This window comes from Mobula hypostoma, chromosome 4 (genome assembly GCF_963921235.1).
Source record: "Mobula hypostoma chromosome 4, sMobHyp1.1, whole genome shotgun sequence".
NCBI classification, from domain to species: domain Eukaryota; kingdom Metazoa; phylum Chordata; class Chondrichthyes; order Myliobatiformes; family Myliobatidae; genus Mobula; species Mobula hypostoma.
The window spans coordinates 110,656,410-110,728,498 of record NC_086100.1 but is presented as its reverse complement, the minus strand read 5'-3'; the positions used below and the strand labels follow the sequence as shown (position 1 = coordinate 110,728,498).

General features: G+C 40.0%; 1 protein-coding gene and 1 long non-coding RNA gene across 5 annotated transcripts; both read left to right on the top strand.

The window, feature by feature from the left end:
* The first annotated feature begins 31,163 nt into the window (after nt 1-31,163).
* On the top strand, nt 31,164-47,856 carry pitx2 (paired-like homeodomain 2). Of its 4 annotated transcripts, none has more exons than XM_063045018.1 (5): nt 31,164-31,322; nt 33,611-33,670; nt 35,897-36,031; nt 44,591-44,796; nt 46,609-47,856. In XM_063045018.1, exons 2-5 carry the CDS (start codon nt 33,634-33,636, stop codon nt 47,170-47,172), a joined length of 942 nt encoding a protein of 313 aa, XP_062901088.1. In that variant the 5' UTR covers nt 31,164-31,322; nt 33,611-33,633; the 3' UTR covers nt 47,173-47,856. The 4 variants fall into 4 exon arrangements, with proteins under 4 accessions (XP_062901088.1, XP_062901086.1, XP_062901087.1 ...); XM_063045016.1 differs by having other exon boundaries at nt 31,164-31,611; XM_063045017.1 differs by lacking the exon at nt 31,164-31,322 and adding an exon at nt 31,832-32,036.
* Nucleotides 47,857-49,366: 1,510 nt separating this feature from the next.
* LOC134344889 (uncharacterized) lies at nt 49,367-51,850 on the top strand. The gene is made up of 3 exons (XR_010017549.1): nt 49,367-49,397; nt 49,843-50,230; nt 51,425-51,850. It is a non-coding gene; the product is annotated as an uncharacterized LOC134344889 (long non-coding RNA).
* The last annotated feature ends 20,239 nt before the right edge of the window (nt 51,851-72,089 follow it).

The window sequence follows — 72,089 nt, the reverse complement described above, 5'->3', positions numbered from 1 at the left end:
AAATCCGATTGTGACTCTGACTATTGGATTTGTCACTGGCACAAGGATCACATCATGCACAGAAGGGCTGAGGAGCCCAACAATTCTCCCCAACCCTAACCCAAGTGCCATCAACTTGCCTAGAAAAACTAAAACAGACAACCCTCCTGCAATCCCACCTGCTCCTCTCCCTGCTTCCTCCCTCATCCCCTTCCATTCGATTCTAGAACCATTCACCCCAAGCAAAAGAAAGCGCGTGGCACCCTTTCGGGTCGGTCCATCCCCAACAAACATGCAACCCTAGGTTGGGAGGTTCTTACTTGTGATTGGGCCCCTAACCATACACGCTCCATTTGGCCACTGCTTGCAAAAGAATCCTAACAGCTGTCAGCATGAGTATCACCCTCCTATCCAAATTTCTAAACTCTGCTGGTCCACATGATGTCCTGGTGGCCCACAGCATACAAACTGAAAACTATGGTTGAGCCCGTTCTAAGGTATGTTGCCATTCTCACTCGTAGCTTTACCTTCAAGGGAAAGCAACATGGGTTTTCCTTATCCTCTCCCTGTCTTGGATTTGCTTCCCTCCTACAGGCAAATGAACCAAAAATAATCAAACTCAGCCTCTGAGAGAAACTTAAAATCTTTGTAATATTACCTTCTGATATTAATTAGCAAGCAAAAGTAAACATTTTTAAAGCACATACCAGATCACCAGTATTGGCCAAAGGGTAAATTGATACACTGTATTTAACTTCTCACTAAAGTTGAACACACAGCTTTTAAACATGATATCTTAATTGCAAGTGAACCATTATGCCATTTAAATAGAATTTCTGATCAACTTAAAATATAAATTGTTGGCTAAATATTGAACAGATTGCCCTCTCGTGTTTAGATTCAAACCCTGAACAGCTCTGAACTTATTTTACTTCAATTACTCTAATTAATGGTGAGTATAGTTCCTCAATCGCTCCTGCGAGGGGAGAGTCCCTCAACTACTGAACACACTCAGAAAGCAAATATTTAATCATGGCCAAACACATCACAGCAAAGTTCAATCTCATCTATACACTCATACATAGTTTTCAATAGAAGATAGCTTGAATTCCAGGATGATTTTACTGCTGTCAAAGGCAGAAGTCCAAACTCAATTGTTTTGCTCTTTCCGATCAACTAATTTGAGACATACACAAAAATGAAAAGTTTCATACAAAAAAATACTTACCTACTAAACCTAAGAGCTACCCACAGCAATTTTTATGCAAGGCACTAAAATGATAGGCAGCCCATTTCATATTATCAATGCTCTGTAGCCCTAATTGCTGAAAGCAAGTTTACAACACAAGAGGAGGCCATTCAGCCCATCACCTCTATGCCGGATGAAATAGCAAATCCAACTCATTTCCATCTCCCAACACTAGGTCCACAGACTTGCAGGTCTGTAACCCTTCAAATGAACACCATCATGCTCTTTAATTATATTATTTTACTTTGTCTCATTTTTAGGAAATGCACAACAAATCCTCTGCAACAAAAATAACAGCAAATTATCCAATTACTCCTCATAGCTACAATTTTCTAGTCCTGGCAACACCATCTTTATATATATTGTGGTGACAAGCAGCATATAACAGCTCTAGCATAAACTCACATGCTCTTATATTTTTTGCCTTAGTTCATAAGGTCATAGAGTAATAGAAAGACACTGTCTATGGAAATTGGCTCTTCAGTCTATCGAGTTTGTCAAATTATTAACACCATTTACATTAACCCTAAATTAATCTTTTATTTTTATTCTCATCTCCGGTCCTACCACTCATATACACACCATGGGCAGTTTTATGGTGGCCAGTTAACCTACCAGCTTTGGTATGTGCGAGGAAACCAGACCACCCAGAGTGAACCTACATAATCACTGGAAGAATGTATAAATTCTACATAAACAGCCCCCAAGCTCAGGATAGACGGCTCTGTTAGCTGCATCAATGTGTTAATCATATTAATAATGCAAATATTAAGAAATATTTATTAAAGAAGGCACTGTATTTGGCTCTCTAACCCTTTTATTCAACCACCCTGACTTTCTTTAAGGACCTATGGCTATACTGTACACTCCTGTGTCCCTCCATATCACTCGATAGTCCCACTTGCTTATTCCTTGTTTTGTTGCATCTTCCCAAATGTGTTAAAATAGCGATACTGAAAATGTGCAACCGCTTCGGGTAGTCAAAAAGAGAAGAAATCTGATTAAAAAGGTCACTAAGAATACCTTTCCTGTGGTAAATTGTGTTCAATTATCACCACAAACAGTGAAGGGGTGAGCAATGGTGAGGCGAGTTCGGGGGATGAGCCAAGATGGCGCATGCAGAGTCATTGTGGTCAGACTTCTGATTCCAGTACGGCTGGCCTGGGTGCTGGAAGGAGAAGTCGGGGCCCGTGCAGAGAAGTTCTGATGCTTGTTCAACTGGCCCGAGTGTGAGGTTGGATCGCTCTGGACTCCGAGCTGATCTGAAGAGCCTGAAGGTGGCTTCAGGCTGGGCAACGGAATCTGGTCCTGGAGCGAGTCCCTGGCTGGCGTGGTGTAGGCCCGGAGCCTTTCGCAGCAGCAGTGCCTGAATCCTAGTGCGAGAAACGATACGCTGTTTAGCCAATTTAAATACCAGCCCAGATTGGAGGTGAGTTTTTTTTCTTTCTCTTTCATTTTTATTTTTATTCTTTTTTTTCCTTTAATCGGGTTCTTTCAGGTTCCTTGCATTGTGGCTACCCGTGAGCAAGGAAATCTCAAGGTTGTATAATTTATACATTCTTCGATAATATGTGAATCTTGAATGTGTTACCTCACACATTTCAGAACTAAATTTTATTTAACATTTTCTTCTCTACTTGTCTGAAAAGCCACTATGGTCCAAAGTTTGCCTCCTCATTGTCAACTAATTTGAAGGTCAATTCATGTCAGAGCAACGGGCAGCATCCAGGGAGTGCCTTGGATAAACATGTTCCCATAAAGAAAAGACTGCAAAGCCTAATGGAGGGTCCACTGAATGATAAGTTGCAGTGGTAGTCCGGGGGGGGGGGGCAGGGAATGGCAAGCCAATAAAGTAATGAAGAGTTCAATAAACAGAGGTAAATTCTGCATCTCAATTCCAACATCCTTCTTATCCTTCTTTGCTGGAATGGAACTAATTTTCATAATTAATATGAAGCTACTTCAACCTACAATGACCATATTCTGTATCCAAGGTCACCGAAACCTCAGCAGCCAAGTAGCTGTGTGCAGATTGAGCTCACTTCTTTTCCATTCATTCATTTATGGGATTGGGTGTCGCCAGCTAAGCCTGCATTTATTGCTCATCCCTAGTTGCCCTTGAGAACGTGGTGATGAGCTGCCTTCTTGAACCTCTGCGGTCCCTGAGGTGCTTTGAGAAGAGATCCAAGGCATCATCATCTTATTCATTGAAGCATAAGCAAAACTGGGTCTTGCACTCGACATCTGCAAGTTAAAGGTCCTATGATAACCTGCTATGAAACAACGACCTCTAACAATAAAGGATTGCAGTGAAACCCTGGAAAACATGGATCAATTCTCACCCTTCAGGAGAAAGGCTGACATCAATGATTAAGCTCACCATCTCCTTCAATGCACCATCATACATACCATTTAGTCAAATAGGAAAAGGGGTCATCGAAGATCAAGACTAATCTTGCCATAAAATTCACGGTTAATGGACAAAAATTATCTCTGCTCACCGATACCTTTTTGAGACCTGGACTACATACAATAGGCAAAATTGTCCAAATTCATTGGAAGGATAAGCTAACCAAAATCAGTGCCTTTTCCTAGGCCAACATTCATGCCACTGAGGCTTAAATTATATTTGGTCAGCCCTTTCCACAAGCCCAACATCAGACCCCCAAAACAGAAGCTCTTTTCCAAATTCCATGCAGAATGAGGGAAGAATTCTAGGATGTGCACCAAGTTTCCAAGAAGAAATACAGCATTCCCACGGATACTTGGGAATTAATGGCTCATGACTGCATAAAGGGGAGGAGAAGATTCGTAAACCTTGAGTCTGCGCTTTAAAAGCAGGATAAGCACACAACTTCACAAGCTACCCATCCAATTACTCGCCTCCTACTTCAGATATCTCTTACTCTGTCTGCAGGGGAGCCTGCAGTTCACAATTCGTCCTCTTCAGTCCCCTTACAATCCCGAAGACTAGAGTGAAGGCAATTCATTAAAATCCAAACACCAAAAGCTAGAATATTAAGTAACTAGCAAAAGTCAGTTCTGACTTGCCCACACGTATTAACAGTTATCCAAGTGAATCAGCAAACCAACTTTGGAATAATCTTGCAAAGATACTGGATAAAATCAATATGAGATGGGTGTCCTTTATGTGTTCTGTATTTCATTTGATCTCCAGCAGCAAATATGTTTTCCAGCAAAAGTCCCTCATCACTACATTATGTTTTACTCCTTTGCCTTTCACAATTAACTGCTGCCCATCACTGGCTCTATCCCAACTCAAACAAACTTTATCCCAATATAATCACTCAACAGAGCCACTAAAGTTATTTCTGCTTACTAATCAGTTTCCCAAATATTTCAAGTTATTTACTCCTGTTGCTCACATATCTTTGTCTCAAGAGAAAGAAGGTACATTGCCTGCCAATCCAAAACCACCAGCTTTATCCCACTGCCAAAGTTTCAGCTATGCACACAGGTCCTTCTCGCCAATTCCACTCTCTGCCCCCAACCACATCCTGGCTACTTTAGTGGTTGAGGCACTCTGCTGGCAAATTTATGCTGAGAAAATGAGTCACATAACATTGCACTTTTTAGTACAATGCAACTGGAAGACGACTAATCCTGGAGTTAGTCATGCTTACGACTGTTTCAACATTAAATCATGCTAATCTTAAAATTCAACAGGGCTTACTGTCACAAGTCACCCTTGTGACCCCAACACTATTTCTGTGTCACTGATGACAATGTTATTTCCCCACTAGTCTTCAAAATACAATTCCTAACATGGAAACCTCAAAAAAAATACTTAGTATCATCCAATCAATCCCACTTTCCCTCGTACACTGAAGCACACAAACCTCATTCATCTCTAGTCTTACCCCTCAACTTTCAAATTCTCTTTACTTTTTCCTAGCTCTGCTCCTTCATAACACTTGCCATTCCTAAAATCTAGCCTTGCTCTCAATCCTTCTGCTGACCTCCCCCATTTTCCTCCCAGTCCATTGCGCAAATTTCTCATCTCTAAAATTCTCCTTTAAAACTCAAACATTTTTAAACCAAGCATCTGACCTCTCCTAATCTCCTTCCCTTGTGTAGTCTCTTTGCCATGTACCTGGGAACCATATTATTTCCAAGTTTCAAAAAAAACTGTATAATCTAATCTATGGACTAAAATTCACCACAGATCAGAGATCTAAATACCAGTCACATAGATTGTACAAGGAACATTCACACTTTAAAGAATTTGTTTGTCTTTCTTTCATATCAATTTAAACCTACAAGAACTGAAAACAATTCAAAAAATTCAGTGTGAACTATATCATGGCAAAAATTGTGGAATAGCTCTCGTGACATCATTCAAGCAACTTTTCTTCATATAATTCCATCTGTTCTCAATAATGACATCATTTCCATGTAATATGAAACGTGGTTTCATCTCCATGAAATCTTGTAGTACAAAACAAAAATAATCTTGTTTATTTTTACTCATTTTTATGTTATTAAATTCCAAATGTAAAATAGAGTAGTAGCACATGAAATGATACCCGACACTTAATATGGAAAAGATTTTGCCTGCAGCTTACTGGAACATGAAATGCAAGACTATTAGCCACATAAGATCAATTGTTTCTTATTCACACACTAATACATATAAACTTATTTTCAAACGACAAGAAACTTAGATCTCGATTTAAATACTTAACATTGGCATGTGATCACTAAGCTATCAAAAAAATGAATCCCTAATCAGATGCTACTGTTAATGTTTTAGTACTTCAGGAAAAACAACTAATTTTCAGTTTATGTTGGGAAAGTACAAATGAATTGCATCCATCTTTTCCCCGTATTTATTCTTCAAAGCAGGAATGGCATGTAAAAATGTAATAACTCTCATGAAAATTAAGTCTCACTGGTTAAATCTTCATCTGAATTCTTGTATAATTGAAATAACTGGAAGACTTCAACCAAGGTTTTCAACAAATAGAGTAAAATAACAAAAACATAACCAAACAGATGTATCATTTCTTAATCGGGTTTGTTACTTCAGGTGCCCTCTAATCATCTGGTTCCCATGATTCCACACAAAAATTACAAGATAAAATTAAAATATACAAGACCAAAATGTAATACCTTGAAAAAGGTTTATAGAAACTCACTGTTCAGTCAATTTCATCATAACAACTTAGAAATTAATTTTATAATTTGTTTGCTTTCTTAAGGATGCAAAATAAATTACTATAGGCAAAATTGTCAAGAACAGATTGGTCAATAAATTTGTGCAAGGATTAGACAAAGGTTGAAGGAAGTCAGCAATGGTGCCCTTTTACAAACTTCAGCTGCTGATTTTCAGTGACAAGTTCTGCCGTCCAGGGGTTGTGATTAAAGTTGAGATGAGTGGCTAGTAACCAGCCACAAACCAAGGAGGCACTTTTCTGTTGTCAGTTTAATAAGTGGAGGGGCGAGGGAACAGGAGAGAAAGGAAAACGTAATCTTGGCTAATATTCTGCCAAAGGATTTGTGTGTGAGGGTGGGATCCTGTGTTCAGCGCACCAAGGTGAAAACTCATTGGACCAAATGGCCTAAAGCTGCTCTTATACCTTAGGTTCTTATGGTGTATTATAGATTCATTTGGGAAGTGAGCATGGAGATCAAAGCCTCCATTTGGAGCCTCAATTAGTCAGCAATAACAAGCAGTGTTTGGGGATGGGAGAAGAGGAAATTAAGGACATGTTTAACATAGCCCACAGTTTACCAGTGGATAAAGATAACCTGCTAGAACCCAGAGTGAGCAGCAATAGCCATATTTGGAGCTATTTAGTCCAAGGTCACCAGCAACATCCCAAAAAGTAACATACTATGGGGAATGACCAAGAGCTCCTCATGATACAGAAACCACATCAACTGCATAAGGGTAACTCATAACAAGTAGTGCCCGGTCTAAGACCTGGGCTGACCTGACAAAGCCCAAGAAATGATTGTTATCCATACTGAACTCGGGAATAAAAAAACTTGTGGTCTTACAATAATTAAACTGTTATGAGCCTGGATGTTTAACTGATTGTATTTGTGCACCATTTCTGATGTTAAAAGTTGAATGAGCAAACAGTCCTTTTGTCTCAATCTATTGCTTCGAACTATATTATTAAGCACATCTTACATGCCAACATTTACAATCTGCTTAAAAATCTACAATGAAACAATACATTCTGTAAAACAGCAGACAACAGAAGCAGTGAACTTGGAAGATGACAGAGAAGGAACGAGTACAGTATGTATTTGATTTGGTAATGCATACATAGGACTATCCAGATTCAGTTTCTTGGGAATTTAGGAAAGTTAGAAATTATAGAGCTGGCATGAAAAATAAAGAATGTTGTGGTATTTTAGGAGAGACTAAGTCACAAAGACAACAATGGTGCTACCTGAAAATATGATGCTGGCTTGTTAATCGCAACTGATCTGTCCAAAGGAAACCTGTTTCTCCAACCAACCAAGGCCCCATAGCTCCCCAGCCATCTGTCTCTCCAATAAACAAGGGAAATGGACTTCCAGCATTTTACATTACCAATGTCCAACAGGGTGCTGCGGTCACAAGAGAAGCATCCAAGTCAATCACTCACCTTCATGCACTAACATGCAGTAACACGGTCCACACCAAGTCCAGCTCCTCCACCAGCGAGCAGCTCACTGATGAGGTAGACCTGCAGTACTTGAAGTTCTTAATGTCCAGCATTGTTATCAGTCATAAAAAAGACACTTAAAAAGGACACGGACACCTCTGGTTTTCCTCCGAGCGGCCACTGCATCTGAACACTGCCATCTTACCGGAAATACAACAACCGCCAGCTCCCACAAGACTTCACTAAACATTACAGACCAGATTTTGAAACCAAAATTTAACAAAATTCTTCCTCCTTCCACTCCAGTCCTGATCAAGGGTCTCGACCCAAAATATTAACTATTTATCCTCTCCGAACATGCTGCCTGACCTGCTGAGTTCCTCCAGCATTTTGTGTTTGTTGCTCGAAGAATGGCAAAGCAACTCCAAGTGTCTCAGGCACTGTCTGTATGTCAAAAATCAAAAGATACTGTCAGAATTTCAAATCACAACTACTAGCTTTGTAAAAGTAGCCTTTCATTGTTTCTCCTTCACCAATGACATGCACTGAATTTTCTGTATGCGCTGTATGTGTACTAGATAGATCTCAGAGTTAAGTTTTGTCAGTATTACCTACTATGCAATGATTTTTAATCATCTTCATTCAACTACTCTGTCACTAAAAATTGAAATATTATAAATGAGTCAATTCTTTGTTCTTCATATATTTTTCGTTATCAGGTGTTTATTTATTGATTGAGTTACAGCACGGAAAAGGCCCTTCTGGTCCTTCGAGCCACACCATTCAGTAATCCCCCGATTTAACCCTAGCCTAAACACACGCCAATTTACAATGAGCAACTGACCAACCAACTGGTCCCTCTTTGGACTGTGGGAGGAAACCGGAGCACCCAAAGGAAACCCACGCCGTCACAGGGAGAGCATACAGTAGGCGGTGGGAATTGAACTTGGGTTGCCTGTCCTGTATGCTACCACGCCTTAAGTTTTGTCAGTATAACCTACTATGCAGTGCCAACAACCTGTCTTTGAATGTGAACAAAACAAAAGAAATGGTTGTTGACTTCAAGAGGACACGGAACGACCACTCGCCGCTGAACATCGACGACTCCTCCATAAAGATCGGTAAGAGCACCAAATTTCTTGGTGTTTACCTGGCCAAGAATCTCACCTGGTCCCTCAGCACTAGCTCCATAGCAAAGAAAGCCCAACAGCGTCTCAACTTTCTGCGAAGGCTGAGAAAAGTCCATCTCCCACCCCCCATCCTCACCACATTCTACAGAGTTTGTATTGAGAGCATCCTGAGCAGCTGCATCACGGCCTGGTTCAGAAATTGCACCATCTTGGATTGCAAGATCCTGCAGCAAATATTGAGGTCATCTGAGAAGATCATCGGGGTCTCTCTTCCCGCCATTACAGACATTTACACCACACGCTGCATCCGTAAAGCAAACAGCATTATGAAGGACCCAACGCACCCCTCATACAAACTCTTCTCCCTCCTGCCATCTGGCAAAAGGCACCGAAGTATTCGGGCTGTCACGAACAGACTATGTAACAGTTTCTTCCCAAGTCATCAGACTCCTCAATACCCAGAGCCTGGACTGACACCAACCTACTGCCCTCTACTGTGCCTATTGTCTTGTTTATTATTTATTGTAATGCCTGCACTGTTTTGTGAACTTTATGCAGTCCTGGGTAGGTCTGTAGTCTAGTGTAGTTTTATGAGTTTTTTATGCAGTTCAGTGTAGTTTTTGTATTGTTCATGTAGCACCATGGTCCTGAAAAATGTTGTCTCGTTTTTACTGTGTACTGTACCAGCAGTTACGGTCGAAATGACAATAAAAAGTGACTTGACTTGACTTAGTGCCTCTCTACTGTGCAATCAGGCAGAGAATCCTACATTTTTGTGTCAACACACACGATGATATATTTCTAACTCTAAACTGTTTGTGCCTTGAAAGAAAGCCTGATAGAGGTGGCAGCATTTATTGCAGAAACTGCTGACAGTTCATGAAACTCATCCACTTTGAATTTACATTTATTTTAAGATCCAACAGTTAAAGGAGTACTACTGAAGCCACAGATGCCCAGTTTCCTACATGACATGCTTTAAAATGTTAAGCTAAGGAGCACAGGTAGGCAAAGTCTAACTAATAACTGTTGCAGATGGTTGCTCTACTACGATGTGTTTCTTGTTGGAGGTTTTACAATGCAATATTTTACAATACAATACAATAAATTACAATATTAATGAAATCTTATTAAGATCTTATTAATTTACTGAATTCTGCTGCAAACCCTTTCTTCATTCTCATTAATATTGTCTATGATTAACAACTATCATTTCTGACTGTTAATAATGAAGATGAAACTAGTTCGCCTTCTGGTTCACCCTGTGTGATGAACCAGGGGGCCAGCCAGAACAGCCAGTTGAGACAGGAGCTGAGGACACTTAAATGGCAGTTCAAGGAGGCAGCAGAGGAGGAGAAGGAAGCACTGCAGGAGCTCCTCACCCTCTGCAGGGCAGAATAGCACTGAGTTCAGGAGAGAGAGGGCCAGAAAGAGGACTGCCTTCAGAGCTGATCCATTTAGCTTCACAAGAAGCTTCTTGGACAAAAGTGGAGTGGACACCTATCTTGCCCAAAAAGGGAGATTGATGTGCATCTCTGGGACACCCACACAGACACAACTGGGGACCAAAACTTGGGAGCATGCATCTACCACTGAATTCAACAACAGGGAGCCCAGCTTCAAACAGGTCACAGAAACAGTCAGAACAGCTAGGGAAGCTCAGCACCTAGACCAAGTGGAGTACCATACAAAGTATAGATGTGGTGTCCCAAACTTCTGTACAGACTGTGGAGTATTTGGAGGAGGGGGGAGAGTGACCCACCAATGGAGATTTGCAGATGGTGTCTGGATTCCCAAGGAGGAGATCTCCAAGAATATCGAGCAGTTTTAGCTCATCACACTGCTCAGCATTGAGGGGAAGATATATTTCAGTGATGTTGCCCGATGCCTAATGGAGTACCTCCTGAAGAATCATGACATTGACACCTCAATGCAGAAGGGCAGGGTAGCACGGGTTCCAGGGTACCTAGAGCATACAGGAGTGATCACTCAATTGATCAGAGAAGCACGGGAAGGTGAGGGAGATCTCCCCGAGCTCCGACTGGACCTCACAAATGCGTGTGGTTCCATATCACATAAGATGTTTGAAGTCACCCTCGAGCACCTCCGTGTCCCAATCACGACCAGAAAACTCGTTCCAGACTACTACAGTAATTTCAGTCTGAGAGCCACCTCTGGGACAGCCACACAGATTGGCATCGTCATGAGATGGGGATCATAACAGGATGTACGGTGTCTGTGATCATCTTCTCCTTGGTGACGAACATATTGGCCAAGTCAGCAGAGATAGAGTGCAGAGGCCCGTTGTCCAGGTCTGGTGTCCATCAGCCCCCTATAAGAGTATTCATGGATGACATGACTTTAACACCAATGTCAGCGCCAGGATCCTTCAGAACTTCACTGGTTGGGAAAGGATAAACTTCAATCCTAAGAAATCCAGATCTTTAGTACTGAAGAGAGGAAAGGTGGTTGACAAGTTCCTGTTTAACCTGGGAAGCACCCAAATTCCAAGCCTGTCAGAGAAACCAGTGAAGAGCCCTTAACAGCTCACACACAGCATCCATCAAAGCAGCCAGGAAAGAGCTGCAGCAATGGTTGACTCCTGAGGACAAGTCAGGGCTGCCTAGTAAATTGAAGGCTTGGATTCACCGGCATGGTGTTCTCCCTGTGGCCTCTGCTAAGTCTATGATGTCCCCCTCTCAACAGTTGGGACCTTTGAGAAAAACATTAACCAGTACCCACGGAGGTGGCTGGGTCCGCCTAGGAGCCTAAGCAGCATTGCCTTGTACGGGAAGAAAACCAGACTGAAACTCCCTGTCAGCAGTGTGAGTGAGGAGTTTATGGTCACCCGTGCAAGAGAAGTGCTGCAATACAGAGAGCCCAGCAACCTGAAGGTCTCACACACTAGCACTGGGCAGGAGGTGAAGGGCACGGGATGCAGCTGAACGATCCAAAGCACAGCTGTACCAGAGGGTGCTGGTGGACTCAGTGGCATCAGGACAGGCAACGTGGGTTGCTTCCCAACAGTCCACTACGATAAGGAAGAGTGAGGTGCCACAGGTCCAGCAGGAGGTGTGTGCTGCTGTGGAGGAGCTACGTGCCAACGAGATTGCTGGCTTGTGGCAACAAGGCACGTGGACTAGTTGGGACCAGGTATTGGAGCACAACATCTCGTGAGGGAAAATTTGGCAAGCTGAACCCCACCACATCAATTTCCTGATCCAGTCAGTCTACGAAGTCTTGCCAAGCCCAGCGAACCTCTACTGCTGAGACAAGGCTGAAACACCAGTGTGCTCCCTGCGCCGAGGGAAGGGGACACAAGTGCACATCCTCAGCTGCTGCCCAGAAGCCCTGGGGGAGGGGTGTTATCGTTGGCACCATGACCAGGTCCTGAAGACAACGACTAACACCTTGTGCACAGCCATCACCCAGGCTAAACTCCATCGCCCAGCAAAGCAAGCAATTGCTTTTATCAGGGCAGGGGAGAAGGCATAAACACAATCCCAGGAACAGCAAAGGACTGGCAATTGAGAATCGACCTAGGGAAACAGCTCACCTTCCTTGAGCAGATCTCCTCAGCCGTGTTTAGGCCAGGCATCGTGCTGCTGTCAGAGTCATGTAGACAAGTGGCCACGTTGAAGCTGACTGTTCCCTGGGAAGACCAGATGGAGGAGGACCATGAAAGGAAAAAGACAAAGTACAAAGACTTGGTGGAGGAGTGCTGCAGCAAGGAGCGGTGGGCACACTGTATGCCCGTAGAGGTGGGCTCCAGATGGTTTGCTGGTCAATCCCTCTGCCAAGCCTACAGCCAGGATCCCAGAAGAGGAAAGCCATCAGGAATATCATAGAGGCAGCAGAGCAAGCCTCGAGGTGGCTGTGGATCAGGAGGAGTGATCCGTGGCAGAATGTTACTCAGACACATCGGGGTCTGATTACCCCCAGATGGGTGGCCCAGGAGAAGGTGTATGATGTTGAGAGACCTGAAACACCCTGTGACCCCGGGTTACATGACTGACGATGTGTCTGAATGCATCACAAGATGTATCATTCTATCTATAACATGATAGCGATAATGATATGAGTGAAAATATTAAAATGCAAAAATACCTTTCCAGAAAACTGGATTTTATTGACTAGATTTTAAAATCATTATGCACAAAATCTTACCGTGAAAAGGTAATTTAAAGAATCAAGCATAAACTGTTCCAAGTGATATGCAATAACATGGACCTGGTTATTTAATCAGCTTCAACAAGTACTTCAAACTAATCTGCAAGTGTTGTACTTTATAATAACAATAAATAACTAGCAAAAGGGCAGCACGCTAGTGTAGTAGTTAGCACAACACTTTACAGTACCAGTGACCCAGGTTCAATTCCCACCACTGACTGTAAGGGGTTTGTACATTCTCCCTGTGACTGTGTGGGTTTCCTCCGGGTGCTCTGGTTTCCTCCCACACTCCAAAGACGTACCAATTAGTAGGTTAATTGGTCATTGTAAATTGTCTCATGATTAAGATTAAATCGGGGGATTTGCTGGATAGCAGGGCTGGAAGGCCCTATTCTGCGCTGTATCTCAATAAATAAATAACAAGCAATCTGCAGCCCCAAAAGAAAAGAAAGATACGTAGCCACTGAAACAATACACAACCAGTTGGTGAAAGAGCATAAATTAGAAAGCAGACATTCAATATTATTAGCCGAAAAGCTGTAAGGATAATGTGCAACAAAACTGCTTCCACCATTGTCTGCTAATTGACATTAGTTGGTAGCAGTGCTCACTAAACTGCAACAAATTCAATCAACTATAAAGAAAATCTGTTTGACTATTATAAAAGAAACAGCTTTTCCTTTCTTCAAAAACCACACAAATAATTTTACTCTGATTTTTCGTATTTACTCATGAGAACTTTAGTTTTCTGTAAAAAAAATATCAGCCTGCTACAGATCAGTTACATTGCAAAACAGTGAAACAGAAATGCCTAAATGAGGGACGAATGCATCATCAGTCAGCTCTCACTATAGAAAGTATGGACCAGCGTTCTTCCCAATTGAAAACAAAACCTGCATGTGATAGGATTCAAGCCATTTTAGCTACTGATTATTTTAAAGGCACCCTGTGCCACAAACAATATTCAAATTTTAGTATCTCAGTACCAAAAGCTATCATGCTGGTCCAGTTCTAAGAAAAATCTGCTGAATGGAAACCAAACTAGAAAGTTCACAGCAATAGTTTCCTCAATTTAAAATATTTAGATCTGTTAGAAAATCACAAAAAAAATTGTTAAAGTAAATAAGGAGCTTAATTCAGATATAAAACGACAGTATTCAGAGGCCAAAGATTTATAGTAATTTGCAAAAAACATTTAATATAGACTAGAGAACTGTGCACTGCACCAAGAGGGTTATGAAAACAAATTCAATAGAGTCTCAAAAAGAAAAATGAACACTGTACAGCTAATAAAAAAGCAGAGGAAGTGGGGGTGGTAAATAGACATATTCAATCAAAGGCTCAATCAACCAGAAATAACAGTGCAGATAACACAAGGGCAGATATTCATACTAAGTGAAGGTCTTCAATGTCCATTATAAAGAATGACTAAGTGCTTTATTATTAATTAAACTTGGGAAAACAGCTGTCAAAAAAGGCATGATGAAGTTGGTGAGAAAGGCAAATATCATATATACATCTGCCCATGGCAGCACTAATAGGAGAAGCTATTAATCAATTATTGTAGACTCAAGACATTCTTCTTATTGAGGACACCCTCCACGATATTTTGTACAACTACTGTACATTCATTATGACTTAAAGGATTCACAGTGAAAATTAGTTTCCATCAGACTGTAAGATATAGGAACAGAATTAGGCCATTTGGCCCATCGAGACTGCATCGCCATTTCATCATGGTTGATCCATTTCCATCTCAGCTCCAATCTTCTGCCTTGTCCCTGGAACTCTACAAGCCCTAACTAATCAAGAATATATCAACTTCTGCCTTAAATATACCCAATGACTTGGCCTCCACAGCCTCTGGAGGCAATGAATTCCACAGATTCACCACTCTTTGGCTAAAGAAAGTTCCTCCTCATCTCCATTCCCCATATCAAAATACTCAAATTTATTTGCAAAGTTTGAAGTACCCCGCAGTTTTCTGGCAAACCATCACCTCTTCTCCTCCACCATCAAAGGATTAATAAAATAATCTTTAATTAAAACAGTCAGGAAATCTCTTCATTGTTACACCTCTTTCAACATGAACTATAAATCAATCCTAGAGATCTGCTTCCTCTAACAGGATCACAAATTTGTCATAGGGTTTGGAGGCTTGTGTGCTTCAATGAGTCAGAGAGTTATGTTGGCTGGAGAAGAAAAAAACTGTTATGAAAATAGCAATGAAGAGTCCTTCTATATCTGAGTGTGGTGGTATTCCTGAGTCTCCAGGCAGGACTTGCATAAATGACAGTAGTGAAAACCAAGAGGAAGCTACTGACATGATGAAGGAAGCCCTGAACACCACCAGAGATGGAAGACCTTCATTGCTTCCTGAACATCAGCAGCATAAGGACCAATAAGTAAGTAAGAGGTCTTCTTAGGTATTAAGTTCTTGGAGCAGACTTGATGGGCCAAACGGCCTAATTCTGTTCCTATCCTTATGGTCTTAAGTTAAAAATCCACACACATCTGACAAAATGTACTCTTTTTTCCATTTCCAAACTGACTTAACCTCAGGTATCTGGAGAAAAACAAGAAAGCAAAGGGCATACCATATTGTAGAAAGGAAGACACCCATGGCATTGTTAGACCAATTATCCTATCCTGGATAAAGGACTGAGTTATGCTGAATCAGGCATAATTCTACATGTTTTATTAGAAATATACACCTGTACCCAAAACATGTTGTCAGGTGTCATCAAGTTCAGGTTGGGAAACCAAGCTCTAGACTCATCCATACTTCCCTAGGCTGTCAAGATCTCTGAGGATCTAACCTGGTCCCAACTCATTGATGTAGTCATAAAGAAGGCAAGACAGCAGCTGTATTTTATTAGGAGTTTGAAGCAATTTGGCATGTCAACAAATACACTCAAAAACTTCTATAGTTGTACCGTGGACAGCATTCTGACAGGCTGCATCACTGCTTGGCATGGAGGGGCTACTGCACAGGACCAAAAGAAGCTGCAGAAGGTTTAAATCTAGTCAGCTCCATCTTGGGTACTAGCCTACAAAATACCCAGGACACCTTTAAGGAACAGTGTCTCTGAAAGGCAGCGCCCATTATTAAGGACCTCCAGCACCCAGGGCATGCCCTTTTCTCACTGTTACCATCAGGTAGGAGGTACAGAAGCCTGAAGGCACACAATCAGCGATTCAGGAACTGCTTCTTCCCCTCTGCCATCCGATTCCTGAATGAACTTTGAAACTTTGGACACTACCTCACTTTTTTTTAATATGCAGTATTTCTGTTTTTGCACATTTTTAATATTCTATTCAATATACAAAATTGATTTACTTGTTTATTTATTATTATGTTTTTTTCTCTCTCTCTGCTAGATTATGTACTGCATAGAACTGCTGCTGCTAAGTTAACAAATTTCACGTCACATGTTGGTGATAATAAACTTGATTCTGAGTCTGATTCTTAGTAGATATTTAGGTAGCACTGCTTTATCAAATACCACAGAATTTAACATTAGTATACAGATAAAATTAATCAATTTCTTAGTCTTAAAATCACTTTCCTGCAGAGCCCTCACTGGCTTCCTATTTAATAATTATATTGAAACATAGTTGCCATTAAACAGCAATGAGCCCAATTATAAATTTATCTATACAGACAAGTAAATATTATATATAAATGCCACCGAATTCACATGACTCACTATGGTACAAAATCCTAACGTTATGCTAATATTATTCTACAATATAAAACATACCACTACGATTCTTAATTTTTCTTCTGTAAGAAGAATTTCCTATATTCAGTTCATTTCTGATCAACATACTGGCCCATTATTGGTCAAAGAAGCACTTCCAGTCTGACTATTATATCCCAAAAATATTTTTGAACATTAAGACAACTAAACAATCACAACATCCAAAGGAGACAACTATCTATGAGATTTTTCTCATGTGATCTTTTTTTATTAGAGGAATTTTGTACAATGCATATAAAATCATAATTGATGATTACAACATTGGATTGTACTTTTTAGTAAATGTTGTAGTTTAATTTCTTTAACTTAGACCAAATGGCCTTCTCCTATGTTGCAAAATTCTATGACTAATTCTACTCACTATTTCTGTTGAACAGATTTATAATGTTTTTATATATGTTCTTGGATTATTATTGATAGCAATTTTGTATTTTATCATATATAATCTACTTAACCTAGTGGACATTGAAAGGCTTTGATAAAGTGGCTGTGGAGAGGATGTTTCCTATAGTAGGGGAGTCAAAGACCAGAGGACACAGCCTCAGAATAGAGGGGCATCAATTTAGAAAGGGGAGGAGGAGGAATTTCTTTAGCCAGTGGGTGGTGAATCTGTGGAATTTGCTGCCACGGGTGGCTTTGCAGGTCAAATCATTGGCTATATTTAAGGACAAACATGAAAAACTGCAGATGCTGGAAATCCAAGGAACACACACAAAATGCTGGAGGAATTCAGCAGGCCAGACAGCATCTACGGAAAAGAGTAAACAGTCGACGTTTCCGGCCAAGACCCTTCAAAGGGACTGAAAGATCTTGAGCTCAAAACTCGACTGTTTACTCTTTTCCATAGTTGCTGCCTGGCCTGCTGAGTTCCTCCAGCATTTTGTGTGTGTTGCTTTGGTATACTTAAGGCTGAAGTTGGTAGACTCTTGATTAGTCAGGGCATTAAGGGTTATGGGGAGAAGTCAGGAGATCGGGGCTGACAAAGGATCAGCCATGATGAAATGGTGGAACAGACTCAATGGGCTAAATGGCCTAATTCTGCTCCTATTGCTTATAGTTTTATTTTATTCATTTATTTTATCACTGCCTTTCACTTTATTTAACCCACCTCAAAAAGAACATCATTACACTCCAGCAAGCAGCAACACTCTGAGGAAAGTTGGAAAGATTAAAATATTGTGAACACAACTGAATTTAACACCAACAGCAATGAGAAGGGAGGGGAAACTATCAGAACAAAGAGTTGGAGAGGAGAAACTTGTACTACAGATCAAATAGTACATAGAAGAACCAATCTCCAAGAAAAGGAGCAGCAGATGAAAAAAGACTAAATTATTCAAATTCAACAGAAAATTAAATGTAAATAGTGGGGGCAAAATAAAAGAGCAGCAATGAGAAATGAAACGCATGTAAGAGACACAAGGATGAGACTGAAGCCTAGTACTAAAAGATTCCAGAATAGCTCTGTAATGAAAGAGCAGCACAGGAATGTACACTAAAGTTAAATAATTAAAAAATCCTCTTCTTACTCCAAAGATACCAATTTATAATAAAAATATCATAAATTCATCTCAAAATTACCAATAGTCTATTGTTTTCTATTACATAGATGAACAAAATCTTCTATTCATTTATTAGAGTAACTGACAGGTTAAGTAATTACTTCAGAATCTTTCTCACCAACAACATGGATGGTATTTCAAATTAATTTTAAAATGCTGCACTGCAAAGCTAAAGTTAGCTTCCCTTTTAAATGCACGTTTGTGCTTCAATCTCTAATATGAATAAAGATTAAAGAAACTTAATTTCAATAGCTGTATCTAACAAGCATTTTTGACTTAAAAGATGAATACATTCATCTGAATACATCTGAATACTGAATACATTCCAACAACAAATAAAAGTTACTTTTGGCCCTTGTTTAAGAAACAACAGATAAAATCGGTTTTGGGTACTTTCTACAATGTTATAAAAATGACTCCAGCTAGAAGAGTTTGTGGTGTGAATACACATTATTAAATTATTGGTAATTCCATACAAATAAATCAGATATTCAGCATTCCCATCCTCATTACAATTGAGTGTAGCACAGTCATTTGCAAATGTCAAAGCCAGCAACATGTCTAACATGAAAAAAATTGAGCAACTATACCAGTAGTTCGGTAAGGCACACACACACAAAAAATGATTTAAACATGCAGTTTATGCCTGCAGGTCACATTGACATAGAAAATGTCTGCTGGATTCATACACAGTCAATCCACTATGTGTATCTATGCAATTTAGATTTCCCCAAGTACTCCAGTAATTTGTGCTAAGTAACTGGTACCCCTGCTTCTCTGTGAAAATCATTTTTCAAATGATGTCATTACGTAGTGCTTTGAACTCCACTAGGGGAGACCACAGCCCATACAGGGTTTATTTCCTCAAAATTATTGTTTTAAATGTTGCCCAAAAGTGTCCCTGCACATTCACTAGACTGTATTTTTATCTCAACTGGAGCAGGATGAGAAAATGGTCAAACAATGGTTGGCAAGCATTTAAAAGTTGAGAGGGAGAAGCTAAGAGGCAGCTCTTGAGAGAAATAGTGATGCCAGAAAGTAAAAGTTAAATGCCCTCTGACTAAGAGGACTGACGGAAATGGAGGTGGCGGTGATAGAAGAGGAGGTGTGGTGTTGAGGTGGTTTTTAGAGAAAATCCATAGGACAAGGTTTTACAGTGATTCAAAGCCAATTACAATGATACTTGAGGTATGCAATGTTTCCCTTGTTCTTGAAACGTTTTGATAGCTCGCCCAAGCAGTTTTCAACGCTTTTCTTTTTAATTGTAATTATGAAGTACAGGCCGCAGAATCTCGTGGGATAGGCACTGCCCATTGAAAGAGCAAATATTTCCGTCTCATTTCTCCTAACACGTGCGAATTTAGTCTCATCTGATGCGCTTTCAATCAACGTAAGATTCAGAACTTAACAATAATATCAAATATTTAATCTTTCCAAAACTACTTGATTATTGCTGCCAAGTCTGTGCTGGCGCATTCATTCTAAACAGTACAACCTTCAAAATATAGGGAGCAGTTTAAAGCGGAATACGAGGCAACTGCGATGGAACTGTTAAATTGAGTAGGGTGCTCGCCAAGTTCGTCAAGCACTTTGTGTCAGTTACTTCGGAAGCGCGTCGTGCGTTGCCACAAACCCCGATCCCCCAGTGGGCGACTTCAACGCGAAAGTCATGTGGCATTTTACCTCATTTTAACCCTACGCGACTCTTTATAGAGAAACAGAGGGATCTACTGAGCGGGCGATCCACTCGATCTCGAGCGGCGCCTGGCCAATCGCCGTGCCCGGAGGAGAGCCGCGCGGCTGAGTAAATGACACCAAACGAGGCGCGCGGTACTGCTCCCTGGGCCCTTGGGATAATGCAATTCAAACAAAGAAAATTTACCAAGACAATCTCTCGTGGACGTGCCTCTGCTTTCACGACGTTCTGTAAACTTACGCTCGTTTATTTAGCTTTCTATTAACAGGTTTTCTCTGGAATAAACCCCATGGTAACCTTGCCCAAATCCGTCCACGATTTAGCTCCCCTGCTGTTGAAATCCTCATTTTTGTTACCTCTCGGTTTCACTATTGCAACGCAGACCTAGCCTACATCCAATCCTGAAGTCATTGCGATCTCTAATTCCAATGTCCCACCATATCCCCTGGTAAGGCGACATGTTGAGTTTAAAAATTCGATATCCCTCCCCGGTCTCTTTCCTCCCTGTCTCTGCATTCTCTACCAACACTATAAACTTGCAAGTTACCCGCACTCATGATTATTCCCAAATGTAATTACTCCACAATTAGCAGCTTTACGTCTAAGCTCTTATTTTTTTTTCACACGCTCCCGTGGTTCCTTCCCCTTCTTCCCGTCTTTTCTCCTTAGAAACACTTCCGAAAACCTGATGCAGGATTTCAACCTAACACGTCGAAAATATTTTTCCTCACACAGATGCTGCTTGACGCGCTGAATTACTCCAGCAGATTGCTTACTGCTCCAGATTCCAGCATCGGCAGCCCTTTACTAAAACTTGTCTCCTTGTCTAAGCCGCCGATCATGTCCCGTAGTGGATTCAACATTATATTTCTTAGAATGTTTCTAATAATTTTGGAACGTTTTGCTATATGAAAGATGCTATATAATTTGGAGATCTTTCTCACACAGTTTTGAAAAACTGTAAATAAGGAAAACGTATTCCGTTGACTTTCCAGACCTTCGTTGACTGGCTGATGTGCAACTACCTGATAAGGAAAGCTTGTAAAACGTCGAATTGCGTGTGATACTGGATACAGGTTGAACACACCTTATCCAAAATGCTTAGGGCGGAAAATGTTTCAGATTTCAGATTTGTTTTGGATCTTTGGAATATTTGTATCTACATATCCACATATATATAATAAAGCAGCTTGAGCATGGAATCAAGTCTAAATACAAAATCCATTTACATTACACACACACACATATATAATATTTTAAATAATTTTGTTCACTTAGTATACTGAAACACCAGAAACGTAGTTAAGCTATCCCTACCTCAACCACCCAGGTGGATGATCAGTGCATCACCATCACTCCTGACTCTGAATTCATGTGCTACCAGTAAGCATCTTTGTCTTACCCTTGTTCATCACACTTATGTACTGATACAGGCTTTCAGATTATTAGATTTTCATCAGAGATGATCTTGGCAAACTCATCAATGAATTTCTCTGCTACTTCGTGATGAACAGACGCTTTATCACCGCAAATCTGCAATGCCATGCCATGCCTTTTCTTAAATTCCTGTAAGAAGTCTGCTGAATATTCATAATTATCATCAATTTTCAGTTCATCGTTGTTAATCCTTGCTTGCTTCATCATGGTGTTTCGCCAGGTAGCAGATGTTTACTCTGATGCTGACAAATCCGCTCTTTCAATACACAGTCAAGATCTTCATTGTTTTGGTTTATGCAGTGTTTATTCTATTTTTCATTATCTTCTGCTCATTACTTTCAGCATAGAACTTTAACAGTTTGTCCTTCTATTTCTTCAGGTTGTATATGGTGGTTGTTGCAACAACATAGTCCTCTGTCAGATGCTTCACACTTACACCGCTGTCAATTTTTCCAGCAACTTGACTTTATGTGTTATAAGTAAATAAACATAAATGCTTCCTCTTTTTTCTTTTCACTATTACCAATGGGGGCAACTAGAAGCCTTTTTGACATTGTCATCAATCTCTTCATAGCACAGAGCAGAGAATAGGCAGAAGGTAATCACTATGAGTATTGCAAGAAGGTCTGCCTATACTGACTGCTGAAGACAAACTGGTGTTAACAGGGTCCCACTCGGTGTATGTGAGGTCACTTCTCAGAACTGCCTATGATGCACAGAGACCTATGCATCACCTGGGAACCTTCCCAGTGCCTTCTGAAATTTTCCTTTTGCAGCAGTATGTCAGCGCTCAAAAAAATTTTGGATTTCAGAGCGCTGTTCCCTCTAAGCCGCACAGTAACTGAAAAGCTCTCACGTTTACAGCTCTTGTTGCCATGCAGCTGGAATTTTCTTTTATATAATATTAAAATAATTTTGAAATCTATGTTAATATAACTGTGAAATATTCTGTAACTAATTATGTGTTAATTAATATAATCCATTAATTCTCTAAATAATAAATCTTTACTTGGAAACATATTAGAGCTTCAACTATTTACACTGTCAGTGTTTCAAGTTACAATGCTGATACAAATTGTAACCCTAAGCAGAATGGAAGTTAGCACTCATTGTGAGTAAATAGCTGGCTGCTGAACACCAACAGAATCAGAATCAGAATCAGGTTTATTATCACCAGCATGTGACATGAAATTTGTTAACTTAGCAGCAGCAGTTCAATGCAATGCATAATCTAGCAGAAAAAATAAAAATAAATAAAATAAAAATAATAATAAAAAAACAACTAAATCAATTATGTATGTTGAATAGATTTTTTTTAAGTGCAAAAACAGAAATACTGTATATTAAAAAAGAGTGAGATAGTGTCCAAAGATTCAATGTTCATTTAGGGATCGGATGGCAGAGGGGAAGAAGTTGTTCCTGAATCGCTGCATTTGTGCCTTCAGGCTTCTGTACCTCCTACCTGATGGTTAACAGTGAGAAAAGGGCATGCCCTGGGTGCTAGAGGTCCTTAATAATGGATGCCGCCTTTCTGAGATGCCACTTCCTAAAGATGTCCTGGGTACTTTGTAGGCTATTACCCAAGATGGAGCTGACTAGACTTATAACCCTCTGCAGCTTCTTTCAGTCCTGTGCAGTAGCCCCTCCATACCAGACAGTGATGGAGCCTGTCAGAATACTCTCCACGGACAACTAACAGTACTACACCATCTAGTCAAAACATTTTATTTTTGCCATTGTGCCTGTCAGTTTATTTCACTGCCTGACATCGTTTACATGTGTTCTGAGTTGTGATTTGTATTTTTTTGATGCGCATATTGCAAAAAAAACACACTGAAAGTGCACACTGTGCAGTTTTTAGGCGGTGTAAAAATTTCCTGCTCAGAGAAATAGTTGGGCTGTGCAGCTATAAAAAAAATTAGAGGACTCGTTGTATCAGAGGTATACAGATATTGGACTTTTGGATAAAGGGAGCAATAAAGATTGTTTCAATGAGATAGCCATAATTTATTCTATTTCACCAAATTCATAAATTGCTTTTCTGATTCATAAATTATGATAGTTCTAACATATAGACCTATGAAGTCATTTACTTCCAGACAACCAGGAATCAACTGAAGCTACTGTTCACAGCTATTATTGTCCACTCATGTCATTTTCCATAAAGAGAAAAATATATAATATGTATACTCTTCATTTTATGCATACAGAGTGGCAAATACACAAAAAATTTGGGAAGTACGGCCAGTGTAAATGAAGAGATATAATGCATCATTAAATATTTACTACTTGCTTTGTGAATAAGTGTGAACATTGGCCTTTTTACATAGCTATTTTATACATTTAGAAAAGGGCCTGTTGATAGGAGATTTTCTGATAGGTTGTACAATTTTTATATATTTGGAAGGTTCCATATATAAGTTTATCACTGAGTTCAGATGATATAAAATGGTTCCAATTCCTTATATGTAATTAAACAAATAATGAGATGTAGTACAGTAGTGTGCCATCAATATCCAAGCAAATTTTACTGCACGTAATACGAACGGTATATAACACAGCTAAATATCTTCACTGAATCATGAAATGTTCACATCACAGAAGATCATTCCATCTACTAAGTCAACACTAACTTGATAATAGAAATCTGGTCAGTGATACTCCCTGCAGCACTACAAATTCTTCATTTTCAGATATTTGACCAGTTCCCTTTTGAGCATAACAAAAGAACCTGCCTGCATCACTATCAGTGGATTCCACGACCTCATTACTAGCTTCTTTTCCTGAAAATGCACATGTACCCCGAGCTCTCAGTACTTGTACTTGTTTAGAAATTGTGCCCTTTCCTTACTATTGGTTCCCCTTGATTTTCTTACCAGAATGTATCACTTCACTTCTCTTAGTTTCAAATTGTATCTATCATATATCCACCAATGCACCTGTATCTCTATGAAGTATCTCCATTGCTCAAATTTTGTTGTATCTGTAAATTTAAAATTTGTGCTCTCCAAATCCACGTTATTAATATTTATAGCAAGTGAATAGCCCTAGTACTGACAAACAGTAGGGATAGACATTTACCCACCTGCAAACACAACCTTTGACTGCTATGCTGCTACCTGCTACTTGGCAATTTTCTGTTACTTAGACAATATACTGCCGTGATCCCTTTTATTTTTGACACCCTTCATTCTTGGTGATATCTATGATGTAACACATTCTCAAGCAACACCCAGAAGTCTGTGTATCAACCACATTTCTCTCTTCATTCTGTGCATCATGATAGGTTTGTCTATAGATGTACTGTCATCACTCTTTTCTTGATGCTCCCCCTCTGACACATGCATCACTTCATCTGCTTTGTTTCCCAGAACATTGTCTAGTAATGCCAACTTAATCATCAGTTTAGGCCCAGGTTACTGTATCAGAATTATACCCTTCAAGAAAGTGCTCCTTAATACCAATGCTTCATTTGCCTTTTTGGTATGGACCTCATATTTGGAGAGTGAAGTCCCTGGTTATCACTAACGTATATGGGTCTTACACAGCTTCTCTGCTACTATCCTTCCTGATAACCAGCATATTGTGGAATAATCACAGTCATGCTGTTGCATGCCTGTTGTCCCTTAACAGACCAATTCTGTTCTTGAATATTCAACTATATGGTCTCATTCTAGTGCTGCAACACCCTCCTTTTTACTGCACAAAAAGTAATGCAGAGATTCCACCTTTGAGTTTGATCCACTCTATCCACAAAACACTGAACTTCGTGAATAGACCATGACTTGTCGTTCCAGTCCCAAACTTGAGAGTTGGAGCTCTTGCAGCTGAAGACACGTTCTGGACAGGAGGTTGTCCAAGACCCAAAGAACCTGTAGTTCCACTTGGTACAGAATGGTGCCCTGCTATGTCTCTATTTAACAGATTAATCAACTACCAGAAGACAGAAAGTGTTCTGTTCATATTTCTTTATGCCTTACTCACCCGAAGGAACTTTTTAAAAAGAATCCCGGGCTCTCTGTTTAAACCAAACATAACTTGAACTTACCAGAACATAATGTTCCGCGCTCATTCCGCCTTCCAACCCGTGCTTCTTTTTAACTCAATGGGCCGTTTCCCACATACCTTGTACTAAGTTTTCATACTTGACGCTTTGTATTTCCAATTATCTATCTCGCTTCTTTGCAGACGCAGTGCATATGATTTATTATTTTGCATCTCTGGTTGAATATTGTTGGTCATTACGTTTTATTACTTAGCATGCGTTTTGGTAAGATTGAAAGCCAAGCTGTCGTCAAAATACGCGAATGACCAGGAAATTGTTTCCTCAGTGCTCAGAGGTATTTTGATCCATTGAAATCCTGTCGACCCCTTCAGTACAAAGTGAAACAGTAAACTGGGTCTAAATTACTTCTGCATACACTTGACCAAAATCACGCAGCCCGCACAAAGATCCTGGAGAACTGGGGCAGGCAAAATTGCCTTCTTTGAAGGTGAAAAACAGACCTTCTTTGAAGGAGAATAACAGACGATACGAGTAGTGGGAACATAGATACCAATGTCATAGCCGAGAAAATAACACCTATGAGAAAGCAATCATAGGAGTGGATTTCAAGACTATTTCTAACTGATTAAAATACACTTCAGCTAATTTTCTACCCAAACTCCCCCCCCCGTACGTTTAGTTTTTTCATATAAATATAGTGTTCAAACAGTGATCAACGTACGTCTCATTTAATGAAGCGTACTGATACAAAAGAAAAATCTGTGATAAAATGCGTAAGATTGCTTAAAAATTGCAGCGCCTGAGTAAACTGATGCTCAAGTGATTTATCCACCTGAAATGCCTGGTCACATGCTGCATTGTGAATCTAGGTGTAGACCCCATAAAAGGGCAGATCGCGATCATTCCACTGCCTCATTTCAATTAAAGAAATTAAAATGAAAACTAATTTTATTGAATTCCGGAGTTTCCAACATTGCATTATATTAAGTACATGTCGACGACAGATAACTCTTAATTCCAGTAGTAAATGGGAGCGAGGATTTCCCCTCTTGAAAAATGCATAAGTTGCACAAAAAATGAGATATAATTTTACTATGTTATTCGATATATAAACTGAAGGCTTAACTACCAATATTAATTATTACAACGGCATCATAAATATGTTTGAGTGAATAAATAAACAGTGCTTACATTTTGCCGGTTTGTAAGTACGCAGTATTTGTGCAACAATCCTTGACGCATCTTCTGAAGTTCTTTTTTTGCGTATAACTTGGAGTTTTCAATTAAATCAAAATTATGCTGAAAGTGGTTTAACCAGACACCTGATCTATACAAATGCAAATTAAGGTGCGTCTGAAGAATTAGATGATAAATGTTTAATTCCACGCATCAGAGATTGTTGCCTTCTAAATGTTGTTAGAAAGATTCCCTACAGTGCAAAGATCGTTGGGGGTGAATAACTTACAACCCGAAGACGGGGAATTGAAATTACCGTCCTCATAGCTGCCTCAGTTTTATTGAATTGCGTCTCCTAACATTTAATGTATTAAAATACCTCTGCTCGATCCATGTTTTCTACTATTGCCACAACCATGAAATAAGGTGAGTACTCCGACACATAAGGATCAATTTCGGTACACATTATTTCCTCTCCACGCCGAAACTATAAAATAGAAACCATGTATTTGTTTTATGCATATTTTGCGTTGCTTATTTGAAAGCATTTCTCATTTAAAAGAAACAATAGCAAAATCGATGCGCGCTGAGACTGCCAAAAAAAAATCAATCAGATACAGCCGGAATGGGAGCAATACCGTGACTAGTCTGTAAAAGTTACTCTGTAGAATTTAAACCGCTGTAACTCGCAGAAGTTCGAAGTTTAAAACGTTCAAGCTATTTCACCTTAATAATGAAATCGCGTAAACAATCACTTGTTCTGATGCAAAATATTTACTGTTATCTCATATTTTAAAACGGAGCAGCTACAAGATATGATCTTTCAGTAATCGTCATTGCATTTCTCTCTATTTATTGTTAATTGAACCTTTTAATCAATTGAAGTTCCAGATTTTCTAAATTCAAATACAAAAGATCTGACAGGCTGTTCAGTAAAACTTTAGGTACAGTACTTCCAACTTTAAATGCAATAACCTGTAATCGCTGAGAAATGATTCTATACAAAACCTTTATTTACCATTCTCCTCCGATAATACATGCGAGTATTATTCACTGAACTGTGGTATAGTTTTATATTCTAATATTATAATCCTGCTCTTTGAAACCAAGGTTGTTCTCTAATGAAGGTTGTTACTAATGTAAGTCTTCCTTGAAATCATAATAGCGGACAAAGTTGTGCGGGACCAAACGTCGCCGTATGTTATATATGAAGTGCAAATGAGGTTTGTCCGATGTTTCTGCTTGTAACAGAAATAATGTCCACGAGGACTTTATTCATAGACTTTCCTTATTTTGCTGATAGGTCAGGGCGCGGATTCATAAATAAACACAATGAATAGCTGTTGACAACAGACTGCTCTAAAAAAGTACATGAGTTTCAATTAAGTATAAGTTAATAGCCTTTTTCCCATTGCATCAGTCTGGAGGAAAACGGCTATGGTACAATTACAGACTGGCGCATAGACGCAGGCGGACACAGAGTTAGAGTTGCGTGCCGAGTGACACATCTCTACGTCTGCTAAAATCTGTCAGATGCAATAATATAAAGTTTGAATTTCTCTGAAAAAGCAAAAGGTTATTACTAGCAACCAGCGCTATCCCTAGTAACGGAGACATGTTTTAGAGTAGCTGGTGTGGTAATTAAGAATTTTGCGAGATGGTCAGGTCACCACGTCTCTCTGAGAGTCCTATCAGAAATTCTTTTCAAGTGTCCTCTGCGTCTCGAAAGATGACAACACAGCAAATCGATAACTCCTTCAAATGAAAGAGTCTGATCGCTAACCCCCGGGGCTTCATAGCTCACTTCCCCAGCCTATTGTGAAGTTAGCGGATTCCTCTGCACCTTCTCCCTGAGAAAGAAACGCGCCGATAAAGGTAATGCCTCAATTAACAGAAAATTAATTTTATGTCTGGTTTTCGGGATGTTTTTAATATAAATTATAATCTGGCGCCGATCCAACGACGTTGCGCATCATTGAAAGGTGTAAAAGTTGACGGTCTCTACATAGACTAATCTGTACTTATACCAGCTAAAAGATAAATGCATTGGGCTGCATATGGATGGACTTCACCGGCTCGAGTTTCCGTTATGTAAACAGAGGGCGTTCCGGAAGAATAATTTTGAACCTGAGCTTTATTATCCTGTTTGAAATGATTTACTATAATTCAACAGCAACTGTGCATCTGAAGGAACCCCTTTTTAATTCCTTGATTGATACGCGAAGAATTCAGAGATAAATCAAAAGTCCCATTTAGATAGCCTGCTGCAGAAGTCAGATATTTTTGCTGGATGATTTATACCGACGCTTTAAGCAGATTCTGTGGGGTTATGGAAGTGTAACGTTGCGTAAGGTGCAACAATTATTCCTTCAAATTTAATGGAATTTAGTTCCGAACTTGAAATGTCCATCAATGTAAAACCGTGAGATCCGTGAAAATGCATGCAGAATTGACTTCAGGACGAATCTTAATCTCAAAAAGTTACTAATTTCCTCAATTTGTGTGTAACAGATACTAGGCTGCACTTAATGCATGTATAAAGATAATGGAACTTCACTCGGAGGGGAAGCCGTATGAAGCTAAAGTGAGAAAGGCACAACCGCTAGATTGCTGTGATTCCTCGGTGCACGTTCAAAGGTCTTCTACACCAGCTTTTGTTTTAAGCATCCAACAAAGATGCCAGTAACACACATCTGAAAAGGGTGCATAAAGCATCACTCCTTTACTGCCTCTAATTATGTTAGGATGTCCAGGTTTACTAGAAATCCCCCCTTCTCCCGCGGCCTGTCTAATGTTTTATCCCTTGGTGATTAAAGGCATTAATTTGTTGTTTAATGGGGGTATGACTAAAAATGTAAAAGAAGGATTAAGGGGGTGAAACGTATGTATAGCTCCTTCGACACACTCGAGATCCGAATGAGAAGCATTCTGTATCTTATGTTTCTCCGTGGTGTATTTGCATTTTACACCAGATGCTCATTTAGGCTGCCTGCACAGGCGAATCGAATTAAACACGTAAGGCAGAATGGCGTGCTAGACAGTCAGTGAGGAAGCAAGAAAGAAAGATTACTAAAATGTTTAGTTTCCGTAGCTGGTGTCCATCTTAATTTGACACGTATTGGTAAATGAATTAATTCATTCTAAACCTCTTGTGTTTATAGTTAATTGAGAGAACGTTTTTGCTCATTTCATATTTATTTTTAATCAAAATTGCCTACCATTCACACCTTGCGTTTTCAAAGCATTCCAAACATTCTCAATATCCTTGCTTCTCTGAGCTATTCCTAGAGAGATGCTGTAACTTGCCCCATACTTTTTTTTTCTCTTTCTCTCATAGTCCCAGCGGAGAATGTTGTAGATAAATAAATTCAGCCGAACTTTTCATTAATTAGGCGCATCTGAAAAATAAGTTGTCATAAAAACCTAATTGAATTAAATTTGCAAAACGAATTGCAACGTTCCACATTTTCCAACAGTTTGCAACAATATAGCAATGAATCACTTTATCTATCGCCTTGTAACCGTGGAAACAACATTATACATGGGCAATTGTATACTTCACTGGAATTCTGATCTTGGAATTGTCAGTCATTGTACCTTTGACTGGACTAAATCAACATACCGTGGTTGGAAAAATAATCTATGTGCCATGCGAATTAAACCCGAAGTTCCCTCGATTCTTAAGTATTAGCCTTCCCAAAAGAAAATGAAACGCGTTCTGATTCCACGCGAGTGATTTTTTTTAATAACTTGTCGTTTCACGGTAAGCACAACGACGTGTACTTTTGGATTTAGTCTAATAACCACTCAAATGCATAACGTAGTTCATATCCTATATTTTTCCTCTGTTACAATAATACATTGCACTTCACAGGTGAAAAGAGCTCTTATATACAAGTACATTTTGGCATTGATTTAAATGTACTGCAGCAAGATGCGGGAGCCTTTTTTCAATGAATTAAGAAATTACGAACAGAGTTGGAACATAAGCTTCCCCTAGAATTTTGCACTAAATCTCTGATATCCAAACAAGTTTTTAAACGGCACGTGCACTGTGCGCCAAAATTTGGATGAAGTGTTTGTTTTGATTTTTGTTCGCTGTTCCGGTTCTTTAAAAATGGAATCTTACTGAACAGAGGGTCTTCCTCTTTTTGAGATTTGTATCGTAAATCCCAAACGCTTGGTGCATCTCTAAAGAATCACTCCCCCCCCCCCGCCCCATCTCTGCGATATATTTGAATCTTTCCTGACGTCACGGTTTTCCAAAATAGACAGGGAAACATCGTAAAGAATCAAGTGATGGTGGGGGAGGGAGAAGGGAAGGAGGCGGGGGGGGGGGTGCTGGTTGCGTGGGCAAGAGAGAAGGGGAGAGGGAGGAAGAGAGAAAAAAGGAACACAAGGCGCCCAAGCGGAAGCTTTAGTTGATTTCGTTCTGTATAATCTTTCAATCTTGCATCTGCTGTCGGTAGAAAAACAACGAGAACCGCACTCCAATCCCCCCCCCAAAAAAAACCTCTCAGCTTCTGTCTGGTAAGTGGAGGCGTCCTTCCTTAGCTGTGAGATAATGCAAGTCTGAGAATTCGTTCCACTTTCCCAATTTCCCGCGTGTGTGATTTGTAACTCGGATCACCATTTTACTGCCCTTTACATTTCCCCGCACTATCACATAAGCGACTAGTTCTACGGTTTCACTTTGCTGCAGACCCTGTGTCTGTATAGTTACAGTAAAGGGGAGGGAGAGAGAGGAGAAAGTGTAGAGTCTGAAAAAAAAATGCAATTTCCTGGTTACTACCACTCCGTCCCCCAGTGGCAGCTCTCGGTAAGTTCTACGGACTCGTTACGCCTATGAGATTATCTTTATATAAAAAAAGTTTTTTTTAAGTCTGGAAGTTTTTAGGAACTGTTTTAGCGCGGTTGAAATCTCATCAAGCTGGAAGAACTACACGATAGTTGCTTTAGTTACAAGCATGTTAAGTCAAGCAGAGACCGATTGATTGAACAGTTATTTGCGACCGTGCTTACACAAAACAAGAAAACGATATCATTGCCTTTCTTTCAGTCAAATTTCTGGTATACGATTCAGACATAATGTGGATTTCCCTGAATTCGGAACTATAGAAATGCGATACGCTTTAAACAAAAAATGCACACGCCAACTTCACGCCGGATACTGAAGCTTGTTCGCATTAATATGGTGCTAGGGACGCCAGATATATATAGTTAATGCTTGTTAACGATTGCGGGGTGAGTTGTGTTGGAAATTATTTGATGATTAATCTTGGTGGTAATTTCGCGTGATTTGTTTAATTGACGAAATTTATGGCCCGAAAGGTGTGTTTTGAGGAACGATTAACGAGCATAAGGGTACTTGTTAGTTCTGTTCTATTGCCTTATCTGCGAAATCTTAAGAAAGTGTAATGGGAAAGGAAGGCAGCGGGGAACAAAACAGAACAACAATAGTTGTTTTGGAGAGCAGAACAATTACATTTCTACTTAAGATAACTTAGAAGTGGATATCTATGGTTATATTGAATTCCGCTACTTGAAATTTTGGGTTATAGCTGTTTGGGAGTTGTGTGGTTATCATGAGCCTCAGTGATATGTATTACTTTACTCGTTTCTTTTAGCAGTGAGTAACAGCTTGAGCAGATAATGCGAGTTTTTGAAGTCGCTTGTATGCAAAATCGGTGGAATTATTAACGTCGTAAACAACTTGTTGAAAGCTAAAAATAATTGCAGAGGAATACGCAGATTTTTGTGGGAGTGGGATATCGGAAGTCCGGTTTTACTTTTCAATGCACTTGTCATTTCATTTGGCTAATTATTCATATTCTCGAGCGCAACAACCCCAGCACTGTTGCAAGGAGACAGTTTAGTTCCAGATAGATTTGAAAAGCTGCGCAAAAAAAAAACGATTACCATGATGATGACATGCAAATTTTTTTAGAATTATCATAAGCAAACATTTGAAGCCTGGACTAATAAAATCCCATCTGCGTTACTTCATATCGAGTTAGTCCGCCGCTCTGATAATGAATTTTGTAATATCCCACCGACAGACATCTCAATCAGACACTAATCCTGTGATTTTACTGCGGAATCACTAAATATCCAACAGGCAAACTGTCGTACTTTGGCACTTGTGGCCGTGTCTGTGCCTATAGTTTAGAAAACAAGAAACAGATTAAATCGTGTGAATTCGCTCGGATTTCGGATGAGATTGATTACGAGAATTTGACGGCCAAAAATCCTCTATTCTTGTTGGATGTGCAGTAAAATTGCTGTCGCTGGTTCAATTTAAACCCTGTTTAAGAAAATGCATGGACGGACGACATAACTCGCAATGCAAAATTGTCTCTTCCATTTATTTTATCGATTGATAAAAAAATGTAACCTATTAAGCTTGCTTGTTGTTTTACTAAAAAGTAAAAACAGAAAATGCGCGAAATTCTCGCCCGCAGTTGATTTTGTTCTCTATTTTGTTTTTCATTTTAATAAAATAATTAACAATGTTTGTAACAAACTAAACAAAAGGAACTGCATATAATTAACATGAAATTTTGTTCACTTAGATAATTGCTTTGTATAAACCAATCGCGCACAAAATGATAAATGTAATTATTATGGGACATACGACAAAGCGTAGCTTTCTGTTCCTATTTCCGAAAATCGTTTGAGTTTACAATTTCCCCTCAGTATTGTGTCTTTCCATATTCTGACGATGCGTTTTCATTTTGCTGTAATTTATAAATATCATGCAATGTTATTAAAGATGTTATTAGGTTCCGACAGTAAATTTCGTGCATTTTTCTTCCTAGACAAATCACTGACTGGTGGTATTATGGACTCCAACTGCCATAAGCATTGCGTCGAATTATGTGAGTAATGATGTTTTCTTAAAAGTTACACCAATATAAGTCGGTTAATGCTGGGGTAGAATTTTAATCCCTATAGTCTTACATGTTTCGAAGCTGAATTGGAGCATAGATAATTACTATTTTTTTCTCCTTGAGAAGCAATTTAAAGGCAACACCCACAGAGGATACACTTGTATATGACCGTCCAAAATAATACTTTGCAGTACATATCAGCTTCAAATAACGACTGTATTTTCCCTAACCTCAAAAAGTCGTTCCAATACTTAATGGAAGCAAAATTCCGTCTTAATAACCATATAAAAATATTGATGTACACTTTGACAAAATTAACTTCTTTAAAATGAGAAAATTATATTCTTGAAACAAATAGAACGAAATGTTTTGAAATACATTACAACTGTAATGTTTAAAATTTGCAAAAAACAGTATGGCCAATGGCATTGTGGCATTCAGTTCTTCTTGAGAATAATTTCCTTTCAACTAAATATTGGCAAGACTGGAGCCTTCACCTTTGTACCCTCTCACAATTTTTTTTTTTGCCTAGCTAATGACATCATCCTTCTCCATAGACAACTGTCTGAAACTAAACGGGACAACCTGCAGATCTGATGTCATACATGACTGGGAGATGAACTTTTGACCAGCTATCTATCCATCACTAAAATCTCCATTTCCACTTCTATAACAATTCCCAATGCAGTGCCTGCAGCTCAGACCCCTCCTCAGTATCTTTGCCACCTCCTAGCTTGACCACTTCAGTCGTGACCTTCATGAATCCATTTTTCTCATAAACGTAGTGATCTATAATTATGTTGCTTATGCGCTAACTTGTTTCATTTCTCTTTCAACTACCACTCCATGTTTGCCCACCTACATTGCATACCGATTGTAGAATGCCTCTATTTTAAAACATTCGTTCTTATCTTCAGATATTTCCATATTCTCACTCTTTCCTGTCCTTGTAACCATTTATTGGCCCTATAACTCTGCAACAATTACCAAATGTGGCTTCCTCATCAGACTTCAATATAATTGCTTCAGCATTGGCTATCAAGAAATCAGATCTAAAATGCACTCCTGATTATTTTTTTTTGAATGAACTGACCACAGACATTCAGAATAAAATGTAAGGTAGGCAGGTGAACCAATTGGAGCCTCTGGCCTGAAAGGGTTCATACTTGAGCACATGTATGTAGGCCCCAAAACAAGTTTGCTTGTGTGATTCTGGGATGCATGCCTTTCAACCAACAGTGACCTGGAGCTTACTTTAAATTACCCAGAGCCTCAGTAATGTTCATAAGAAAGGATTACACCCTGGACAGAGAATTCCAGGAAATCTATAAACTCTCCCTAAATGACCTTGTTTATTTGCCTGTTTTCCTTCTTTTAAGATGCTCCTAAAAACAAGCCTGGTTCTTGGTCTAATCCTCTGGTCACCTGTCATAATATCTGCTCTGGGATTAGAAAGGCGCTATACGATTTAAAGTTGATGTTTCTTTTGCTGCTGTGATGCATGTTCATAAGTTATGGCTGACATTAATTAAGCAGACAGCAAAGGAGATAGCTGGAATTCAATGTACCATAAGGAGATTTTAATTAACTACTAAACTGAGATGTGGTTATCCAGCCTTTTCTTCCATAGTTTTTTCTTGTATTCGTCAACTGCACTGCCCATGTATTGCTCAGGCTCTTTGAAATCATTGTAGGACTACGGAAGAGGGCAAGGAGGCTGGTGAACTCCAAAACATTGCGTAATGAAAAGGGGGGAAAATACTCCTGATGAATCAAGTTTGCAAGAAAAGTCTTGTGAGAGTAATTCGACGAAGATTGTTATTTTTTAAATGTAATTTCTGAAGCTTGCGCGGAAAATCTCTTGAAGGAGAAAGGTCAACACAACTGACAATGTAACTTTGTACTCTATGATTGTTGTCGACCAATGAAAAGGTTAGTTAGAATCTGACTTTTATAATAACCAGGCTGCTTTTATTACAGGCGTTTTTGCCAGAGCCCACTGGCGGCGTTTATGCGATTTCTGAAAGCATGGGATGTAAAGGTGTAAAAGGAAATTGTTGAGAATATGCATAAATAACGTGAATCCACGAACAATCTGAGCCAACAGCAAAACGCATTTATCAAAAACTGAGCGGTGCAAATTCATGATAATGTTATTTTTTACTCCTGACAATTATGGGTCATGTTAATTTCATTTCTCTTTCCTCGTCTCAGCGTCGCAGTCCGCTGCGGTGGAATGTTTATTTACAAAAGACACAGAACTACGAAAAACAGAAACAAACCCGGCAGCTGAAGCTGCAAACGGCAGAAAAGACAGCAAATTCCTTAGGCAACACCTCGATTCGAATGGTAGGCATCACAAAACAGTTCCTTGTATAAATATAATCTCTGCGTATAAAACATTATCAGGTCTAATTCACAGTGCTGTGCGTAACACCATTTACCATATTAAACCACAAAACGGAATTTCTCCTCTGCATCCTTAGACTCTGAACTGAAAACAATCCAACGTGTATAATCCCTACTTTAAAATTTGTGTTGGAGCGACCTCTGCAGTATAGGAGACAAATGGGCTATTCGCGAGGGGGTTCTGGAAACCTTTACCTTGTTCCTAGCAAGTGTGAAACCCGAATCCAATTTTAAATCAACGTTTTCTTCAATAAAGTATTTCTTCTTGTGGTTATTAGAGTAATTTATATTTGACGACGCTGTAAGTCCATATAATCCAGATGATAAAATATTGAATATTTCTCTCTCTTTGATTCCAATATTTTTATTTTTCTTTGTTTTAAATAAGTTATATATTTTGGCAATGTTAAAAAGATAAAATATTATCTGTACACATATAACCTCCCAAATTTTGAAACTGCGCGCTTGCAAAAGATTGTAATTCAACGATGACATTTTGAAATAAGTTTACATTTTCCTTATGGGGCTGATTATTGGAGTATTGGAGTATTTCTTTACTTTTTGTTCATTGGCTCGTTGGTTGCTCAGGATTTCCAGGACAGATAATAAGGTCACTGTTAATATTCTACAAAACTATGTTAGCCACTGTTACATTTCACCAAGATGTAAAGTTACATAAACAATTTTATTTCTACGTTTTATTCAATGTTTTAAAGATAATTTATGTTCAGAATAATACATCTTTATTGGTACTAATGGAAGTATGACTTACTGTACATTTGCTAATTAGTTTGACCCAAACCTGGCGTAACATATTTAGTATAATGTTTGCAGCTATCTATCATTGCGTAGGATTTACTCTATAAAAGCAATTAGAATCGCAGGTACTTTTTTTTTCAAAAAAAAAGGAAAGAATTAAATCGGGTATTAAATCTTTGTTTTTACGTTATAACAAAATTTGAAAGCTTGATTGTTATGCGCCGAAGCTATTCAACGACTAATTTAGAGTGCACTTGTTTTAATATGTCACCGAGCTATAAAACTGTTTTTTTTTTAAAAACGACTGCATTTGATCACATAGTTTATGGTTGGGTTTAAGCTCTGCTTTCAAATAATTTCATTATAATTGAGAGATAGATAGCTGTGTATATCGTATGTGCGCGTACTTCTATATATATTCATGTGCGATGATGTCAAAAAATGTTCTAACGTTGTGTGCCTCTTTTTGCACCTAAGTATTATATATTCATTTTAAACAATAGCCTAAATATTGATCACTGGCTCATGATGCAGGTGGGCTGACAAATTTGCACTGAGACTGTCAATCTGTATGTAGAATCCTAAGTGCTACAATTTCTAACGTCTGTTACCTCCAAGCCAGTGAATGGCGATTCTAAATATAAAATACATTCGCCTTATAACCGATTGATAGATATAGGGATTGCAAATAATATGAAGTATTGTGTGCTTTTTATTTGAAGAAGGAGTCAATCTTCAATGTCTGTCGTAAATCTAAATTGTTCCCTTCGGTAATTCCTTTATTTCTTAGAGTGATATTGTACAAAATGTTGCATAAAATGTTATTGATGAGTGGCAAAACTTCCAGCTACAGTACTCGTAAAATATTTCACAAGAATGCTGAGAAAATCCTGGGTCACGCGTAAATACATGAATGCACAGTTAATTCGTATGTTCGTCCGGGTGAATGAGAAGGCGAGAGAAAGGAACTGAACATTTGTCAATTATCAATGAGAGAAACTTCGTTTTCCTTATACGGTATCTTTATTGGTGATCTGTTTTGTACAGTCTACCTAATATATGCAGCAATTGTTGGATTGACTCGAGGGAAAACTAGATGTATAATGAAAGCTTATTCGTGAGTAGGAATATACTAATGGAACAATTTGATGTCTTCTTAATCCTTTGTAAAAAGGTTTGTCGTCTTCCTAATATTGACTGAATGGGTAATTAATGGCTCTTCATCTTGGAGAATACCCAGTAATCCGACATAGGAAAAAGACAACAAACCCGAGGTATAAGACAACAAAACAAGCACAAATCTACCCAAACGGCACCAAATCATCCACTTAAAAGACTACAAGTTCTGGAAGTAATCTTCTAATATAAATTTACAAAACCAGAGGCCCTGTCACAAACTGCAGATATTTTAATTCGTTTCCTACAATGTCTTGCGATAAATGTAAACTTGATCGATCAGGCTCTTAAAATCTATTTTTTTTATTTGAGAACAATTATTTGGCCATTTCTGTAGGTGAGTGCAAATAATAATGTATATTTTAATATTTGTTTTCCAATCACAACTTTCTCACAAAATATCCAGAAAGTTCTGTCACATCATGTGTTGAGTCCTCCGTTTCTAAATAAGACCACACGAGACAATAAATCTTTCACAGAGAGGGAAACAATATTTGAAGTTCTCCTACCTGAAATAGTAAAATCCCTTTCCTCTGATGCTGCCTGACTTGCTGAGTATTTCTAGCAATTACTGTCTTTCGTTTTCTTGATTTTCAGTAACTCTTCCGATTTGGTACTAACTATTGAGTAGTTTATGCAAATTACTTAAGCCGCCATATGTGTACTTTCATGTACAGCGCTGGCATACGTTATAGCACATTTAAAGCAATTCTAGGAACCAGACTAAAATATGAAAATCAAATATGTTACACGTGACATTTCTACTGGCGCGCTTTAAAGTAGATTTAACAGAAAAGTTGCAAACCAGCTGCGTTATAAGTAAAAGAGTGGATAAGGAGATTTACTTAAGATGGACCAAATCCAAATCCAATCTTCGATTGTAATCTTTACACAATAAAATTTAGAATCGTAAGCAATATATGTTCATTATCGCCTTCTTGTGCTGTCAAACATCTTTAAGAGTTGAATCCACCTTTTGACGTCGGACACTTTTTGATAGTTCAATAGACACCATCTCTCCTTCTGTAGGAATACGAAACGCGCGCCATTTGTTTTTCTGATCTAGCCAGAATTAATAAATATGTTCAAGCTAAAATGCAAATTTAGTTATTGTGGATGATGCAATAAACGTTTAAGGTTTATTCTTATAATACAGGAATCATACAAGTTAAAGACGTAGCATCATTTTATATATATATACGTTGTCCGTCCGCCTTTCAAGGACACGCATTTTTAAAATGAAAACTCAATGAGCGTTATCTTCCTACCCATGGAAAATTAATAAGGTTGTTTTGTCAGCTGACAACCTTCTTAAATATTATTTCACCAGGGAAATTAAAGCTTCGGCTCAGATTATAGGTCGGTATTTTTTGGTTTTATGTGATTTACGGTAACCATGGCAACTAATGCTGAATGTTAGCTCCCCAATTCTCCGCCTCGAAAATTCACAAACCTTTAATCAAACGAATGGGCGCGGACATATTCCGCTAACGTACAATCCGCCGCTGTTCGGTTTGTCTGTTGGGGCTGGGATTTGGGGAGGGGAGAACAAAAAGATAAACCAAGCAGTTCAAAGCAAAACATTTTTTAGTAAGTGTGGTGGCAGCAATTTCTCGCACAAGTTTGACTGTCCATCAGCTGGCCCACCCGCAAGTGCCCAGCTCAGACCTTGTCTACACTTCAGCACGCACTAACCCATCTTTACCGTGCACGCGCCTTCCAGGCCATTACCCGCACCATCCCTGCTTAAAATACATTCTTTACCATGGCCACTTTTTTTTTGTCAAGGGCAGAAACACAGGCAAATCCTAACCGTCTTTGATAAATAAACGATATTCTCATCCGGGTTAAAAAGTATTTGATGTCCTTTAGACAATAGGGCTTGACCCAGGAAATTACTAAATAGGAAAGACTGGAAGCGCTGCATTTAACGCTGTGAACTTGTTGGCTTCTTTGACTGATACTTAGCCCACAGGTACAAACTGATATCTTCCCAAATTACATCACGGCTTGAATCGGCGATGAGCAGCACAAAGCACACTGTTAAATATGCATGCAACTCTATATAGCTAAAACTTCAACCGAGACTAAATGTGGAAATCTTGCAAGTTCATGGGTATCTAAGGGGTAGACTTCCATAATGCTTTATCTGTCAGGGATTTAATTAAGCAATTTCATAGATATCTGCAGCATTTTAAATGGTTCCCCCTTTCTGCTGTTTAAATCGCGTGCTCTAAGTACGAGCTCTCTCGCTGAAAATTCACCTAAATACTCGACTAATACTAAGTGGTATCGTGCCCCCGTGGGTGTGATTGGAAGGATAATGCACAAGTTGCACAAATTTCCAAAAATAGCTGAATAGCTCAAGCTTGTAATCTTAATATCAACATGGTGGACCAATACTCTATTAAAACTGAACTTACTATTCGCTTGCCGGCTTTTTGTTTTAACCTTGTAAGGCTCGCGTACACACGTTGAAGGACTGACCTTACACGGTGAAACTCTATCCGTGGATGCAAGAGCAATGGACATTGAGTGTCGAATGGCGTTGCTTCTAGTTCTGCGCGTTTACAGATGCCGCGTTGGATTTTATTCCTGCGAAAGGAAAAGTTTTTTTGATATGAGAATTCATTCTTCGCTGACAAATTAAAAATAAACTAGGAAGGCTTGTCTCAAATTCAAAATCCCTAAAAGAAACCGGCAATTTCCGTTAAGTGAAAATTAATTTCCCCAAACATGTTGCAATAAACTGATATCTAGATGCACAAAGTGTCAGAAAAAATCGACTCCGAAGTTCCTTAATTGTATGTTTTGCACAAATGAACTAAATCATTTGAGGTCAGATTTTTTTTGCATCAAACGAAGGATAAATCTGCGGATTAAACAACACCCACATTTATCCTAAATCAATAATAATGAAAATTTATTAAGGCTGGAAATAATTTTGATCTCCCTCTTTTTGCCGCTCTCAAACTCGAGCAAAATTATTTTATTAATTTTAATAGCCGAAGGCACTTGAATTCAAGAAGACAGGACAGGAAGAGCCCAAGAATAACATGGCAAAGAAGTCCGGGCTGTGTTGATGGAAGGTTTCTCGGCCTGGGGAATGGTTGATTTCCTTTTGGGTTATTTCAAGACGAGAGAAAGGAAATGTTTACACTATGTCAGTATTTTATGATTATTTGGGAATGACAATAAATTTGATAGGAAAACTGACAGTGACTGTTTTAAACTTATTTAAAAGACCTAAGCAAATTAGAGTCTTATCGGACAAATTTGAGAGTGTTTTCTGCTCCAGCACTCGTACAACGAGAGAATATTGCATGGATCTCAGGGACTGAGGCTTGTTAAACAGCTAACGAGCAGGAAAAAAATGAGCAGAATATCCATTAAATGAAAGGCTTTTGGACTGGACGGATGGCGGGGTGAGGATGGGAGACAAATACTTACTACCGCTCTTTTTGAGAATGTTGCTGTATTTGACTCAGGTATGGTGCAATAGTGCACAGGTTTGTTTGAGATGCAAGAGGTGGAAGTGTCAGAGCGCCTGTGCCACAACAAATCCTTCACCATTGTACCTCCCTGAGTAAGGTTCATCAGATGAAAGCTTTTCGACTTTGTTTTATAGCTGTCGCGAATTTGTTTTGCTTAATGAATCAAAGGTATTTAAAACAAACTGGATCAACTCCATTAGAAGATAATACGTTTCTATTTATTTTGCTCGCAGCTTCGACACATATTTTTAAATTATTATTGCAATGTTAGGATCCGTAATTGGCCTTCTAATGAAGAATTCCAAATGAGTGATAACAATCTACGCGCGTTTGAAATCCCGCAACTTTTAAAAAGCGTAACGGGAGAACAGTTAAATATATCAATTTTATTTCATAGTTGTTTTTAAACTTTAACGCTTTTGTATTTTAACTTATAAAATGTGGGACTGTTTACTGAATGCATTTAAATTTTCCTACTCTGATGAATACTTATTTTTCATCGGATACCGTAAATACTATTCAGCCGCGGAGATCGCAAATTGAAAATAAGAGACCGGTGAAAATCTGAAAGACAAAGTCAAAATACCTCTAACGCACGTCTAGGCAGCCACGTACTGCCGAGGGTGACCTATCTTGATCCTTCAGAGGCTAGATAATCTTCTGAGCATTTTCAATGTCCTTGTTACTGCACAGCAGTGCCTGTGCCTTTTTATAATGATTTACACACTAAAACGCATAAACTATGGAAAATAATAGTATTACTTCGATATCAAATTTAGGTTCAATTGTACCCCTCTGTGAAAACACATGTAGAGATAAGGTGCAACTTTAACGATAAAACCACACTAAAAAGCAATAATCTGAATTGTACCCATATGTTTTCGTACTTAGTATTCAAATAAAAAGACAGGTTGTGATACCGTATATTAAATACGCAACTGTAAAAACATATAATTTTGTTTCATTGATAATAATATTTATAAACTGTCAATAAATTGCCTAATTTTTAATGAAGGTGCAAATTGCCACACATTTCAGAGAGGTATATTTTCCACGAAGCATTGAACCCTAAGGATTATTTCACCCGTATTGATCTTGTCACGCCACGCACTCAGTATAAATCGATATCCTGGCAAAGGGGTTATAGAAGCTTTCCATTCATCCCAGATAAAGGTTTTTGTTTGGTATGTAATCAAGTTGTCATAAGGTGCGCTGTCCGACAGGAAAATTTACCTGTATTCCCAGCATTGCAAATATTTCAATTTAGCAAACGGTCGATGTATGCCTAACAATTTTAAAACCTCAAAAACGGCCAAGCAACGTAAAACATATACTATTAGATAGACATCATATGAGGCAAATCATATAATCGACGATTTGGGGAAAAAAGTATTTAACCAAAGCCGGTAATATTAAGCTTCGATTTTCAGGATAAATTCAGTGACTTTGCTATCAGTAAACATTAATCATGATTTCGCTGTTAATTACGATGAAAATTATTATAATCGCAATATGTGCGGTCAGGGAAAGAGGATGAAAATGCGCGTTAATTTGCTGCTGTAAATGACAAGCATGTCGCTTCACTCCTGTCGCTTGCTGTCACTGAGTGAAAGACATCGCTCAAGGTGCATTGTGGGACTCAGACTCCCCTTCGCCCTTAAGCACTGGGGACGTCATAAACGCAATAAGGGCGGGTCTTAGCCCATGCAGTTTTGATTGGCTTGGAGACGTCCAGACATTCGCATAAAATCCTGCCTTTTCATACTTTTCACGGGCTCGGACACTTGTCGATCAGCGTGAGTGACAGGGAGAAGGCGGAGGCGTTGTGGAGGAGGATCATTGTGAGGTTAGCAGAGGCGGCTCCGCTCTTAAAGCCACTGGCGAACAGGGAGTGCATTTGTGGCAGGAGCGGCGGCAGCCTAAGGATCCTTATCTGCAGTAACCTACCCCTGTCACTCGGACGCACACGTATACAGTATCAGCCAGGAATAATCCATTCATTGCAACCTCACTGCTTCTCCTCTGTGACATTTTTAAAAATTATTGTTGAACTGGCTGTAATGAAGACAGCAACTCGAAAGTGAACTTAAAAGAAGAGCTGAAGATTTGTGCACTGCAGCTCCCGGATCACCCCACCCCCAGATCATTCATCCCCTGTTCGACTTCCTTATTGTAAACTGGGCTGCGAGGAAATTTAACCCTCTTTGGAAACGTCGCCCGGCAGTTTGTATTTGTTTATCAATGAACAGTACAAAAAATCCACTGACTTTGGACCACCTGAGAAATTTCAGCAGCGGCAATAAACTGGTGCGGGATCAGACAACCTTAACGATGGCTTCGGGTTTGCAAACCGTACGAACAAGCGAGCCCAAGCACAGACTCGAGGTCCACACTTTATCGGACACCTCCAGCCCTGACACGGGAGGTAAGGCCTTTACCGCTCAAAAGACACCGCATCGATCTCACTCCCGTCGGACATTGTGACACTTCCTTATTTTATGGCACAACTTTATTGCGGCGCAGAGAGAAAAAAAAACAAATGAAAGGCTCTTTGGCATCAACGATTATTATATTAATCATTGCATAAGAAATTCTACACATGGTATCTGGTTCGGACTTGTATCTTTGTGGATATGTGCTCTGAAATATTACCTGAAATACCGTATGTCAAATATTAAATAATGACAGGGCTATTGGATAATACATATTTTAATGCGTTCTATACGGCGTATATTTGTACTTTTTCGTATGAGGAAATTGTTTGACATTAGACACCGAATTGAATATTGTGTTTTATTGACAAATGATGTTCAGAAGCATACGTCACAGTCGCTTGATCACAAAATATTATATGGCTCTTAAATATGCAAATAAAATCTATGAAAATGCAAACAAATAAGTTGTCGTTGTTCAAAGTAAAGCCCTTAATCGCGGGATACTGCTTATCAGTAAATGAACAATATTGCTAATGATAAACAGCTTTGAGATATATTGTGCATTATTTAGTGCAAACATTTGTTTAAAGCGGTTAAGAATTCATTGCTCATTGTATGGTTCTTATTATCCTCAGAAAAAGACAAAATTCAACAAAATAAAAACGATGACACGAATACAGAGGACTCGTCAAAGAAAAAAAGACAACGGCGCCAGAGGACACATTTCACCAGTCAACAGTTACAAGAACTGGAGGCAACTTTTCAAAGAAATCGATACCCAGATATGTCCACGAGGGAAGAGATTGCAGTTTGGACCAATTTAACTGAAGCTAGAGTTCGGGTACGTTGACATTCTGTTCTTTCCCATTGAACTCGCATAACCATAAACAAGAAAATACTAATATTTCCATGCTATCAGTAAATCTTTGAAGTCGATTTCTGAATCGATTACATTCAATTATTTCGGAATATAACCATTAACGAAATGTTGAGTTTTTAAAACATACTGGATTTTTTTTGGCATTAAACGAGATAGTCTGCCAAGGACTTGTTACGCTCACTTGTTGGTGCCATTTCGTGATGACATCCCTTGATGAGTGAAACGAACATCTCGCAGAATAAAATTCCAAAGTTACGTTCCTCCTAATTTGAAGAAGTGTAAGCGCTGATTTCACACTGCGAAACAGTGCGATTTGCTAAATACAGTCTAACATTAGGTTGCCAATGTCGAACACCAGTTGTGTAAACAACGCTGTGTAACAGGCCATTGTGATATTTGTCTGAGTTCACATCCCAATACACAAATGTCGCTGAGTCTTGAGAGGGAGACGTCTCTTTCTGCTGAATGTGGATTCGGAGAACCAAGGGACATGAAGAGGATGTTCAATAAGGTTGACATGGGGTCATGAGGTTTCACAACGCCTCCATTAACTGTCAATTTATTTAGATGGATAGTTTGAAAGTATGTGACAGCTATTCGCTGGCATCTCCTCAGAAACTATTAAAATTCATGCATTCACATGAAAAATCCTTACTTAAGTGAAATCTGCATTTTTTGTATGTTAAGCTGCAAAAATAGTAACACATTGTTAGATATCTGATTACAACACAGCATGTTGGTATCACTTGTTTGTAAATGATACATTGAACGCCGAACCAATACACATCTTCCTTTCAAATTTTCTTAATTACAATTTGAATGACATTCCACTAAACAGTATTACTGTATGTTTTCCATTCGTCTTGTAGTAAAACGTCTTTCAACACATAGCAAATGGAAATTGAACTTTTTTTTTGCTTTTATATTATTGCCCGTCCTATCTGAATTATTAATTTACTAAACCTTTTCGATGACAAATAATGCGAGCATGACATTGAATCACAACATTCACACCTAATAACTGGCGCAGTCACAGAGTTTAAAAGTCTCTGTAAACACATCTGTGTTATTGGGTGTATGTTAAGATTCCACTGCGGGTTATTCAGTTTGAATTACCCGCACATCTTTTCAATGTGTTGCATATCACACAGAAAGAAACAATATCAGGCATGAAGTGCAAGAAATAATTTCCCTCCAAATGTGGCTTTGTAGCTTTTTTTAAACCTCCTTTCACGATTCTGGGTGTTGGCTGTTATACACCTGTTGGGATTTCTTAGTAAATCTCTTGCTTATCATGATAATTCGTAATTAAATATTTGACGCATATACGTTGATGCCCAAACATTCTGTTGAATATCATAAACAAGTCGTTGGTCTCATTTGCTTAGTCGGGTCTTCGACGCATAAGTAGTGCATTAGCATTGCCAGTAGGTTTATGCTTTTGCATACATTATCTTTCTTAATTGGGATAGTACTGCAGTAATTTTATAATAAAACTGACCAATTATCTGTTTCCTTATCCGTAACCCCAAAGTATGTGATTTCCCCCGCGAATAAAAAAACAACATGAACCCATCTGACTGATTTATTTGATCCCCAAAGGACAAGATGGGACAGAGTTATGATTGGGCCGTTTCATTTGTATTTTAATCTGTTCTAATGAAATCCTAGCAGCATTTAGATGTGTGTTGACGAATCTTTTGTTTTCGTACCGTAGCATGTTTCTGAAAACAGGACTTTGTTGTTCTTCCCACCCCATCCCCCCACATTTAGGTCTGGTTTAAAAACCGCAGAGCCAAGTGGAGGAAACGGGAGCGCAACCAGCAAGCGGAGCTTTGTAAGAGTGGCTTTGGACCTCAATTCAATGGTCTGATGCAGCCGTATGATGATATGTACCCGGGCTACACCTACAACAACTGGGCCGCCAAGGGCTTGACATCGGCGTCACTTTCCACCAAAAGCTTCCCTTTCTTTAATTCTATGAACGTGAATCCTTTGTCCTCTCAGACTATGTTTTCCTCCCCCAATTCCATTTCATCCATGAGCATGTCATCCAGCATGGTACCCTCTGCAGTGACCGGGGTACCAGGCTCTGGGCTAAACAGTCTCAATAATTTGAACAACTTAAGCAACCCGTCTCTGAACTCCGCCGTACCAGCAGCGACCTGCCCCTATGCTCCGCCGACCCCACCATACGTCTACAGAGACACTTGCAATTCAAGCTTGGCCAGCCTTAGACTCAAAGCCAAGCAACATTCAAGTTTTGGATACGCCAGTGTTCAGAATCCAGCATCTAACTTGAGCGCCTGCCAATATGCTGTAGACAGGCCTGTGTGAGACATAAATGAACCTTCTCAGACTGCTGAACTCCAAGAAATGATTTAAATATAATGGGCACTATGAGAACCACTGACTAGCCAAATCCCCCACCGAGCCGGCTTTCTAACTTAAGGGCAAGGCGCAAGTGTTATTTCGCCCCTTGACTCCCCGTTTGAAAATATTTTTCATCAGATGGACGTTTGACCATTAAAAGAAATGCTCTCGATTAGTTGACTGGATATTGCCTTTATTAATACCATATAAGCTTGTTATTTTTAAGTTCGGCATTGTGATAATAAAAGAAATGTTTGGCGGAACGAATGTGTATATATCGAAATGTCAAATTAATTTTATAAAAGCAATTGACAGTAATATCACGCCAGTGTTTTTGAAGTTACATAACAATAAAGCATGTCACGTGGAAGCTTGAAGGATTATTTCCGCTTAAAAGCAAGGGAATGTATATACTTAAGTGCAACACTTGTATGTTTCTAACACTGTCTATTATTACTAATTATTATTATTATTATTATTATTATTAAAAGTCTGTGTGGATATCAGTTTTAAAGCTAGTACCTCCGGTTGTAAGATTCAGTGATGTTCCGGGAAAGAAAAAAAATCATGTACAACCTATCCTGTGTATACAATTGGCTACGGCATTACATGTTTCTTCTCCAATTCGAAAAATAGCGAAACGTTGTGCGCTCCTGGGACAAAAAAATATACAGTAAAAACGTTTTGTCTAATTGGATCGTTTTTGTATTGAAATGCTCAGTAAATATAACCTCCGAAAATGGAAAATGCGGAAAATAACACCAAAAAAGCGTTTCCACCCACCTGGAATTTCTAATATGAAAATCCCACTCTTTCCTTTATAATAATCCATACATGTTATTAGCATCTTTGTACACCTCCCAATCGAATGCAGCTATAACTGCGATTTCAAGGAACTTGGCTATTGCTTAAACAAACAAACCGTGGCGAAAACAATGCTTCCTATTAAACTGGCGGGAAATATTCGAATATTTTGTTTTCGTTATCAAACAAATAAATCAATACATTCCTATCTGTGGCTGATATGAATTAATGGTAAAGCTATATTATCAGCATCGTGAGGTTAGTTAAGCCCAAAAGTATGTATTCACAAAACTTAATTTCAGATGCGTACAGATCATGATGTTTTTTAGAAGAAGATTGTGGGCGAAAGGCCGTTTTCCAGGGCCACAGGTTCAAAGGCCATATTACATTTTTCGATGACTTTATTAGGCCTATGTTACCTTATTAAAGGTCAGTCGCTTTGTGTTTGGTTATTAATAATGTTGATCTAGCATTCTCCTGTGTGAGGCCTGTTTGCACATTAAATCATACCGGATTATGTTGTGTAGGGACCATAATGAGAGTGCAAATGAAGATAAATTATACAGTAGTTTAGTAGTCACATGATATGCTTGGGATGACGAGGGGCAGCATAAGAAGCCAAAAAAAGATAATACGATTCCTTTAAATAAAGCATAAATATTCAGAACAGGAATGGAAGCGCTTTAGTTCATTTCTTAACATCAGGTAAGAAAACATTATTTAATAAAGCAACTTTATAAATGAAACATGGTTTCAAACTTTGCATCAAAATGGGAATCTCACATAGGTTTCATGAATTTTATGACACCAATTAGACCGAGATCAAAGGTAATTTTAACGTCTCATAACGATTAGATGTTAATTCTTAATTATGGGAACAAAGAACGGACTAGATGAAAATAGCTTCTAGTTACTTTAGCCCCGGACATAGTTCCATAGACTGCTGTTCAAAGCCCGAGCAATCTCATACAATGCCAAGTTACCGAAGCCGTTAAAGATATGCGCTTTGTTATGAGGTATCTCCAGTATTAAAACCAAGGGACTATCCAACGCTGGATTGACTGTGCTTAGGTCAGTTAATAAGCATGCATGTACAAAACTCTGCAAACAGGCAAAAACGGCAGTTCAGCAGTGGCTGCTCCAAAACTATATCCTCAGTCTTTAAGGAAAAAAAAGTAAACTTGGCGACATTTCCTCTGCTCTTGGATTAAAGCATTATTTTTCTTTAAAGACACAACGAAATAGATTAGATAAAAGTTCGAAAACAAGTCTAGTTTCTATTTTTGGCGCCACGTTGCGCCGCAGTTTACGTTGGCCAACGAAAAGCGTACGCAGAAGTCGAGCGAGGATCATTGTGGGACAGCAGACTGTCTAAGGCTTTCGTCGTAAGTAAACCCAGTTCCGCTCGCACAGTTATATTTATGGCAAGAGATCTGGTTATCTTCCCGTGTAAAAAAAAGCTTTGTAAGTCAAAACTACTTTTCAAATGGCTCTTCCTTCTTGCACAAGGAAAACGCAAGAGACTTGCAGAAGTGTGTGTGGAAGCGACAGTCCCCCACCCCCAACAGCACACACACCTTTTCTTTCTGGACGCGTTAACGTGCTTTTTTGATTTAATATGTAGCAAATCATTAGTGCAAACATTACTGATGGCTCTAATGCTTAAAGCGGCGGATGCTTTTAATGAAGTATCACCGAACCAAAGCGTCTTTCCCAGTCGATTAGCAGCGTTTACAAATTTATCTTTTTGATTCTTTTTCCAAACCTTGCGCACACTAAGGTGAATGTTCTGTGGCTTCTTTTTGTTCTCGTTTCCCCTGGCTGGAATAGATTTCAAAGAGGAAGAATGAAGAGATTACGCTACCGTGGTGTTTCCACTTTTTCTTCCCGATAGCGTCCAGCCATTTGATCAAACAGGCAGCCTCGGACTCTGCCGCTCTCTCTCCTGCTCTGAGCACCCCAGTTGTAATGTCGAATAACCTGAAATGAGTTATCTTTTGTGGAGGTGGCTGAGAGGTCAGTTGAGAGAGAGAGAAAAAAACACTTCGCAACGAAGACTGTCTCAGTGGGGAACGAACAATAGTGTCTGGGTTTTGGGGACCCAATCCACATCGTAATCCACATCCACTGTGTTTCCAGTCCTGCCTAATTTAGCACGCTGCCGTCGACCCGCCTCGTGCAGTACTGAACAAACTGCTCTGGGAGAGTTTAAGGACAAGTAAGTGTATGCTTTTTAAATTAAAAAAATATTCAGACTCTAAACTTTTAACTAATTGAAAATAACATTCCAAAGCGTAATGTTGTCGGTTGTGGATTTTAATCTGTTATGGGAAGGGATATTTGTAAATCTTGGTTAAGAAATGGGAGACTAGTTGTAAAATGTTTTGTATTCCGCCGCATAATGCAGCCTATCCGGGAGATTTTTGTTGCGTTTTAGCCTGTCGGTTATTTTGTTGCAGCAGTTAGTTTCTATAAATAACAACCACAACAACAAAAAAAAAATCCGGTGCTGTGTGTAAACCTGAGTTGCTCTGCCAATATTGCATTTTCCTGGAAGAGATGAAGATGAAAAAGGTATGGATTGTACTTGCCGGTGTTTTATGTAAGCTTCCAGAAATGGCCAGATGACGAGTTGAGTTACTATCGCCACCTCACTAACTATAGGATAACCTTTAATTGTTCGGATAAAAGAACAAAGGGATTCTTTGAAATTATTTATAATGGCCCTTCGAGTGAGGTCGATATAGTTTTGATCCACCATTATGTCTCTGAATTATATTATGGGTTCAACAAATATTCTTGGGTGCGATTGGAATCCCATTCGAGAAATGCTGTTCTAATCTATTTATAGGAAGCAAGAATTGGCCGGGTGGGCCAAGTTAACACGAAGGTCAACTTTGTTCTTGGCTCTAAGGACAACCAGTGACTTCTCGAAGTGTTTGCTACTGGGATCTAATTAGGAAAATGTGATCCAGGGCTTTAATTTACGGATATTCTTCCCGTAGACCGAGTAACCAGGAATATATTAGCCAGCTTTTTCCCTTGAAGTAGTCAGCGATAACACATGGAGAGACAAATAACGAAAAATCGCAGATTTGCTGAGGTTTTTTTGGATAGCATTAGAAATCTAGACAAAGTGAAAGTAAGAATAATAGGTCAAAGCGCGCGCACGCGCGTCCTCGAGATTCGCTCGGCTAGCACAATAAAATCCTTACACAAATCTTGCACCGGGTTCGTGTCGGCGCTTCCTAGGCGCTGAGTTGTGGAATTCCTCCCGGTTATACTGTATTGGTCATAAACTGGTCAGAAGAAAATTGGAAGATTAACTTTGCATTTCCTTACCGTATTTAGAACAAGCCAATTCAGGGCCAATGGTTTAATTGAAGTGTATGCGATTTTGTTTCTGTGATAGGTGAATCAAATAACGTGGAATGGGCACGGCGCGCAGGGGTTGCCAGTCAGGTCGGATTGCGCACTGGGGAATCTTGCGCGAAGGAGACACAGCCACGCACGTGGAGCTATTTGGCGGAACGATCCTTCTGCATCTTTCATGTTACATTTCACGGAAGCATTGGTGGCAAGTGTCAGAACGACGGATATTCGACGTTTACGCGTCTTATTTATTGACTCCTTGTCTCATAATTTAAAGGCTGGGTTAAAAGGCGACAGTTGCTAATGAACATTGGTCCAAGTCAGAGCAAACTCCAGGGGTTCCCTAACCGCGTAAACCAAGAGGCGAATCTTTAGCAACAAGCTCTACTAGCAACTTAGAATACCAATGCTTTATTTGTTTTATACAGTCATATGCTTACTTGTCGTTTCCAAATATAAAGAGATGACATTGTTTTTGTCGTATTTCCTTTGTTAACACATCTATATGTTGTATTGCAGGCGGGCCGTCCGGGGCGGCGGGCACTCAAAATGCTTTGGAGATACAGTAATACTCTTCAGATGGTGTGGATTCAGAGTAATACTCGCAAGGTTTATATCAATGGCACAATAACGTAAATATTTGCAATCTTAATGTCTGTGGTGTATGTTTAAAAACGTCGGTTCAATTTCTCCAAACAGAAATGCCGATCTTTCTCGCTTTAAATATTACCCACCTAGCATTGGACACTATGAAGAAGCTGTGTTTCCATATCAGGTTAAAGCAGACCGATAACGGCCTGACCCAAAGTTGGAATAAGTCTAAATATTTTCTGAAATGAGCGAGGTGCAATATTTTTTTTAGTATGATCGAAACAGTTTACTCCAGAAGCTAAATACAGTATAGGACATTAATAAAGGTTTTCCCAGATTAAATTATATATTTTGAAATAACCTAACTTAATTTTTGAATGAAAGCCTTGCTAATCAACGTCAGGTAAATCAGCATTCAAATCGTTTTTGGAGCGCAGATCATTTTAAAATTTAAGATCAATTCACAATTGCTGTTTGCTTTGCTAACAAAGTTTAGTCGGATGTCACTGAATGATTTGACCTCCCAACAAGCAGATCTGTATATCGCCTTGCAAGCCTGGTCTGGAGTTTGTGTAACCCCAGACTCAAAGTGCAAGGTGGGCGAGCGCCATTGTTGTTTTAAGTTACAATTGCAACTTTTAAGCAAACTAAAGATTTAGGAGTCGAATTGCAATCTCTGGACCTGGTGGTCCTGATCACTAAAGTTGAAATAATATACAGTACTTCGCTAAGCCCTGCTCCTGTCCCCCTCTATGCAGTATGGGTTGCTGGCTTGATCAGTCTTTGTATTCCTTCTACCCACAAAGAGGCGCCAAGCATGAACCAAATCATTTTGATTCGGATTCCACAATAGAAAAGTAACCCCCTATTTTTAAGGACAGAGTATATGGAGTAATAAAACTTGCTAAACCACTAAAGGAACCTAAAGCGGAAGTAGGTGGGAGCTTCGAGTCGCTGCGGTCCGCTAGAATTACCGAAGGAGATTATATCAGGAGGTGGCATGATCTATTGTCGTCTTGTAGTAACGGGTGGGCGGAGCTAACCAATTGATGTAGCCGTTATTTTACCGTAGCCGGAGTAATAAAATGCAATTTCATATCCAAATTAGGGGACAACTGTGTAGAAAAATTTACTCGTAGCTTTTTTTCTAACCCATAATCTGGTCACCTGCAAAATTATGCTCCCATTCAACCAGGTTCAGTGCATCAACAGGTGTGTTTTTGATGCATTTACCTTATTTTTACGTAGAACGCGCCTGGGGCACAAAACTTACCTAAAATACACTCGTTCTATCCACTTTTCTGATTTGCCCATTATTGTGCGGCGCTTACGGAACTGGTTCAATATTACCTTGGGTGCTTTCGTGTAAAACAGAACAACGCAAAAACAGCTGACCCCTTTATTCATGATTTTTTTAGGTCCCTGTATTCTACGGTGGAAGCGTACAGAAAGTTTATTTGATTTATGAAAGAATAGACTTTAATTTTTTTTTTCGCTAGGTCCGTTGGATTAGATTTATAACATTTTCAGAAAGAACACGGCGCGGAATCCAGATGACCTACCCATACGTTGAGATTTTTCCTCCTCTTAGTCGCACTTTTGATACATAATTATTTTACACAGGGGACATTACAGTTAACGACCCAATTCTTTCGCGTGCGCGCGCGTGCGTGCATGTTAGGAACAGGAATAAGTAAACTCATTTGGTGGAATGCTGTCTGCCTTGATAAAACCACTGCAACCCGAGTCTTTGCATGTTCAAAAGACTGAAATAATTTAGATAAACATGTTGGCAATACTTCGTGAATAGTAAAGCTTAATTATACACGATATGTTTAGATGGGACATTCATGACTTTATGCTACTCTTAAGGACTTTCTAACAGCGGCGCGTGCGTTTGCGTACAATATGTAATTCTAAAAAATAACAGATATCATAGAACAAGGTTTTAAGTACATTGTGCTTAATAACTGCTATTTCCGAACGCCTTCCTACTGATGAAGAAACATTTCAATTTAAATTAAGTGACAGCCGAAAAGAATTGCAATCACAGAGACTCAATAGCGTTTTTCGCGCAATTTCGCCGTTCTTCGCAATGGGTGTATAACTATTTTGAAATGCTGTGAAAGGTCCTGAATGCGATCTAAATAATTAAGTGCTAATATTGGTGATCGGGTTACAGTTGTTCAGCAATGCCATAAGAATTTTAATTTCTGCTTAGTTGAAAATGATTGGCTTAGAACGAAATAGGACGGACATTTGGACCTGTTTGAACGGATAATACGCTTTTGGTGGCGTTCAACAGCATTAAGACCATACTAGGGAAAATTGCTGACAACTTGTGATTGAACCGGTGTTCCCCCTGTTTTTATGACTCGATATGGGTGAACTGACAGAAACAATCATCTTGTCCATTGAGTTCCCCCATTAGATTCTGAACTTTGCATTTCCAAATGACACACATGGTGTCGCTACTCTGATTTTGAAACATATTATGTACTGGATTCCATTCGTTAAAGTACGACCAGTTAAAAACAAAATTAATTATCTTTTGGAAGTGAAAAATAAAGATTTTATCATTAATATACCCTGGTGCAAAGTCATGGCACTAAGATTCTTAGTAAGGTTTTTGCCAGATCTGGAAGAGCTCAATCTTTGCCAATTTGTCAGATACACCTACATGTAACATATTCCCCTATTTAGATTCAGCCTCGTATTTTGCAAAGCAGGCTGACCCCTTGGCCAGCCATTTGCATTAAGCTCATTTCATTCTACTCGCTTCGCCCAGATTCAGCCCCTCACCTATGCGCTAGAGGCAACTTACCATGGTTAGTTAATTTATAGTTTACCTGCCTTTGCGGCGTGAAAGAATACGGAGCACCAGGGGGAAACGCGCTGCGTCATGAGGGAAACAAGCAGACTCCACTCCACAAGTCAGAAATGAACTCAGACTGCCGAATTCCATTTTATAATACAGTGAAACTACAGGTTCGTGTAAACAGAACTAGATCATCATATATTATTAATCGCGGCTTATACAAAACCTCAGACTTCTTTTCTGAGTCACTCCAGGAATAAACGGACCCTGTTTCGAACTGAATCATGACATTAGCCAATGATAAATTCAGATGCCAATATAAGTGATTGACACTGGAGATACACACAACTTTCTGGAGAAACTCGGCGGATCAGGCAATACAGGTAACACCACTCAGCTTCTTGCATCATCCTCACTCTCCCCCTCCCCGACCTGAGTATCACCCTCCCCCTCACTTGGATTCTCCTATCACCTGCCATCTCTTTCTCTGCCCCCTCTCAATTTTATGCTGGCTATCTCCCCTCTTTCTTTCCAACCCGGACAAAAGGTCTCGGCCCAATACATTCCACTCCATCCATTTTTTCTCCATGAATGTTGTGTGACTGACCTGCTGAGTCCCGACAGCATTTTGGGTGTTGATCCAGGTTTCCACCCTCGGCGGTCTTATAGCTCTGACTTACACTGGATTCAAACAAGTATTGATCCTTTCTTGGCTTCCACTTAAATCATTCTGGTAAAAGAAAAGTTCACATGCAGCTCAGATGCGATATTATTACATTAGGACTGTGGGCGTTTCGTTCATGTATGAAAGATTAAACCTCTATTCCGAGTCTTCTTCTGATGTGAATCTAAAGTCATTTTGTTGTGTTGCACACTGAGGATCAAAATGATTCTGAATTCAACTAAAATTCAATCTGTAAATATGAATTAGAAAATTCTAAACCAGTGAAGAAGTAGAACCACCTTTGACTTTGTCTAAGTGTGAGAACCTCTTGGAATACCCACAGTTTAAATTGCTGAATGACATTGAATTTCATTTTGTTTTGTAGTCTTTTCCCTCAGAGAATAAAAAAAAACAACGTAATATATTCATCTTGTGCATTCGGACGACGTGAAGTCTGCACCGATTGGACAGAAAAAGTTCGATCAACTGAGTGTAGAATGAGTCGTCCTATGGTCATTCAATACAGTACATTGTACACTGATTTCTAGTAGCTTAAGTGTTTATAGAGCAGAGCTGATAATTTATATGAAAGCGTTATGATACATTTATCGAAAGTATATTTGCCTTTATGTGGACGATTGCTTGATGTATGTTTACAACACTAAGTGGCAGATGCTGCAAACGTAATCAACTACATTTCTAGACTCAGATTATATATAATATAACAATGGTTTGGGTGATGGGTTGGAGGTATGTCTCCTCCAAAGGAGGTATAAGGCGCTCCTTCTCTCCGCTAACCCGCAAGCCACCTCTGAGGGCAAGGTGTAGCACCTGCTTAAACCTCTCCCACCCACCCCCCACTCCCCCAATCAGGGTCACGTAAAGTCATGGGAGCAAGTGGTGAATGGGTGAATGAGCAGCTGGTTCATACCACGAGTCCCGGTTACGCAACCACTAACACCAGGCAGAAAATCTCTGAAGAGTACCGTCAATGGCTGGGGCGACCCGTCTTGTAAAGGCACTGCCCAGAAGAAGGCAGTGGCAAAACACTTCTGTAGAGAATTTTGCCAAGAACCATCGTGGTCCCATGAGACCATGATCGCCCTCGTCAAACGACAAGGCACGTAATGATGATGGTGATGATAACAGTCGTAGAGAATTCAAGGAAACACATTCCAGTAGAAGCAGCCTATTCTATTTCTAAACATGCCTCCTTCTACTTCCAAAGTATTCCTGGCCCAGCCCCGAAGCTAGAATTGGTAAATTTACTCCATTTACCATATCTATTAAACAGTCTGGCTTCTGACGGAACTCAATCAATCCATGCAGTATGTACTCTTCAGTCCTCTGGAGATCTCTTTATTCTAGCCAGGACTATCATATATGCCAATTGTTCTTTTTTCTATCTCCTCACTTTTTTATATAATAGATTGCATTTTCAACTTCTTTCCTGAGCTGAAATCTTGAAATCAGTACATGTTATATATATATAGTCTTGATCTGTTTCTCATGGGGTAGTTGCTGGTAAACCAGAGTGAAGCTCTAAAACTGGAAACAGATAGTCTTTATTTATTAATTTCCTCCTCTTTTTGTCCTTGAGAAGTCTTAATTAGTTTCAGATCAACAAGTGATACCAAATTACGGCACTGAAGATCCATATTATTTTTGCTGAGTCCAAACTGAAATTGCTACTTCACTGTGGGTGGCAGCAATACCAAAACTAATCCCATTCTTATCAAAGATTTGCAGATAGAAATGGATCACTATATAGTCATGCTGGATATCTTTTATGACAAGTTGTAGGACTGTTGTTGTCGCTTCATTGAGCTTATGACAGATTAGATCCTAGATAACTCATCTGTGTGTTTTCTTTCAGGTCTCACTAACATAGTCGCTGGTTAGCTTTTGACACAAATTCATTTTTATTGCTTAATTTACACAGTAAAAGGATGTTCCAAAGGGAATTTCTATTTCAGTCAATGGTTGTAACAGTTACAGACTTAGTGGAATTTATTCTTTTTTTTATTCTTTATAATATTGATGAAATGATAAAATGATCATCTTGTCAATGAATCCATGACTAAATCAGAGCAAAGAAATATTTTGTACCTAAAGTTTCAAAGTGCATTTATTATCGAAGTCTGTATGCAGTATACAACCCTGAGATTGATCTTCCCACAGACAGCCATGAAAGAAAGAAACACCATGGAGCCCCTTCAAAGAAAATATCAAACACCTAATGTGCAAAAAAAAAAGAGGAAATCACGCAAATGGTAAAAAAAAAAGTGAAAAACGCAGAACATAAATCTTCAAATCACAGGAATGTTCAGTTTAGTTCAGTTCAGTTCAATTTAGCGCTGTGTCAAATTCGATGACTGCAGAAACTGAGCCAGTCAACTCCGATCAAATCAGATAAAATAGTAGCAGAAAAAGGAGTAACCAGAAACCAGAAACACATCATAATGTGAACTAAAGAGTCCAATCCACAAACTTTGTCAATTAAACCTTGCTCAAGACCCAAAACTCAGGCAGCATGAAGCGAGAGGGAGGGAGAGACCAGTCAAGTGCTGACATCTTTCTCTAGCAGCAGTGAGTGAGAGGGATGTTGTATCCATTACAGAGAGTTGGTTGAGAGGACAAAACCGGTACTTAAAATTCTAGAGTTTCAATGTTCTGCAAATGATATAGAGGGAGGTAAAAGGGGGAGTGTATTTGTGCTTCCTGTGGTAGAACGGGATCTAGGAACACAGGTTCATAATTCATTGAAAGTGGTGTCACGGGTAGATAGGGTCATTAAGAAAGCTGTTGATATTAAGGTCTTCATAACTCAAAGTATTGAGTACAGGAGATGATGTTAGGTTTACATTGTACAAGATACTGGTGAGGCCTAATTTGGAGTATTTGTGCAGTTCTGGTCACCCATCTACAGGAAAGATGTAAATAAGGTTGAAAGGGTACAGAGAAAATTCACAAAGATGTTGCCAGGCCTGAACGACCTGAGTTATAGGGAAGGATTGAATAGGTTAGGACTTTATTCCTTACAACGTAGACAACTGAGAGATTTGACAGAGGTACATAAAATTATGAGGGGTATAGATAGGGTAAATGTAAGTAGGCCTTTTCCACTGAGGTTGGGTGACACTACAATCAGAGGTCATGGGTTAAGGGTGAAGGGTGAAATGTTTAAAGGAAACATGAGAGGAAACATCTTCACTCAGAGGGTTATGAGAGCGTGGAATGAGCTGCCAGCACAAGTGGTGCATGTGAACTCGAATTCAACATTTAAGAGAAGTTGGGATAGGTATATGGATGGTAGGGGTATGGAGCGCTATGGTCTGGTCCAGGTCAATGGGAATAGGCAGTTTAAATAGTTTGGTATAGACTAGATGGGTCAAAGAGCCTGTTTCTGTGCTGTACTTTTCTCTGACTGATCTGGGCAATATCACAGCTGACACTGAGGGGCTCATCTACAGAGTCTATATGGGTGGAAATAAAGGTCTACTCACTGAAGGGATTCTGTTGTAGGTACTGCAATCACCAGTGGAAAATTGAGGAACAGATCTACAGACAGATGAGGGAAAAGCACACAAACAAGAGGCTTCTCATAGTAGGTGACTTCAATTTCCACAATATTGAGTGGGACCTCCTTAGTGCAAGAGGGTTAGATAGGGTAGAATCTGTCAGGAAGATCCAAGAGTGTTTCTTAAAACAGAATATGCATAGTCTAACTAGAGGAGCAGCCATACTGGATCTTGTAATGGGAAATCAGCCTGGTCCTGTGACTGACCATTCAGTGGGGGACATTTAGGAAACAATAATCACAACGCCTTAAGTTTTAAGATAGCAAGCTATGAGTAAGAATAAATATGGACCATGAGGGAAACTATTAAATTTATGGAGGGGGAAATTATTGGAGTATTAGGCTGGAGCTAGGAAGAGGTAATTGGGAACAGCTATTTTTTTGGGTGTCTGTTGGGTGGAGTGTGTTTAAAGACCAACTGCAGAGTACAGCACAGGTATGCTCCAGAACGAAGGAAAGACACGAATAGGAAGGCAGGGGAACTTTGGATGTTGAGTAAGGAATCATATGTCAAATTTCAGAAGCTAAAATCAAATGGGGCCCTTGAGGATTATAAAGAAACCAGAAGAGAACTCAAGAATGAATTAGGAGGGCCAGGGCGAGCTGTGGAAAGACTTTGGCAAGAAAGATTAAAGAGAATTTGATACCAGGATGAGCTGTGAAAAGACCTTGGCAAGTAAGGTTAAAAAGAATTTGATACACACACGAAGAGCCAAAGGATAACTAGGGGGAGGGTAGGGCCCTATCAAGGAGAAAGGAAAAAAATATTTGGAGCCAAAGATATGGGTGATGTCCTAAATGAGTACTTTGTGTTAGTATTCACCAAGCAGAAGGACAAGGAAGATAGTGAGATCACTCTGGAGAAAGCTTACATGCTGGGGTGTTTTGAGATAAATGAAGTCATGGTGTTATGTCTCCTGGAGAACATTAAGGTGGATAAGTCCTCAAGGCGTGATAGACTGCAAATAATTGAAAGAGGCGACAGATGAGATTGCTGGGGCCTTGACCAAAATCCTTGTGTTCTCTAGCCACAGGCAAAAACTAGTAGATAATGTTGATCCTTTGATCAAGATGGGAAATGGAAATTATCCCAGAAACTGTAGATCGATGGGTCTCAATAAGAAGATATTGGAAACAATTCTTAGGGATACTAGGCAGAAGGCTGAAGAACAGGACCTCAAGGGTGGTGTTCTCAGGATTGCTGCCAGTGCTACATGACAGTGATGGTAAGAATTGGAGGAGATGGCAGTTGAATGCGTGGCTGAGGAGTTGGTACATGGAGCAGGGTTTCAGATTTTTGAATCATTGGGATCTCTTCTGGGGAAGGTGAGACCTGTACAGATTGGATGGGTTGCACCTGAACCCAAGGGGGATTAATATCCTTGCAGGCAGGTTTGCTAGCATGGTTCGGGAGGGTTTAAACAAATTGGCAAGGGGGATGGGACCCAGAGCGATAGAGCAGTGAAAGAAGTGCACGGAGTAAAGCCAGATCTAACATACAGAGAGGCTTTGAGGAAAGAGAAGCAGAATAAATGGTGTAAAGGTAGTAAGGCAGAAGGGCTGAAGTGTGTGTACCTCAATGCAAGAAGCATCAGGAACAAAGGTGATGAACTGAGAGCTTGGATACATACATGGAAATACGATGTAGTGGCCATTACAGAGATTTGGCTGGCACCAGGGCAGGAATGGATTCTCAATATTCCTGAATTCAGTGCTTTAAAAGAGATAGAGTTGGGGGAAAAGGGGAGGAGGGGTGGCATTACTGGTCAGGGATACTATTACAGCTACAGAAAGGGTGGGTAATGTAGCAGGATCCTCTTTTGTGTCAATATGGGTGGAAGTCAGGAACAGGAGGGGAGCAGTTACTCTACTTGGGGTATTCTATAGGTCCCCTGGTAACAGCAGAGATACAGAGGAGCAGATTGGGAGGCAGATTTTGGAAAGGTGCAAAAATAACAGGGTTGTTATCTTGGGTGACTTTAACTTCCCTAATATTGATTGGCACCTGATTAGTTCCAAGGGTTTAGATGGGACAGAGTTTGTTAAGTGTGTCCAGGATGGATTTCTGTCACAGTATGTGGACAGGCCGACTAGGGGGGAATGCCATACTAGATCTAGTACGAGGTAATGAACCGGGTCAGGTCACAGATCTGTCACTGGGTGTGCATCTGGGGGACAGTGACCACCACTCCCTGGCCTTTAGCATTATCATGGAAAAGGATAGAATCAGAAAGGATAAGAAAATTTTTAATTGGGGAAGGGCAAATTATGAGGCTATAAGGCTAGAACTTGTGGGTGTGAATAAGGACGATGTTTTTGCAGGGAAATGTACTATGGACATGTGGTCGATGTTTAGAGATCTCTTGCAGGATGTTAGGGGTAAATTTGTCCCAGTGAGGAAGATAAAGATTGGCAAGGTGAAGGAACCATGGGTGACAAGTGAGGTGGAAAATCTAGTCAGGTGGAAGAAGGCAGGATACATGAGGTTCAGGAAGCAAGGATCAGATGGGTCTATTGAGGAATATAGGGTAGCAAGAAAGGAGCTTAAGAAGGGGCTGAGAAGAGCAAGAAGGGGGCATGAGAAGGCCTTGGCGAGTAGGGTAAAGGAAAACCCCAAGGCATTCTTCAATTATGTGAAGAACAAAAGGATGACAGGAGTGAAAGTAGGACCAATTAGAAATAAAGGTGGGAAGGCGTGCCTGGAGGCTGTGGAAATGAGCGAGGTCCTCAATGAATACTCCTCTTCAGTATTCACCAATGAGAGGGAACTTGATGATGGTGAGGACAATATGAGTGAGGTTAATGTTCTGGAGCATGTTGATATTAAGGGAGAGGAGGTGTTGGAGTTGTTAAAATACATTAAGATGGATAAGTCCCCGGGGCCTGATGGAATATTCCCCAGTCTGCTCCGTGAGGCGAGGGAAGAGATTGCTGAGCCTCTGGCTAGGATCTTTATGTCCTTGTCGCCCACGGGAATGGTACCGGAGAATTAGAGGGAGGCGAATGTTGTCTCCTTGTTCAAAAAAGGTAGTAGAGATAGTCTGGGTAATTATAGACCAGTGAACCTTACATCTGTGGTGGGAAAGCTGTTGGGGATGATTCTTAGAGATAGGATCTCTGGGCATTTAGAGAATCGTGGTCTGATCAGGGACAGTCAGCATGGCTTTGTGAAGGGCAGATCATGTCTAACAAGCCTGATAGAGTTCTGTGAGGAGGTGACCAGGCATATAGATGAGGGTAGTGCAGTGGAGGTGATCTATATGGATTTTAGTAAGGCATTTGACAAGGTTCCACATGGCAGGCTTATTCAGAAAGTCAGAAGGCATGGGATCCAGGGAAGTTTGGCCAGGTGGATTCAGAATTGGCTTGCCTGCAGAAGGCAGAGGGTGGTGGTGGAGGGAGTATATTCAGATTGGAGGATTGTGACTAGTGGTGTCCCACAAGGATCTGTTCTGGGACCCCTACTTTCCGTGATTTTTATTAACGACCTGGATGTGGGGGTAGAGGGGTGGGTTGGCAATTTTGCAGACGACACAAAGGTTGGTGGTGTTGTAGATAGTGTAGAGGATTGTCAAAGATTGCAGAGAGACATTGATAGGATGCAGAAGTGTGCTGAGAAGTGGCAGATGGAGTTCAACCCGGGGAAGTGTGAGGTGGTACACTTCAGAAGGACAAACTCCAAGGCAGAGTACAAAGTAAATGGCAGGATAGTTGGTAGTGTGGAGGACCAGAGGGATCTGGGGGTACATGTCCACAGATCCCTGAAAGTTGCCTCACAGGTAGATAGGGTAGTTAAGAACGCTTATGGGGTGTTAACTTTCATACGTCGAGGGACAGAGTTTAAGAGTCGTGATGTAATGATGCAGCTCTGTAAAACTCTGGTTAGACCATAATTGGAGTACTGTGTCCAGTTCTGGTCGCCTCACTATAGGAAGGATGTGGAAGCATTGGAAAGGGTACAGAAGAGATTTACCAGGATGCTGCCTGGTTAAGAGAGTACGCATTATGATCAGAGATTAAGGGTGCTAAGGCTTTACTCTTTGGAGAGGAGACATGATAGAGGAGTACAAGATAATAAGGGGAATAGATAGAGTGGAAAGCAGCACCTCTTCTCCCGGGCACACAGCTCAATACAAGAGGACATGGCTTTAAGGTAAGGGGTGGAAAGTTCAAGGGGGATATTAGAGGAAATTTTTTACTCAGAGAGTGGTTTGTATGTGGAATGCACTGCCTGAGTCAGTGGTGGAGGCAGATACACTTGTGAAGTTTAAGAGACTACTTGACAGGTATATGGAGGAATTTAAATTGCAGGGTTATATGGGAGGCAGGGTTTGAGGGTCAGTACAACATTGTGGGCCGAAGGGCCTGTAATGTGCTGTACTATTCTATATGGTCCATATGTTCTACATGTATCAATAAACATTTGGGGAACTATGACTTATTTATACCTGTCAGCATGGACTTCTGTGAAGCAGGTCATGTCTCACTAAATTGATTGAGTTTTTGAGGAGATGAAGAAGATAACTAATTAATCTAGAGCAATGGATACTGGCTCTATCCATTTTAGTAAGCCATTTGTTCCTAATGGGAGGCTTACCAAAACATGAAGGTGTAGGGGATCCATGGTGACATGGTTGTTCACATTCACAAGTGTCTTGACCATTGAAGCCACAAAGGTAGTGGCCAATAGGACTTACTTTGGCTGACGGTTCTGCAGGGATCCAGCGTGGGACATGTGCAGTTTGTGATAATATATACATCTAGTGGCCACTTAATTACATACAGTACATCAATACACCTGCTCATCAATACCAGTATCTAATTAGTCAATCATGTGGCAACAATCTAATGCATAAAAGCATGCAGACATGATCAAGATATTCAGTTGTTTTTTCAGACTAAACATCTCAATGGGGAAGAAATATGAACTAAATGACCTTGATGATGAAATGATTGTTAGCGCCAGACAGGGTAGTTTGAGTATCTCAGAAACAGCTGATCTCCTGGCATTCTCACACACAAGTCTCTAGAGTTTACAGAGAATGGTGCAACACAAAAAAAAATACATCAGAGAGCAGTAGTTCTTTGGATGAAAACCTCTTGTTAATGAGAAACAACAGAGCAGAATGGCCAGCTTGGTACAAGCTGACAAGAAGGTGACAGTAACTCAAATAATCATGTGTGTGTCAAATAACAACAGTGGTGTGCAGAAGAGCATCTCTGAATGCACAACATGTTGAACCTTGAAGTGGATGGGCTACAGCAGCAGAAGACCATGAGCATATATCCAGTCAACACACATAAAAGTTGCTGGTGAACGCAGCAGGCCAGGCAGCATCTGTAGGAAGAGGTGCAGTCGACGTTTCAGGCCGAGACCCTTCGTCAGGACTAACTGAAGGAAGAGTGAGTAAGGGATTTGAAAGCTGGAGGGGGAGGGGGAGATCCAAAATGATAGGAGAAGACAGGAGGGGGAGGGATAGAGCCGAGAGCTGGACAGGTGATAGGCAGAAGGGGATACGAGAGGATCATGGGACAGGAGGTCCGGGAAGAAAGACGGGGGGGGGTGACCCAGAGGATGGGCAAGAGGTATATTCAGAGGGACAGAGGGAGAAAAAGGAGAGTGACAGAAAGAATGTGTGCATAAAAAAGAGTAACAGATGGGGTACGAGGGGGAGGTGGGGCCTAGCGGAAGTTAGAGAAGTCAATGTTCATGCCATCAGGTTGGAGGCTACCCATACGGAATATAAGGTGTTGTTCCTCCAACCTGAGTGTGGCTTCATCTTTACAGTAGAGGAGGCCGTGGATAGACATGTCAGAATGGGAATGGGATGTGGAATTAAAATGTGTGGCCACTGGGAGATCCTGCTTTCTCTGGCGGACAGAGCGTAGATGTTCAGCAAAGCGGTCTCCCAGTCTGCGTCGGGTCTCACCAATATATAAAAGGCCACATCGGGAGCACCGGACGCAGTATATCACCCCAGTCGACTCACAGGTGAAGTGATGCCTCACCTGGAAGGACTGTTTGGGGCCCTGAATGGTGGCAAGGGAGGAAGTGTAAGGGCATGTGTAGCACTTGTTCCGCTTACACGGATAAGTGCCAGGAGGGAGATCAGTGGGGAGGGATGGGGGGGACGAATGGACAAGGGAGTTGTGTAGAGAGCGATCCCTGCGGAATGCAGAGAGAGGGGGGGAGGGAAAGATATGCTTAGTGGTGGGATCCCGTTGGAGGTGGCGGAAGTTACGGAGAATAATATGTTGGACCCGGAGGCTGGTGGGGTGGTAGGTGAGGACCAGGGGAACCCTATTCCTAGTGGGGTGGTGGGAGGATGGAGTGAGAGCAGATGTACGTGAAATAGGGGAGATGCGTTTAAGAGCAGAGTTGATAGTGGAGGAAGGGAAGCCCCTTTCTTTAAAAAATGAAGACATCTCCCTCGTCCTAGAATAAAAAGCCTCATCCTGAGAGCAGATGAGACGGAGGAATTGTGAGAAGGGGATGGCGTTTTTGCAAGAGACAGGGTGAGAAGAGGAATAGTCCAGATAGCTGTGAGAGTCCGTAGGCTTATAGCATATATCCAGTGGCCACTTTATCAGGAGGTACCTCATGAAGTGGCCACTGACTGTAAATGACTGGGATGAAAATGAAGATGGTGGATGAGTAAATTTGCAGATAATAAAAAGATTGGCTGCATTGTGGACAGGGTATTAGATTGGCAAAGGATATAGTATTAGTTCAGTTGTAGGCATGGGCAGAGAAATGGCAGGTGCAGTTTAATTCAGGCAAGTGTGAAGTCTGGCACATTGCGAGATTGAATCTCAAATGAAACTACACAGTTAATGGCAAGACTATTAACACTGTTAATGCACAGAGAGGTCCAAGTTCCTAGCTCCCTCTCTGTACATTAAGCGTGCAGGAGCGAGATATGTCAACTAGTAGAGTGGTGTCGCAGCAATAACCTGACACTCAACATCAGTAAGATGAAAACTGATTGTCGACTTCAGGAAGAGTAAGACGAAGGAACAGATACCAATCTTCATAGAGGGATCAGAAGTGGAGAGAGTGAGCAGTTTCAAGTTCCTGGCTCTCAAGATCTCTGAGGATCTAAACTGGTCCCAACATATTGATGCAGTTATAAAGAAGGCAAAACAGCAACTATACTTCATGGGGAGTTTGAAGAGATTTGGTATGTCAACAAATACACTCAATAACTTCTTTCGGTGTACCATGAAAAGCATTCTGACAGGCTGCATCACTGTCTAGTAAGGGGGGGGGGGCTACTGCACAGGACCAAAAGGCACTGCAGGGGGTTGTAAATTTAGTTGGCTTCATTTTGAGCACTAGCCTACAAAGTCCCCAGGGCATCTTCAGGGAGCGGTGTCTCAGAAAGGCAGCGTCCATTATTAAGGACCCCCAGCACCCAGGGCATACCCTTTTCTCACTGTTACCATCAGGTAGGAGGTACAGAAGCCTGAAGGCACACACTCAGCGATTCAGGAACAGCTTCTTCCCTTCTGCCATCCGATTCCTAAATGGACATTGAATCCTTGGACACTACTTCACTTTTTAAGTATATATTATTTCTGTTTTTTTGCATTATTTGTAATCTATTCGATATACATATACTGTAATTTATTTATTCTCTTCTATATTATGTATTGCATTGAACTTCTGCTGCTAAGTTAACAAATTTCACAACACATGCTGCTGCTAAGTTAACAAATTTCACGATAATAAACCTGATTCTGATTCTGATTCTGATCTGAAAGTTGATAAAGTGGTGAAGAAGATGTATGACCTACTTGCTTTTATTATTCAAGACACTGAATTCAAGAGTCAAGAATTCAGTTTTGGCTCCCCGTTATGTAAAGGATGTGGAGGCTTTGAAAAAGGAGCAGAATCGAGATACAGCCTTGATTAGTGGGCAAGTACTATAAAAAAAGGCTGGACAAACTAGGATAGTTTCCTCTGGACAGGAGACCTAATGGAAGTTCATACTGTAATGAGAGACATAGGTAGACTAGATAATCAATTTATTTTTTCCTGGTGTTGAAAGCATTGAAGATGAGGGGTGAAAGTTCAAAGAAGATATGCATAGAGAGTGGTGGATGCCTAACAGAAGCGGTTAGGAGGCTGTTAGGCACATGAATATGCAAAGATTGGAATGATATGGACCAAGTGAAGGTAGAAGAGATTCATTTAATTAGATGTTTTTAGCTTAATTACTTTGGCACATTTTTCTGGGCCAAATGCTCTGTCCCTCAGGTGTACTGTTATAGTTTCTAAAATTTTCCTGACAATTATTAAAGACCTATATTTTTCCAAAGATTTAAGAAATTACATAAATCTGCATCTTTCTACTATGTAATTAGATATGGCTGAAACTCGAATGGATTGAATACTTTGCAAAATCAGTATTTGACTCCTAATACTTATTTAATTAAATTCACTCATAATGTTGGCATACTGCATGTAAGATTTAAGTGAGCTCCAATGATTAATACAATTTTGGGGCATTTACTTGCTATTGTAACGGAGTTATTAACTTAGTTAAGATAAAGAGGATGACATTAAAATAGCAGAAAAGGAAATGTTACATTCACACTGTAGGGATTAACCTGGTATCATGGAAAATAATGACCATAGATATGTATGAGAAAGAATCAAAGGCCCTTGTTTCAAGCTGAGATCAATCCTACCACATACTGTATATTAGCGAAGTTGTAATCACAGCTATTTACATTCAGTAACAATTTCATTCAATATTTAACTACTCAGGATTAACAGTAGATATGAAGTCTGTAAATTGGCTTACCATGTTCCCTCACTAGAAAGATGAAATTCCATATTTATGTTGCTCCTCCATCTTCCTTTGAAGCACTTTTAAAATGAACCATTCCAGGTCCCCTAAGCATTGCATGACATTACGTTAAGGCATGACATAAGCCCAACACCTTCAGTGGCGAGCCAGTGGGGGGTGTGTGTGGTGGTGAGTAATAGGGCAGATTCTGGAGTTAGGATATATATCAAGTATTAAATTCAACAGCAGCCATGCTTCAGATTTGAATGTGGATTGTAGATTGAATTTAAAATGCAGCCCTGAACAATAGATCTCCCGGAGCTGTGGACTGGAGTTGACTGCAAACCAGACAATGCTGATTAACATTCATTTGGGTGTCTGGAGTGTGGGTGCGAAGAAGAAGATGTGAAAACTATATGTAATTCATAGGAAGCATTGTAGACACATTGCAAATATAGAATGATCCCCCAGTAACATTTGATGTTTAACATATAAAAATGTCACGTAATATTGGGTCAAGAGGCCTCGTTCTCCAAGAGTGTCTCATTTTGTCGAATAAATCATTTCTGTATCCACTAGCTTCAGTGTCTCTTTGGTGACTCCGTTCATTTTACAATAGGCGAATAGAATAGGTGGGGGAATGGGGGAAGAAACTGGGTCAAAGGGTGCTGTGGTGGGATGAGATTTTAGATCTAAGTCTCCTACTCTGTCCATCTGAATCACCTGGCCCTCCCACACACTCTATTCTTTCCACCACCTCCCCAACTGAGCCCACATCATTGCTTCTCCACTCCTGCTCTATCTGCTCACTCCTACCCATCCATTCATTCCACTGGGTCCCCTATCCCACCCCAACCCCACTATTCCCATGTGGCTATCATCTCTCTCTCATTTAAATGCACTTTTTGCATTCCTTTCTTATCAGATTCCGTAATCTGCAGCCTTTTTTGTCTCCACCTATCATGTTTCAGACTCTGTCACTGTTACCACCCTTGCTACCCCTATCTGACAGAACTTGCCAATCATCCCATCATCACCCACATCACGTATCACTCCTACCACTTGCCCCACCACACACCCCCACCTCTTTATACAATCTCTCTCCGTAAGACCATAAGATGTAGGCACAGAATTAGGCCATTTGGCCCATCGAGTCTGCTCTACCATTTCATCATGGCTGATCCATTTTCCTTCTCAGCTTCATTCTCCTGCCTTCTCCCCATATCCCTTCATGCCCTGACTAATCAAGAATCTATCAACCTCTGTGTTAAATATATGTAAAAATTTGTCCTCCACAGCCACCTGTGGCTAAAAATTCCAGAGATTCAGCACTCTCTGGCTAAAGGAGTTCCTCCTCATCTCCATTCTAAATGGACACCCCTCTATTGTGAGGCTCTGTCCTCTGGTCTTAGACTCTCCCACCATAGGAAACATCCGCTCCACATCCACTCTATCAAGGCCTTTCAACATTTACTTCCATCTACTGCTTTTAATTTGAGACACAGAGCGGTCCAACATGTCAACTAGTTCTTTCCTTGGATGTTGCCTGACCTACTGAGTTTCTTCAGCAGCTCATTTTCTGCTCCGGCTGCTCCAGGCTCCGTGATATTTTGCTCCACTGTGTGATGAACTGAGGCTGTGGACCTGCTCTGGCTGCTCCGGGCTTCGTAGCTATGGGCTCGCTACCATTCTGAATGCCGTTTGCTTGCTCTTATTGCTTGCATGATTTGTTTTATTTCTCTCTCTGCACATTGGGTGTTTGTTGGTCTTTTTTTAATGGGCTCTTTCGGGTTTCTTGTTTTGTGGCTGCCTGTAAGGAGACGAATCTCAAGGTTGTATAATGTATACATACTTTGATAATATATGTACTTTGAACTTTGAAGTTTAAACCAGTTTATTATGTCTCTATTTTAACAGTAGTTGGATGTGCATTGTAAGATCTGCGAGCCACAAGTTCAACATTAGTTTCATTAGCACAAAGGCCTAGTTCTGAACCATACATTTTCTATAATTCTAACTTATCAATATTTCTGTATAGGTTGAATGAATTTAATTACTGGGAGTGTTTTTTTAAAAATATTATCTGTCTCCTTTCAATCACTGTTTTTATCTGCTTCAGTTCTCTTTCGATACTTATTTGATATTTAATTCACCTAATTTAAACTTCCATCTCAGTCATTGGATTGCTTATCTCTCAATTCTTTCGTCCAAGTAGTTGAAAAGATCCATTATTGACGAACCAAGTTTGTTAGGTCATAGACATGTTATTTCCCTCTGTGCCATCCTATCAAACACTCACCATTAATGAATACTACAAGCTAAATGTGTTGAGGGAAATGTTCAGGGTGCAGGTAGATGTTCTTCACAACTCATCATAGACTGTATTTACATTTCCATGACTCAGCCGGTCAGGCAATATCTAAGGAAAGGAATAACTTTGACTCATGTTAGCTTTTAATTACATTTTACATTGTACACCAACACCATAGTGGTTAGTACAAGGCTTTACAGTACAAATGACCCAGGTTCAATTCCCGCCACTGTTAGCAAGGAGTTTGTACAGTCTCCCTGTGACCCCATGGTTTTCCCTCGGGTGCTTCGGTTTCCTCTCATTGTCCAAAGGGTACTGTTTGGTAGGTTAATTGGTCCCTTGATTGCTGGGTGGCCTGGCTGGGCCATGTTATAGAGTCATCGAGTCATAAAACACTACAGCAGAGAAACAGGCCCTTTGGCCCATCTAGTCCATGCCAAACTATTATTCTGTCTAGTCCCATCGACCTGCACTGGGCCATAGCCCTCCACACTCCTCCCATCCATATACCTATCCAAATGCCTCTTAAATGTTAAAATCAAAGCCACAGCTCTTCCCGCACTTTCCACAGCCTCTGAGTGAAGATGTTTCCCCTCATGCTTGCATTTACCCTATCTATACCTCTCATAAAAATCTTCCCTCATTCTCCTACATTCCAGGGAATAAAGTGCTAATCTACTCAGCCTTTCCTTATAACTCAGGTTGTCAAGTCCAGGCAACGCCCTTGTCAATTTTCTCTGCACGCTTTCAATCTTATTGATATCTTTCCTGTAGGTAGGTGACCAGAACTGCACATGATACTCCAAATTAAGCCTCAGTAATGTCTCATACAACTTCAACATAACATCCCATCTTCTGTATTTAATACTTCGTTTTATGAAGGCCAATGTGCCAAAAGTGCTCGTTAAGACATAGGGGCAGAATTAGACTATCTAGCCCATCGAGTCTGCTCCACCATTCAATCATGGCTGATCCTTTTTTCCTATCTCCTCCTCAACTCTAATTCCTGGCCTTCTCCCCATAACCTTTGATGCCATGTCCAATCAAGAACCTATCAATCTCTGCCTCAAATACAACCAATGACCTGGCCTCCACAGCTGCACGTAGCAACAAATTCCATAAATTCACTGCCCTTTGGCTAAAGAAATTTCTCCATATCTCTGTTTTGAAAGGGTGCCCCTCTATCCTGAGGCTGTGCGCTCTTGTCCTAGACTCTCCCACTATGGGAAACATCCTTTCCACATCTACTCTGTCCAGATCTTTCAACATTCGAAAGGTTTCAATGAGATCCCTCCTCATCCTTCTGAATTCCAGTGAGTACAGACCCAGAGACATCAAACGTTCCTCGTATAATAGCCTTTTCATTCCTGGAAATATCCCTGTGAACCACCTCGGGACCCTCTCCAATGCCAGCACATCTTTTCTAAGATGAGGGGCCCAAAACTGTTCACAATACTCAAGGTGAGGCCTCACCAGTGCCTTATAAAGCCTCAGCATCACATCCTTGCTCTTGCATTCTAATCCTTTTGAAGTGAATCTCAACATGGTATTTGCCTTCCTCACCACTGACTCGACCTGCAATTTAAGGCGCTCTGCACAAGGACTTCTAAGTCCCTTTGCTTCTCAGATTTTTGGATTTTCTCCCCGTTTAAGAGATAGTCTGCATATTTATTTCTACTACCGAAGTGCATGACCATGCATTTTCCAAGATTATATTTCATTTGCCACTTTCTTGCCCATTCCCCCAATCTGTCTAAGTCCTTCTGCATCCTACCTGTTTCCTCAACACTACCTGCCCCTCCACCACCCTTCAAATCAGCTGCAAACTTGGTAACAAGGCCATCTATTCTATTATCTAAGTCATTTATATACAGCATAAAGAGAAGTGGTCCCAACACTGACCCTTTCAGAACACCACCAGTCACTGGCAGCCAACCAGAAAAGGA

Excerpts from the sequence above, each read along its gene's own strand:
- pitx2 (XM_063045015.1), top strand. The coding sequence starts at position 43,762 with ATGAACAGTACAAAAAATCCACTGACTTTGGACCACCTGAGAAATTTC. Across the intron at positions 43,946-44,590 it reads CTCCAGCCCTGACACGGGAG|AAAAAGACAAAATTCAACAA; the intron begins GTAAGGCCTTTA and ends TATTATCCTCAG. Across the intron at positions 44,797-46,608 it reads TAACTGAAGCTAGAGTTCGG|GTCTGGTTTAAAAACCGCAG; the intron begins GTACGTTGACAT and ends CCCCACATTTAG.